Below are 64,647 nucleotides of genomic sequence, written 5' to 3' on the forward strand. Positions count from 1 at the left end.
CTGTATTGCGTGTAAGTACATATACACAATATGCTGCACATTTTTTAAAATTTACATATGTGTACTGTTCATTGCAAAACCCACTTTAAATATAAAGACATGTATAGATTAAAAGTAAAGGGATGGAGAAAGATAACATCATGCTAACAGTAATCAAAAGAAAGCTGGAGTAGCTATATTGATTTCAAATAGCAACTTCAACACAAGGAAAATTATCAGGGATAAAGAAAGGTATTATATATGATAAAGGGATCAATTCTCCAAGAAGACATAACAATCCTTAATCTGCATGCATCTAACAAAAGAACATCACTATACATAAGGCAAAAACTGATTGAACGGCAAGGAAAAATAGATGAGTCCACTCTTATAGCTGGAGACTTCAACATCCTTCTAACAGTAATGAGCAGATCTGGCAAGCAGAAGCTCTATAAGGACAGAGTTGAACTCAACACTGTCAGTCAACTGGATCTAATTGACATATATAGAAAATTTCATACATTGGCAGCAGAATATACCTTCTTTTCAATCTCAAATGAAACGTTCCTCCTTTCACACTGCTGTCCAGGTGAACACAACCATATCTTTTATCAGCTAAAAATGCATATTTTATTAAATGTCTGCATCTGTATTTTAATCATGGAGCACAATCCATAGTGTTTTGGTTTCTGCTATAGTTCTAAAATCAAAACAAGCTCTCTAAAATAAGACTTCCTTAATTCCCCCCAAATTATAAGGTTAATTATAGTTTTAATGTCACTTCCTTCATTCCTTCAGTCAGCTATTAATGCTGTCTTTCTTTATTCCTTCATTCAGCTATTCAAAAACTGCTTTTAGCATCTACTTTATGGCTTATATTTTGCACAGCCTTCAATTAATTCTCTCACTGCCATTTTATTTTCCTTAGTCTGCCACCCAAGGAGAATAACTCCTGATAACCTCTAGGAAAGGGGAGAATCTTGTGCCTCATCCACTCCCATCTGTATATCTGATTTGTTTTTCTATCCATACCAACTTATCTTTGCATAGCATATTAAGGTTATATGAATATATTTATTTTCTGCAGTGTGGCAGAACGTGGTGAAGTAAAAATGAATGTAGGACAAAATCACTATTGCTGATTCTGAGAGGAAATATTAAAATACAATTTCCTGGGTGGCTTAAGTATCATAGTTCCACAAAATAACAAATTTGGGGGGAAAGTTATCAAAAAGACATAATCCATGCTCTTTAAATCTGTCACATCAGTGAAATGTTGTGAATATACATCTATGGTTCTTTCCCACATTTACAAAATGTAATTGTAGGTAGATGGTTGCCCTGGGAACTCTAAACCCACTTTTCTGACAGTTGTCACCTTGTTCCCAACCCAAGTTACTCTTTTTAATATAGTCCCAGATTTCATTATCAGATATTTATTCTGAGGGGAAGTTAAATCAGAAAAATGTAAGGTTCTCCTATAGATTTTCTTATCCATGTATTTGAAGCCAGAAGATTCTGCTTTTCCATACAATTGGTCATATCATATATATATATATATATATATATATATATATATATATATATATATATATATATATGCCTGATTAGATTATCTGTGAAATTGAATGTTAAACAGGGCTGATGTGACCTTGAATATTGCCCTTTTCCTTTCTTTCTTTTATTCCTTGTGATTTTTCCATATCTCACCCATCGAATTTTATTGTTCTAATTTCCCAGTATAGGATATGTGTCATAAAGGGTGAGTGAAATAGCTTTAGAGGAAAAAATAAAGGAAATGTCCAGAGTTAAAATAAGTGGAAGCATAAAGGGCACTAGCAACAAATAACCGCTTGCCATATTGAGACACTGTGGGAGATTCCCAGGATGCCCAGAGATGCTATGAAATTCACACTGCCTGACTTTATACCATTCTCTTAGGATTTACAGCAACTGCCAGAAGCCAACTGGGGTTTTTCTAGGCTATTCTCCACTTCCTCTTCCATATTCTTAATGTTCCCAAAAGTCATTGGAAGGGGTTAATGAAAAAGGATGTAGAATATTTTTCCTTTTAAACCTAAAGTGAAATAGTCATGTTTGAGGGACTTTTTAGCTTCTATGTGAAAATACAAAGACCTAAGTAATCCCTAAGGGCCTTTTGTTCCAATGATTATACAAACATTTTTAATTAAAATGTTACAATAGAAAGAATGATAAATTTAGTGAATGGAAGGTCATAAAATTGTTCAAGGCATGCAAATCAAAACAAACTAATGTACCAACTATATTGGCAAGAGATGCTTTGGGCTGAAAGAGATGGAAATTTCACCCAGGAAGATGTACAGAGGTGATAATGTTAGGTAGTGTTGGTGCAGCTGCCACCCAATGTCATTAAGGACCCAGATTCTTTCTCTTTTTGTGTTCCATCATCTTGGGTTTGTTGGCCTTTGGTCTTCATATTTTGACATCCTGATGGCAATGGAGTTTCTACAGTTTCATCGTGAAGTCCATGATCGATACAGGATGAAGGGAAATGGCTCTTACTGCCACATATGTCCCTTTTATCAGAAAAGCAAAATTTTCCTAGAAGGCCACAGGCATACAACCCCTCACTGCTTGAACACAGGTCATCTGGTCACTTCTAGCTTCATGAAGGTTGGTAAACTGATTCTGTGGTATTTTTATCCTTTACAGTGAGAAAAAAGAAAGAGATGGAGGCTTGGGATAGCTATTAGGCTAGACAACCAAGCATGTCTGCTACACAAACTAAGTTAATTGGGTTTTATGAATCCTTGTTTCATGTACCATTGTATGACTCTAGAAGATAAATTCGTGAAAATTGGTATTGTGGGAGAAAACTTCCTGCAGTTCTTTGTTGTGATAAACTCTTCTTTCTGTATATAAATCCTTGGGTTGGTTAACAGTGAAACAAGTTACCATGAATTAAAATGACTTATTTTACAAATGTCAGTCATTATACTAAAGATAAAAGTTAATTTAAATCCTGAGAAGAGATTTTGAGAAAATTATTGGAGTTGGTCCTCTTTTAACTTAAAAATCAGCTGCATAAGCTCTTGACCAAAATTTTCAAGTTAAAAATAACACTAACATCATTGTTTGAAAATAATATGGTAAATAGAGATTTGAGAAATTAAATGGATGTCATTGGAATCTGTAATCATTAGATTTCTAATGAGGGTGCCTCGAACAAACAATTAATCAAGCTTCAGTGGTTTGGATGAATCATGCCCATTCTTTGACTTTGTTACTTACAGAGCATTTTCTTTTTTAATTGCAGACTGAATATTTTCAAATGATGTTACTAGTAATTATTGATGAGTGAATTGCACAGGATTGTGAAATTTGGTTTCAGTTGAATAAGAAAAGTCAAACAATTGAGCAATTAAATTCATTCCAATCATCTGAGCTTCTAGAAAATTGGTTTGAAATGGCATTGAGGAATCTAATTGAATTTCTATATATTGTGTGCTAATATAACTATGGGCAATTAACTAATATTTGAAATTTGAGAAGAGTTTGAAGATTATCTCCAATCATCCAAGATGGTATGGTGGAAGTAAGTGAAGTTTAAATTAACTCCCTTACTTCCTCAGATAAAGAATTTTAGTTTAGAAGTGGTTAAATTACTTGATCAAAATAGTATGACTAGTTAGTTAAATCAAGAGCTAAAACCAAATTGGCTTAACGCTTGTGTCAATCCTCTAGTTTTATATTTCTCTTGAAAAATAATGGTCACATCAGTATTTTACTTGCTGCCTCAGGATACTGATAGGAATAAAATTTATGTGAAAACCAAGATTTGTAAATGATGTTAATGTATGAGAAATATGGGATTAAGGGGCTTTCATATACCTATTAATGTAGCCCAACAAAGAATCAGTAATCCATGTAGCTAGAAACAAACAAAATCTTGGACTTAAAAGAAAAAAGATAAGGCATCTATCTTATCAAAATCAGATAACAGAAAAATGCATCTCCATTGTATTCCTTTTATATTGTGTTCTCCTAGAAATCAATTTGAGGGGAGGACAATGAAAATATTTGCTGCAGCCAGGTGATTGAGTTCTCCTCTGGGGAATTGTAAAGGTAGTCAGAGAAAGAAAGGAGGTTTTCTGTTAACCCTATCTGTATTCTCTTCTATTTGCTGGGGTCAAAGTTTCCTTGCAAGGCTAAAAACAGTTTGTCGTTTTTCCCAGTAAGAGTGTTTTCTGTGTAATTCAATATTGGATAATAATAATAATAGCAAGCATTTAGTGCGCTCTCTTTTTTTGGTATCATGAACTGCACCTTGTGCTTTGAAGGCTTTTTCTTAATTGATTTTCACAAAAACCCTGTGAGATAGTGTAATATTCATTAGAACTAATCACAGATATTTCTTGTTCTTCTGGGCTGTGATAGGATTGCCCTTCTCTTCCCTCCTTGGAGTTAGGGATGATCGTAAATCTTGCTTTTAGCCAATGAAATGTAAGCGGAAGTGATGGGCGCCCTGTCTATGTGGAAGCTTTAAGAGCCAGTGTGCAATTCAACAGAGTCTTTCCTCTGCCATTACAGTTAACAATGTTCCAAAGAGTGGTACTCTCTTAACCTGTGTCTTAGAGTGAGAACCGCTGGGGCGCAGTTCCTAGCTGCCTTACAATGGAAATGTAAAGAGAGTGAAAGATAAAACTTTGTATTAAGCCATTAAGATTTTGAGGGTTGTTACTGCAGCATAGCCTGATCCATTCTGACTGATATAGGTAATAATTTTTACTACCTTCAATTTACAAAGGAGGAAAATAAGGGTAAGTTATTTATCCATGATGACACCACAACTTAAATAGAACTTAACTCGATTCAACCAAGCAATCTGACTCCATTGCTCATATCCTTAGCACCATTTTATATAGCTGTGGTAGTATACTTATTATAAAGAGGGAATGTCCACTAACATGATGTGGAGCCCTGTATTTAATTTCTAAGCATAGACAGGGGATTATTACTTTTAGTTCACTTAACTTTGACATATTTTTAGTATTTACGAATCATTTACACATGCATAATTAATCCAATAGGATATACCTGAATATTGTTGTCCTCAGGGAAAAAACAGTATGAAGAGGTCATCAAAGCATATATCCAGGGATCCTTTGCAAACATCCCTGTGTTAGTCAGTTTGGGCTGCCATAGCAAAATACCACAGATTGTGTGAGTAAACAACAGAAATTTGTTTTCTCATGACTCTGGAATCTGGGAAGTCCAAGATCAAGGTGCCAGCCCATTTGGTTCCTGGTGAGGACTCTTTTCCTAGCTTGTACACAGCTGCCATCTCATTGTGTCCTCAAATAGCAAAGAAAGACAGTGTGTGTCTCTTCCTCTTCTTATAGTAACACTTGACCTATCAGGTTAGGACCCCACCCTTATGACCTCATTTAGCCTTTATCACCTCCTCAAAAGCCCTGTCTCCAGGTATAGACACATCGGAGGTTAGGGCTTCAGCATATGAATTTTGGATAGACACAAACATTTGGTCTGTAACAATCCCCTAGGAGCCCTGAACAATTTAAGAAAGCTTTACTAATAAAGACTCACTTCCATTTATTTCCAAGTGTTTTCTGTCTCTATATATGGGACTAAAAAGAAAGTCCAATGAAAAGTGTATCATCCTTTCATTTATTCACTTATTTAACACCTATTTATTGAGCGTCTATTATATGCCATATTATTCTAGGCACTGAGGTACAGCACTGAACAAAGCAAATTTCTTTGCTTCGTGAAATTTATGTTTTAATAGGTATATATCATATGTCACATTATGCCAGAGTAATATATTACATTAATAAAAAATAAAGCAGATTAAAAGTATAGAGAATGATAGAAGCCAGAAAAAAAGTACTATTGCTGCTTTTCAATGGTAGTCAAATAAATTCTCTCAAATGAGGTGACTTTTATGCAAAGACCTAACAGTTATAGCTTTAACAGCTTCAAATATTGAAACTGAAAATATAATGAGAAAGCTATTCTCGGATTCCTTCACTTTACAGAAGGATAAACTGGGATCTAAAATAGGGGTTGGCAAACATTTTTCTCAAGAGCCCAGTTATAAATATTTTTTATTTTGCATGCTAGACAGTCTCTGTCATAACAACTCAACTATACTGTTGTAGCACAAAACAGCCATAAATAATAAATAAACAAAGAATATGGATGTGTTCTAATAAAACTTTATTTACAAAAACAGGCAAGGGGTAAGATTTGTCCCTCAGGCTATAGTTTGCCTATTCCTAATCTAGAACAATGAAATGACTTTCCCAGGTCACACGTTTCGTGGTTGATGACAGCAGAGAGGACAAATATGTTTCTTCTGTCACTGAAAACAACAAAGACATCTTTAGAGCAGGTTGTCACAAAGACAGAGTTAAATAAATAATAATATGTCATGGGTGAAAAAAAAATTATCCATTTAACTTCTGGCACCTGCATTTATTTTAGGGAGGGAACTGTCTTTGTTTAGGAAAACATATTGGTAAGCTACTTGTGAGAGAAGGTGACACCCTGAGGGCTGAGTTTAGCAGGAGGCAATGAAATAAAAAGGGTGACTCAGTGGCTCTGCACTAGAAAGGAACCAAAATTAGAAGAAAAGGGAAGGTAGAGAAAAGGAAAGAGGGAAAAGCCAATCGACAGAACATAGTGGTAGAAGAAGGCATTTGAAGAAAAATATGTTTGATCAATTTTTAATCAGCTGCATTGTGGCAATGCAAACCGTCTATTGTCCTCAAAAATTAAGAATACTCTAATGCACAATTCAAAGGCCTTTTATGAATGGGCTTTTGAATATGCCTGTGTGGGAGTAGGAGGAAGAAAGTTAGGAAGCTGAGTTTTGTCTGGGCCAATTCTTTTTGTGTGTGTGGCATTTAATTAAATCCCAACCTTCGATAGCTCAACCGTCTGTTTTCTCTATTCCTGTAGTTAAACACCACCAGGGAAGGTCCCGTTCCAGGGCATATTGGTCCAGTAATAAGTTTAAAACTTCCAACCTCAGAAGGGCCCTCGACAGTGCCCACACACTCTTTGCAACAGCTATTTCAAACGTTATCCACTCTATTCAAAGCATCAAGCTTTCCCCTCCTCCTCTCCACTTACATGATAGCCTGGCATTTTAGATAAAAAGAGAAAGCATCAGATGGTAACTCCCTTACCTTCCCACCCCACCTAACGTACTAATCACGGCACCTCTAACTTTGGAGTAGCCTCCTTCCCTTCTGTGAAAAGAGAGGGAGGGCTGCCTCTCCTCCTGCATAAGGTGAGACTTCTGCCTCGCGGACTGAACACTGTCAGCCCTTGTCACTCGCATACTCCAACGTCTTCATGAAACTGAATCCTTCACGTCGGTGCTTTACACTTACTTACGTGCCTCTGCTCTACATGCCACTGCCTTCTCCTGCCCGCTTTTCCTTCTCTCCTTCACCGCTTAGCTTCTTGAAAGAGTAGTTGGCGAAACTGTCCTCATTTCCTTATTCCCCCCCCCCCACTTCTCAATCAACTTTTCCCAGTACCATAATCTCACTAAATGCAAGGAGAAATTTACATTTTTACCTTGTTCAAGATTTCCACAGAGCTTGACATTGTTGACCACTCCCTTCTTGAAAAACTAATCCTTTGGCTTATAAGTCATTACCCTCCCTTTTTCCCTCTCTGCTCTAACTTCTCACTAACTGCCTTATGTGCAGTTTCATGCTCTTCCGCTTCCTAGACACCCAGTGTTGAAGTTCCTCAAAGCTAAAACTGAGGTTCTCTTTTCTTTCTGCTCTCTGTTCTGCTATTAAGTGATCTTATTCTCATGCAAGGTTTCAGTTAGCACCCATAATCTGGTGACTCCATTTTATTTCTACAAATGAAACTCTCCTTGGAACTCTAGACCATAATTGCTAACAACTATTTGACATTTCTTTATAGATGCTTCAAACCCATGTCAAAAATCAAATTTATGATCTCCCTACTTAGTCCTCTTACTGAAGAGTGAATGGCATCACCATCCAACTGCTTATAAAAGACAGAAACTTAGTAATGCGTGACTCTTCCTTCAATTTCCCTCATATCCAGTTAATCACAAAGCTGTCAATTCTACCTCCTAAATATATGTAAAATGTCTCATGTCTTTCCACATCTCCTGCCACCACTCTTGCCTAAGTAAGCTATCTCCAACTCTCAAATGGGCTAATGCAATAGCCTACTTTAACACTTGGCCTCTCCACTCACTCCTACTCCAAACTGCGGTAACCAAGGTACTGGTTTGAAATGCAGACGTGGTTAGATCATACCTCCATTACATCAGTGGCTTGTCATTGTTGTTTGAACAATGACTGCAATCCATAACATAGCCTACCATTTCTTACATGTCATTGCTATTTCTTCCAATGTCATTTCACACCACAATCCATCCTAATTTGTGTACTTCAGCCGTGATGACCTTCCTTTATGATTTCCTTTCCACCATAGGGCCTTTCCATTAAGAACTCTCCATTTGCATCAGATGGTAACTCCCTTATATTCCCACCCCACCTAGCATACTAATCAAGGAACCTCTAACTTTGGGGTATCAACTTTTCCTTCCGTGAAAAGAGGAGGCTGCCTCTCCTCATATATAAGGTAAATCCTTCCACCTCATGAACTGTACATTTTCTATTATCCTTTAACACTCCTATATTCTAGACTCTCTCAGGGAACTGAATCCTTTACATTAGGGCTTAAGTCATTACTATCAAATGAAACATGGAGTTTTTTTTACCCTCTCCTTTAGCTTAGTTAACTCCTATAATTGTTTTGGATCACATTTTTTTAATTCTTAAATATATATTTTTATTGAAGTATAGTCAGTTTACAATGTTGTGTCAATTTCTGGTGTACAGCATAATGCTTCAGTCATGAATGAACATACATATGTTCGTTTTCATATTTGTTTCCACTGTAGGTTACTACAAGATAGTGAATATAATTCCCTGTGCTATACAGTATGAACTTGTTGTATATCGGATTTTGTGAGAATCCTGCTGTGTTTTGAAGTGAGAGACACTCTACTGGAGTTTGGTAAGTGTTCTGTGTGATTCAGTGGGTTTGTAGATGTAATTCTTGTTGTATTTGTGGGAGAGAGCGAGCTGTGAGCCTCTCTACTCCGCCATGTTGGCACTTCCTCCCTTGGATCACATTTTAATGGCTTCTTTTTTTTCTTTCAGGAGACTAGATAAAATACATGATTTTGTAAACATTCTCTTCTCCATCATAGCACTTATCCATTGTAATGCCCTAGTCACTTATATGATTATTTAACAGATGTTTTCTCTCAAGGTAGCCTAATGTTTTCCCTAAAACCAGCCCAGTGCCTCACATATAACATGGCCTAACAAATAATGGGCCCTCAGTAAATATTTGGTAAATGAATCAGTGATGCTCTGCAGAGCATACTGGATAGTAAAACACTATACAGTGCATTGCTTCAAAATAGATAGGAGAGTAAACTCAGAGGTGATCATGAGTATGACCTCTCTGAGACTATGCGGACATTTAGAAAATGGAATTGAACTTTCTACAAGCCATGAAATTGAGAGGTAAACAGACTTCTCTAGGCTATGGCTGACATCTGGATTGCAGTTAATTTCTCCAGCATGTGAAATGTGTAGTTTAAATTAGGAATCAAGAAGTGCTGACCCCATTTTTAACTTGGTAATGTTACATGGGACCACTATTGGGGAACAAAGTGAGATTTGGCCTGATCTCCACAGTTGTAAAACAAGGACTTCTGCCAAATGACTCAACAATTTTGTGAATTTTTAATAGCGTTCACCCCATTCTGATATTGGATAAGGGTGGCTTCAGTAAGATTTTTGAAGTTTATCTCATAAAAAAATAAAGAGTTAATTAGTATGTATCATCAAGTAAGGCTCAAATCCAGTTTTCACTGGTGTTATCTCACAGAGGGACGTCACACCTGCTACATTAAGAGCCAGCCGTGCTGAGCGTAGCCTACTTAAACAGGTCTTAATACCCTTTTTTGGCTGGGAAACATTATTGCACTCATGGAACATGTCATATTTTGCATATTTTATGCCTTGGGTTTTATAAGCATTAGATAAAACTATGATTCACAGGTATTAATCCAAGTCCCTCAGCAGTTCTCTGGCAGGCACCCGTTGCTCCATGACTTAGTTCCCCCAATTAATCATCTTCTTTTTTGACTCAAATTGCTCACAGCTGTGATCGAACATTGGCACCGCTCCTAAGAAGGAGGGGCATACAAGAGCTGTTATTGGGCAAATAATAGAAGCTGTCACACAACCTGTGTTTAGTTACAAAAAGTTTGCAAACTTAGAAAATGCTGGCTGTTGGGCAAGTGAAAGAGCCTCATTGGAAAGGGAGCCCCATTATTTAGATTTGTATAGCATTCTTGCCCAAGCCTGTGGTGTTGGAAATCATACCACTTGAGCTGTAAATCATTTTTAGAAGGTGTGTAAATACCTCATGAATGACTCTTTGAGGGAAAATTCTAAGAAAAAACGGAAAGGATTTGACCAATGGAAAAAAATTATTATAATTAATGTACCAAAGACCTTTGAAACAATGTAGGTGTATTTGTCTATCTTGTTTTTTGATAATTAATCTTTAGAAACTAAGGTAAAAGTTGTCCTCCCTCTTTCTGCTAACTTTATTTTCTCTGTATGAAGGAAAATACCAAGTAGAATAATCTGTCAACATACCAGATTCAAGAAAACTTAGAGCTATTCCTAAATTGCATTTTATTTTAAACTTGATAATGTAAGAAGTTTACAAACATTTTAGATCTCTTTTTGCACCTCAGATTGACTTATTTCCCTTGTTCATGTAGCTAGTAGTGGCAAATCTAAGGTTTAAGCTCAAGTCAATGGACTCTAAAGCTCAAGCTTTTAATCAGCCTCTCAGTCATCCTCTTATTTTGTTTTATATATTTACAGGGCTTAAATATTATTTCAACAAAAAGAAAACAGAATTCATCAGAAAGGGTACAAATATTGATGAGAATAAGATGTCTCCTCATGCTACAAAAGGCCAGATACTTATGAAGTTATTCACTTGCTAAAGGAGAACTTCATACAACTCCAGAGTGATTTTTCAGAGCTTTAAATTTCATAATTGTTATTTTACATCAGACGCCCATTAGTTTTCCCATTAATGTATCCAGTAAGAGGATACAAGTCCTGTATTTGCAAGGGTGTGGAGAAGCTGGCATTCTCACCCAGATCTGGAGAGTGTTCCAATATTCTTGATAGACATTTAAAAATTAAGCTAATGCTGTCTTACTATGTACACAATTGGCTTTTTTCATTCAGAAATATTTTGTAGAATCCATTGTGCAAATTCTTGAGTCCAATATAATCCCCCAGATTACGTCAGTTTTATAATTGTTCAGAGCTTGGTGGTTAATACACACCAGCATATTTTGGTTTCTTTTTCACTCAGAGAAGCTTCCACATTGACTAAGGCTGGTGCTGGTGCTGGTGCAGGAGTCTACTCAGAGCAGAGTGGTTTTATTTGTGTCACTGGAAAAACTGACTTGGGAAATTTTCAGTGGATTTCTGAACTTATTCCCCCAAGAGCTAGAAACTTAAATACAGGGGCTAATGTTATTCAGTCTGTCTTAAGGTACTGATCCAGATCACATGCTCTTTTTGGAGTTCGTTTTCTGAACTATAGGGCAGGGGGCCGCTAAATACCCAGAAAAAAAATCTCTAGCAAAAAAATAGTAAGAAAAATGGATATAATGTATATTTTTTAATATTTATTAATGTATGAATGAGTCAGCAAGGAAGTAAGGGAGATCCTCAGAGGTCAAAAATAAAATAAAATAATGACTCTAGAGATATAAGGAAGCTCTCAAACCAGTGCTTGCCCCAGAACTTCAGCCATATGGGCAGCAGGAGGTTAAGCTGAGGGTCCATGAAACGTGTGGAATCAGATTGGATGTTGTTGAATGTATCTAGGGCCCCCAGGGTTATACCCTCAGCAAAAAGATTCCTAAATTATGCCTCACAAAAGGACACAGTGAGGAAGCCTTCCTATCTCTAAATCTTGGGTCTGGATAGAGGGGGGGAAATAAATACCCTGAGCTGTGTTTGGGGCCCTAGTTTATATTTTCTTAGTTGTCCAAAAATTCTTAAGCCAAGGAATAATATTAATGTTGTCTTGGGTGATAATGCTTACAGGTGCCTGGCAGAAAATAATAAATAAGAATCCTTCTCAGAAGGACACTACTTCTACTCAGTTCTCAAAGTATTCCCATAGAAAAAGTTCATACAGATAACGAGCTTACAAAAAGACATCACAAAACCCAAAAGAAAGTAAGACATCATGAAGAAAAGTCAGGAGAAATAACCAACAGCAGGGACCCAAAAGCAGAAGTACATGGAAATACACAAACGCTTTCTCAAGTTTACTGCTGTCCCATTAATTAAACAAGTGACACAGCCCAGCCTGGAGTCATTGTGGATAGGTACTCCCGAAAGTGCTCAATTCCATCAGTAATCGAGGGAAGAGACATTACCGACAGCATAAGCTTTTTTATGTTTTTAATTTTTTATCAAATTGATCATAAGTATAAAAACTTATCATTAATGCACATACTTTAGAATCAAGCAGCTATATGGTATTTTTAAAGAAACCCTCTACTCTTATCATTATCCCATTTTCCCCTCCTAGAAACAACAGTCAACTCTTTTTAGATGATTCTTTCAGTATTTAAAAATATTTTTACTTATTTATTTCTTCCATTTTAAGCTATGGCACTCTTTCAAGCCTGGTATCCACTGCACACATGAATACTTCCTGTTCTCTCCCCCACTTTCCAAGATAAAATGTTTCAATTTTCTTTAGATCACTCTCCAGTGTTTATATTATCATGGTTATGAGAAGCTTTTTCCCTACATGATTATGAAAAGATAATGTGGCATACTTTCCTTGCACGTTTTTTTGTTTTCCTTGAAGATAATAATGATCTATTTTTATTGTTTTTTCCCTATATTATTGTGAATCAACCTAAAACTATCAATTATGTAAATCATACCTCAATACAGTAGATGATAAAGATATTCTATGAATGTAATCATTTTCAAGAAATCACTCCTGGGGCCTTCTGGCCTGCTCCAAGCAGAAATGGTTGCCCTCTACTCTTGGGGCAGAGCTATTTATCCTGGGATATACCTTTAGTATTATCCTGGCATTGTCTTCACGTCTTTCTGTGTTGGAGTACCCATTTTCTGAACCATTTCTTCTTTACCATCGTTTTGATGGGCCATATCCTATAATTGCTGTCTGATAAACAGTGCATAGAAGGTAAATTTTCTTGAGACTGTTCATGTCATAAAAAGTGTCTCTTTTTTTTTTTTTTTTTTTGCTACGTATTAAGCCATTTTTAGAACAGATTTCAGTTCACAGCAAAATAAAGAAGATACAGAGATTTCCTATAAGCCCCCGGCCCCTACACATGCATGGCTTTCCCAGTCATCAAAACCCCTCCCCAGGGCGGTGCACTTGCTGCTGTTGATGAACCTACACAGACACGTCATGACTGCCTCAAGCCCATAGTTCACATTAGATTTCATTCTTGGTGGTGCACAGTCTCTGGATTTAGACAAATGTATAATTACATGTATCCACCATTTTTGTATCATATGGAGTCATTTTTCTGCTCTAAAAGTTCACTGTGTTCCGCCTATTCATCCCTCCCTCCCTGCTAACCCTTGGCAACCACTGATCATTTTATTGTCTCCATAGTTTTGCCTTTTCCAGAATGTCATATAATTGGAACCCTACATTATGTAGCCTTTTCAAATTGGCTTCTTTCACTTTGTAATATATATTAAAGTTTCCTCCATGGCTTTTTGTGACTTGATAGCTCGTTTCTTTTTACTATTGATTAATATTTCATTGAATGTACCACAGTTTATCCTTTTACCTACTAAAGGACATCACATTTTTGGCAATTACAAATAAAGCTGCTTTCAACATCCACAAACAGGTTTTTGTGTGGATGTAAGTTTACAACTCCTTTAGGAAGTGTACCAAGAAGCGTGATTTCCAGGTCACATGGTAGGAATATGTTTAGTTTTGTAAGAAACCTCCAAGCTGTCTTCCAAAGTAGCTGTACCATTTTGCCTTTCTACCAGTTATGAATGAGGGTTCCTGTTGCATTACACTCTTGCCAGCATTTGGTGTTGTCAGTGTTCTAGATTTTGACCATTCTAATAGGTGTGTAGTGGAATCTCATTGTTCTTTTAACTTGCATTTTCCTGATGACATATGATACGAAGCATTTTTTTCATAAGCTTATTTTCCATCTGTGTATATTCTTTGGTGAGGTATCTGCCAAGGACTTTGGCCCACTTCGTAATCAGGTTGTTTGGTTTTTATTATTGGATTTTAAGAATTCTTTGTATATATTGGATAACAGTTTTTTTTTTTTCACGTATATTTCTTACATATTTTCTCCCAGTCTGTGGCTTATATTTTTATTCTCTTACCAGTGTCTTTTGCAGAGCAGAAATTTTTAATTTTAATGAAATCCAGTTTATCAATTCTGTTTTTTATGGATCATGCCTTTGGTGTTTTATCTAAAATGTCATCACTAAACCTAAGGTCATCTAGATTTTCTCCTATGTTACATTCTAGGAGTTTTATAGTTCTGCATTTTTATTTAGATCTGTGATTCATTTTGAGTTACTTTTTGTGAAGGGTGTAAGATTGGTGTCTAGATTTTTTTTGCATGCAGATGTCCAGTTTTTCCAGCACCATTTGTTGAAAAATCTATCTTTGTTTCATTGTACTGCCTTTGCTCAGTTGTTCTGGGTCTTTTCTGGGCTCTTTATTCTGTTCCATTGATCTGTCTATTCTTTCACCAATTCCACACAGTCTTGATTACTGTAGCTTTATAATATAAAAGTTGAGTAGTGTCAATCCTCCAACTTTATTCTTTTTCAATAATGTAGGTTTTTACTTCTCCATGTAAAATTTAGAATCAGTATGTTGATATATACAAAATAACCTGCTGTTATTTTGATTGGAATTACACTGAATGTATAGATCAAACTGGTAAAAACTGACATCTTGACAACACTGAGTCATCCTATCTACGAACACGGAATATCTCTACTTATTTAGTTTTTCTTTGATTTCTTTCATCAAAGTTTTATACTTTTTCTTATATATATATTTGACATATTTTGTTACATTTAAACCTAAGTATTTCATTTTTTTGAGTGCTAATAAAATGGTGTTATTTTTCATTTTGAATTCTACTTATTCATTGCTGATATATACGAAGGAGGTTGACTTTTGTATATTATTAACTTTATGTTCTTCAGCCTCACTATAATTGCTTATTTGTTCCAGGAGCTTTTTAATTGATTCTTTTAGATTTTCTACATACCCAATTGTGTATCTGTGAACAAAGATAATTTCATGTCTTCCGTCCCAATCATTGTATCTTTTATTTACCTTTATTACCTTATTGCATTAGCTAGAGTTCTCATTATGATATGAAAAAGGAGTGATGAGAGGGAATATCCTTGCTTTGTTCCTGATCTTAATGAGAAAGTTTCTCATTTCTCAACATTAATTATGATATTAGCTGTAGGTTTTTTGTAGATATTCTTTATCAAGTTTAGGAAGTTCTCCTCTATTACTGTTTTACTGAGGGTTTTATCACAAATGAGTGTTGGGTTTTTAAGTTTCTCATTATCAAAACTGAAAATAACGTTATTAAAGTCTTTCAGCTTGGGATTAGATAAACAAACCAAGGTTTGGCCACACAGTGGAATACTATGTTACAATGAAAAAGAACTATTTTTTATTTTCTAAAGTATTCCCACTTATTACTTTGAAGTTTCTTTTGCATATTTCTACTGAACAAATACATTTATTTCATATATTTCTCTTCAAAGATTCTGTCTAGTACTATTAACTGTAGACAGGGACTAACATCTGCAAATTCAGCTTTTAAAATAATTTTTCTGAATCTATTGATATAATCATGTGGTTTCTCTTTAGCCTGTTGATGTGATTGATTACATTAATTAATTTTCAAATGTTCAGTGAGCTTTGCATACCTGGAATAAATCCCATTTGGTCATGGTGCATAATTCTTTATATACATTGTTGGATTCAGTTTGTAATATTTTGTTGAGGACGTTTACTTCTATGTTCATGAGAGATATTTGTCTTTAGTTTTCTTTTCTTGTAATATCTTTGTCTAGTTTTGGTATTAGGGTAATTTTTTTTTTCACATACCCTTCAGTCTCACTCACACTCCTGGTTCCAGAAATACCAGCATTGCTGATTACTCAGTAAAAGTCTGTTGCTTCTTAGCTTTTCCCACTATCAGCCTAGGATTCAGCTTTCCTAGGTCTGCTGGGAAAGATTCTACTCATCTATGTGGTTTCATACTTCAAGATTTCATTTCTGTTGTCTTCTCTTTAATTCCCTTTTTCTTTGTGAGTCTATGCCTTTAAAACTCCTTTACTGCTGTTTAAGTTGGCTTTGGGGGAAAAGTAGATGTAAATGCATATGTTCAATCTGCCACTTTACGAAGACATCTGGAGATACAATTTTCCAGTCTCCAAACTGGCACAAAGAAATTAAAGTGTGATTATGCCCAGTTTTGGTGAAAGTGTGAAACAATTGGAACATTTATATACTGCTGATGGAAGTATAAATTGGTATAGATATACATGTAATTTAGTAGACTAATATGTATTAGTATATAAATATTAATATTAATTAGCATTACTGCTTTAGGAAACAGGATTAAATTGAGAGATGTCTATAATCAATAGCCCAGAAACTTTATCATAAAAAATACTTCAAACATGGAAAATTACATGCATATATATATATAGTAAGAATATAATAATAAAAAACACTCAGACACCCATGACCCAGCCTAATAAAATGAATATTACGAAATAAGTGAAGCTCCCTGCATGTCTATCCCTTTTCACAGACATTCCCTTCCTTTAGCTCTGGAAGTAATCACCAACTTGAAAGAGGTATTATTTGTGAAAGCAATTGAACTAAACATAAGTAGCTTTAGAATGTATTTCCCTTAAAGTGATATTTCTGCACTTGAATGAAGAACATTAAGTTCCAGTATTTTTAAAGAGTTTATAAAATAAATGCAGGATTTTGCATCACCTTTTATTTTATATATCAAATATAGATATTTTTTCAAGATGGAAAAGTAACACAAAATGACTCTTTGGCCATCCTAAAGAATAACCTTTAAGACTGTCTTGATACAGTTGTAGTGGTACGAATGAAGTTTTTTAATCCCAGAAGACTGGTGAAATCTAGTCTGTGTTTTCCATCCTTTAAAGACATAGAACATATCTGCAAGAGACTGCCTTAAGGAAAAACAGCACTCTGCTTTCAACTGCCGAAGTAGAAGAGGTTCCTGTAACTCCCAAACTGTCTTCATTTGTTTTATTTTATAGCTGCTTTGAATACTTTTAAAAAGTAACAAAGTGATTCAAAAGAGCAGAAGTAGCAACAACTGTATTGTCCATTCTGGTCATATTCTCCAAACTAAATGTCAGTTCATGCCCTTGTTAGCACTCAAAGGGAGCAATTCTGGTGCAAAGCTTGATTACATAAATATCTTTAAATTATGTACGAAGTGTTCACTGAACCATTCTGAAAGCTCCAATTAAATCCACAGTTAATTCTTACCTCATATGAATGGGGAAATATAAAATATATTCTCAAGCATAAAAAGTGTCCAGTTTCAGATACATGACCTATTCATTCATTATCTTCTCCTTTATAACTGAAAAGTAACATTTGTTTGTTTCTTTAATTTCCCCAACTTAAAAAAAATAAATAAAATTCTTAAAAGAGTTTAAACACTTTATACCAAATACATGTTTGTTAGTCTGAAAGAGATGCTAGAAAATATTTTCGGTGTCAGTTAAAGTGATACAATTTTCCAATTATAATTTTCCAACTGCCTCTCTTTTTTGGAGATTCTTGAAAGGTTTCCATCTTTTTGAATTAGTATGCAAAGTCCTAAGCTGTATCAGCTTAAAGTTTTGGATGGTGGTATTTTAATTTCCTGTGAGAGTTACATTTAATTCGTGTATACATGTACCTCATAATCCTCTTCTGGAAAGGAACCTCAATCTGGGCTAAAGGGAAAGGTATAATTCTAAGGGAGAATGAATCTGAGTTTTGGGCCAAAATTTCTACTTCCAAGTAAAGATATCAGAGCATAACAGGATCGTATCATCTTCCTCCTCAGGCATACAAATGCCAATAATAATATACGAATACTAGTAATAGATAACATTTATTCCAGTTGTATGCACTTCCATCGCTTTATATGCATCATTTCATTTAATCACCACAAAGACTCTATGAGGCAAGTGAGCTAGATTGTCTTTTGTCAGCTTGTCCATCACCATCCTTTTCTAACTTCTCCTAGTGCATTGCAGAGGAGAAAATGGGAACGTCATTTTCCAGAATGCCCTCTTTGTACTTGGTTTCAGTGTTGAGTCTGCCAAAAGGAGATCTGAAGAGATGTGTGCACAGACATAAAGTTCACAGAGCTTCTGGGGGGATCCCTTGAGGATTGCTCACCTCACTGCAGCACATTAAGGTGGTTGCTGGCATCTTCCAGGGATTCTTTACATTGCGGCAGTTTCCAAGTTAGCTCTTAAGCACCACTTGCTTGGGTTCTTCTATCAAGACTTTTGCTGACCACTTCCCTGAACTTTGCTCCCAGATCATCCAAAGTTTATATAAGTTTTTCATTTTCTGTATTACAACCATTCATACTTGAAACACATAGAGCACATTCTGTTTTCCTGGCTGTAAGTGGAAAGAAGAAAGTGCCTTTGGGACTTGACATCTTTCAAGGTGCACATCTACGTCTGGAGTATAAGCCAGATCCCATGGGAGTAGAGAAGACCACTGGACAGGTTGGGTGGAGGAAGCCCTGAATATATAATAAGGTATAATTAAGAGAGTAAGAGCACAAATTTCCCCCAGTAACTAACCACAGCCAGTTCTACCTAAGTTTTCCTTATCCTCTTCTGCCAGGATTGCCAGCTACATAAAAATGCATAGATAGGAACATGTAGCCATAATACCATTGTACTAAGTGGGTGAAAAACAACTGTCCTTACTCAAGAAGAAATCACCTACAGTGTATTCAAGCTAATAGAAGTTCGTCGCCAGTGATTCTGAAAGGTGGTGTAGGCTCTACCACCTCCTGGGGTATGTTGGGAAACACTCTGTGACTCTGTTGTAAGCTTTGTTGCTTTTTATGTATGGCCTCACTCAAAAATTGTGCAACTTCACTTTCATTGAACTCTTTTGGCTATAAGCAAGTCACAGAGACTACTAGCCCAGATTCAAGGGGATGGGATATACGGTTCCTTCCCTCCATGGGAAATGTGTCAAAGAATTTGCAGCCATGTTTTAAGACTATCAGACTATTCTATCTAAAATTACTCTCAGCCTCAACATCCCTTATCTCCCTTCTCTAGCTTATTTTTTTACAAAGTATTTTATTATATATTATATATATATGCCCTCCCTCATCAGAATGTGAGCTCCATGAGGACAGGGATTATTCTGTTTTGTTTACCAGTGTCTCCTCAGCACCTAACACAATGCCTGCTACACAGAAAGCAGTCAGGTATTTGTAGAATGAATGAATGAATTTCTCCACGTGAACTTGTAGTATCTCAGTGCTAGTTTTGTAGCTTTCCTGAGTTTTCAATTGATAGTTGCTCTAATAATGCTGCCAGCAAAATAGAGGACCAGCAAGTCATTATGTAGTGAATTTGATTAAAATAACCTAGTCATGAACTTGGATAACTAAAGCCAAGTTTTTTTTCCTGTTAAATTGGAAATTATTTGCTGATTGTTCCAATAAGGCCCTCAGCCCTTATTGATTCATATTTGTATTATTCACTTATTTCTAAATGTAATTGAGTTGGCTTCCAATAAAAAATGCCTTGTCCCTTTCTCTTTGTAATCCAGGGAAATAAACAAATCTAGAGTCATTCCAAGGAAGTAAAACAGGAGAAGACAAGTCAGGGTTGTGCTCATTGTTAGGTGAAGTAATGTGAGCTACATTCTGAATGCAATCAGTCAGTAAAAGGCTAATGTAAAATGAGCTTCAAAAATGATATCATGGTATCACAAAAGGCAGTTGAATGATTTTGCCAGTGGTTATCTCCAGTCATTCCCATCACTATTTCTGGAGATCAATCATGTTGCTACCACTATCAACCTATAGTGACTTTGTCGTCCAGACCTGGATGTTTTAACTTGACCAAGTTAGAACAAATGCATTTCTCACTATTGCACAGATGTGCTATAGTTGGGCAACTGTGAAGAATTTAGGCAACTAGGTAAATCTGTAAAATGAATATTGGATGCAAGCACAGACACACACACATACATACATGCATCTGGGATTTGGTAAGGTTCTGTGCCTTCTAACTATAAAACATGTGACAAAGACTGTTAACCCCTGTGAGCCTCTGCTTCCTCATCTGTAAAATGTCGATCACAACATCTTCCTCTTAAGTTGTGGTATATTTATACAATGGAATGCTGCTCAGCCATTTGAAAAAGAATAAAATAATTGCAGCAACATGAATGTACCTGGAGATTGTTATTCTAACTGAAGTAAGCCAGAAAGAGAAAGAAAAATACCACATGATATCACTCATATGTGGTATCTGAAAAAAAAGAAAAAAGAGAACACTGATGAACTCATCTACAAAATAGAAACAGACTCGCAGGCATAGTAAACAGTCTTATGGTTACCAGGGGAAAGGGGGTGGGAAGGGATAAATTTAGGTGTTTGAGATTTGCGAATGTTAACCACTGTATATAAAAATAGATAAAAACAAATTTCTTCTGTATAGCACAGGGAACTATATTCAATATCATGTAATAGCCTTTAATGAAAAAGTATGATAACAAATATATGTATATATATGCATGATTGGGACATTATGCTGTAAATTAGAAATTGACACATTGTAACTGACTATACCTCAATTAAAAAAATAAATAAAAGCAACAAAAAAGAAATGGGGTTTATGCCTACAACCCAGGCCTCTCCAGTTTGATGTTACAGTCACAACCTCCTGAGGCCACTATGTATCAGGAACAAGCTGTAAATCTGGGAAGATGAAAGGGATCCCCGTTCCCATGTCTTGACCAAAGATACCTGCACCATTCTGCAGATATTTTCAAATTCATTTTCTCATCTTTCTAGCCACAGGGGTAATACGGATTTTTTTCACTGAAAGAAAACTGTGGGGTTTCACCCTGCTGTGAGTAGTTATGTTCTTTAAACTTTATGGGAATATGTATAGTCGTGGAGTTTAAATCTCCCTTGAGTCGTTTCTTTGTCTGCCTTGGCATGCTCTGCGCTGGGATTTTCCAGCTGCATGCTAATGAGCTGAATGATGAGGGAAGAAGCTGCTCAAGAAAGGCACCATCGCTTGACTCCACAGCTATGTGACACTAATGCCTGTATCGATTACCTCTGGTTAATAAGCCCTACCCTCCTTGCATGACTAAGTTTTGACACTGAATGTGTACCTACATTTAGTCAATCCCTCCTTTTTGTTAAAAAAAAAAAAAAGGGAATATAACGAGGTTTAATTACTCTCTTGCTATAAGAAAGCATTTCCAATTACTGCTCAAATATAAATGAAACTGACAAAAGTTTTATTCAGGATTTTAAGTCCCTCCCCAAATCGTGTGTGTCCTAGAATGATACAGTTCTGATTCGTTTATAATGAGTTGCTGTGCATGGAGCGTGCTCAGGTTTAAAAGAAAACAAGCTTTGCAGTATAGCTCTGGGTTCTGGGAAACACAGGTTAAAAGTCAATTGAGATCAGAGCTATAATTTATTTTGCTCCAGTTACTTTCTCTTTGAATGCATCAGTACTAAAAAAGCAAATATGAAAGATTTTAAGACTGTAAAACAAGATCCAATTTTTTTTTTTCCTTAATGCTAGGAAAACACACCACAAATAAAAAACCAAAAGCTTGGTCTTTAATCGCCAAAACCCAATGACATAGTGCATTTTTTTCAAACGAGTTTTAATGTGTCCCTCTGTACTAATTGGGTTCTCTCTGTAGCCTTAAAGCAGGGAATCAAATTCTCAGGGGCTCCTATTAGTAAAGTCTGATATTAAAACATCAAATGTAAACTAAAGACATTTATAATTTATTTGTCATTTGTATCTATTTTTCATAAAAGCCCACTACTCTTTGTTCCTTCCAGCAGCTTTCTTATGTGCTTTGTAAGAACCATTCATAGGAATAATCTGTTTCATTGAGAAATACTTTAACCACTCCATCAAAGATACAGGACCACTGCTTCACCTATCATTTCCACCATGTTTAATTGAGGAGTAATCTGGATTCTGATTAATAAATAGCCTGACATGCTGTTGCTACTTTCAACCCTTCACCTATCTCTATCTGTGATTTTTATGTGTTTTGATTGACATATATATAACTGAATGGATAATTGATTATTTCTGCGGCTAGTGTGATGGAGATTGATTTTGCAGCCACAAGGTAAATTTGGAAAAGTAATTCACTAAAGAAACATGTTTCAGAGTCCAATTACATCTATTTCCTGCTTCTAAACATGCTTTATTTTTCTAAACCCACATTATATACATAAGTCAGGTACAAAGTAAAACTACCTTTAGGTTTTGGAACCTTTTATGTGGGCTTGAATTTCAGGCAGAAATTAAAGTGTAGGGATATAATCACTGAGCCATTTGAAAGGGTGGATTTTACCCCTCCTCCTTGACAAACATGGGTAATGCTTTACCAGGGACCCAAAAAATGCTAGCAAAATTCTGTGGAAGGTGTATTTACATAATGCGTCTTTTAACAAGAGAATGAGTGAGGGCATACGCGACAATGCTGGCATGATGTTCTCTCCCTCCTGTCAATTATCCTTGAGTCACCCTGCAGTTTAAGCTTTAGGTCAATAAAATGAATTTCAAAGCAGAAGCCTTCAGCACTATGAAGGAATTAACTCTGTGGGGTTGCTTCAAAAAAGCAATGAATCTTCCATTGCTTTTACCTTGTGCAATAAATTTTTTTCTAATTTCTGTCTGCTATCAGAAGGGTCCCTTATTCGCATTTAATTCCATTTCTTGATAAGAATTCATTTCTATAAATAAATGCTTCTCTTCCTTAAGTGTAATAAAATTGGGAATAAATTGCAGTTTTTAAAGCAAGAGATATATGTAATGAATCCCTATCAAATATTTGCAAGTAACTGTTTGGGGTTGAAGAGCACAATATTTTGTGTATTTCTTTCCAGTTTCCTATGTCATGAAATACGCTGTCTTCCCATGCCGAAAGATATTAATTTTGCATGGAGGGGAATCAGGCTTTAAACTCACTCTTTGATAATTGGGAATAATCGGAAACCATCTTGTTATCTTACGTTAACAAATCCACTTTTTTTTTTTATCCTCCCACAAAACAATGTGCAAACCAATCACTTCCTTTTTCATTTACTTAAAGTAGGGTCAGCAAAGTTTTTTTTAAGTTTTTATTTTAGAACAATTTTAGATGTACAGAAAAATTACAAAGAGAGTACAGAGAGTTCCCATATACCTTACACCCAGCTTCCCCTATTATTAATGTATTACATTACACGGTTCCTTTGTTACAATTAATGAACCAATATTGACATGATTATAAATTAAAGTCCATACTTCATTCAGACTTCTTTAATTTGTACCTCATGTCCTTTTTCAGTTCCAAGATCCCATCAAAGATACCACAGTACATTTAGTCATCATGTCTCCTTGGATTCCTATAAGTTGTGACAGTTGCTCAGAGTCCCTTGTTTTTGATGGCCTTGAGAATTTTGAGGACGACTGATTAGATATTTCGTATATATAATGTTCCTTGATTGGGATTTGTCTCATGTTTTCTTATGATTAGTCTGAGGCTTCAGGCTTTTGGAAGGAAGATCACAGAGGTGAAGTGCTATTTTCATCACGTAGTATCCTGGTGACAGTTTACTATCAGTATGACCTCACTCTTGATGTTGACCATGATCACTTGACTAGTGTTTGTGTCCACTCTAAAGTTACTCTTCTTTTCTTCTTTCTAAATTTTCTGTACTATGATTTTTAGAAGGAAATCACCATGTGCAGCCCACACTTAAGGAGTGGGAAGTAAGACTACATTAATTGAAGATAGAATATCTACATAAGTTATTTGGAATTCTGCATGGGTAATTTGTCTTTTCTCCTCCATTTAGTTATTCAAATACATATTTCTATATCTATATACGTATCTCTCTATATATATGTATGTATATACATATCAGTATGAACTTGTGCATATTTATATTATATTTTGGGTTCTAATCCAGTATTTATGTCTTTATGTATTTACTTATTTGCTCAAATTGTTTCAGCTTTGGTCATTTGAAGCTCTTTCAAATCTCCTTTTGAAAAGGACTCTTGCTTCTATGTTGGTTTGACATATTCAAAGATCCAAATCATTATGGACTGCTTTTTTTTTTTTTTTTTTTTTTTTTTTGAGAACTTGCTTACGTTCTGGCATTATAAGATGCTCCAGTCTCATCTTCTGTTTTGCCTGCCCAAGTCCTAGAATCAGCCATTTCTCTAAGGGGCCCTAGTTCCTTCTTATGAAGAATGGTATTAGAAACCAAGAGCTGGGTGCCAGGTGTGCTTACTGCTACTGAGGTATTAGTGCTCCTATGTTCTCTTAACTGACAGAGGAAAGGAATATGTGTATGTATCCTAATCTGGGCATATACACATATCTATAATTATTTCTATATGTAACTATCTAATATCTATATTAACCTGAACATGAGTTAATACTGATGTCCCTAGCTCTAATCAATCATCAGAAAAATCATTCTAGCCTCCTTCCCTTGCTTAACTGTAAACTCCCACTCCAACATTGAGAAACCTGGCTCCTACCATCTCCTGTCTGTTTACTTCATTGTTCATTTTCAGTATAAATATACAGCGGTATAGAATTCTTAATACATACCTCTATAGTAAAAATTCTGTCAACAAGAGTGGAGTGAGCATGTGTAGTTTCTTATGCCTTTAGTGTTACGGAGTCTACTCATTCCCAACTTACTCAGGTCACTACTTTCTCCCCCACCCACTTCAGTGAAGTTGTTTCATACATTTGTAATGCATTTAGATTATCTTGTCACATTATGCATTCTCCTGACATTCCCTGACCTTCTAAATGATTTTGTTTTTAATTTGGATACATTAAGTTTCACTCTGTGCTGCAGATTTCCATGGATTTTGACAAATTCACGTGTCACATTTCCACTATTATAATATCACACAGAATAGTTTCACTTCCCTAAAAAAAAATTTCCCTGTGCTTCATCCATTCAACCCTGGAAGCCGTAGGACAATTTAATCTCTCTATAGTTTTGCCTTTTTCAGAAAGTTACATAATTGGGAACTATATAGTTAATGAAATAAGTTTGGCTCCTTTAGTTTCCAGTATGCATTTAAGGTTCATCCATGTCTTTTCATGGCTTGATAGCTCATATCTTTTTATCATTGAATAATATTCTATTATATCGATGTATGAAGGTTTGTTTATCCATTCACCTATTGATGATCCTGATTGTTTGCAGTTTTTCAGCAAATATAAATTAGCTGCTGTAAACCTTCTCATGCCCATTTTTATGTAGACGTAAGTTGTCAAATTAAGTTGGTAAATACCTAGGAGTATGATGGCTGGATCATATGATAAGACTATGCTTAGCTTTGCAAGACACTGTCTTCAAAGTAGCTATAACATTACTCAGCAATGACTGAGACTTCCTGTTACTCCACATCCTCACCAGCTGTTGGTATTGTCAATTTTTTTATTCTAGCCATTTTTTCCAGCTTAATTGAGATATATTTGACATACTGTGTAAGTTTAAGGTATACAGCGTGATGATTTGATACACATCTATATTGGGAAAGGATTATCACGATAAGGTTAGTTAACATATCCATTACCTCACATTGTTACCTTTTTTGTGTGTGGTGGAAACATTTAAGATCTACTCTCTTAGTAACTTTCAAGTGTACGATACAGTATTGTTAACTATTTAACCATACTGTACATTGGGTCCCCAGAATTTACTCATCTAGTCATTATAATAGGTGTGTAGTAGTATCACATTTTTGTTTTAATATGCAGATTCCTAATGACTAATGAGAGTGAGCATCTTTTCATGTGCTTATTTACCAACTGTATATCTTCTTTGTTAAGATGTCCTTCAGATCTTTAGTCCAGCAGAAGTTTTTTAATTTCAATTAAGTCCGACTTCACAATTTTTTTCTTTTGTAGATTGTACTTTAATGTTGTATCTAAAAATGTGTCACCAAACGCGAGATCACCTTGAGTTTCTCCCATATTTCCTTCTATAAGTTTTATAGTTCTCTGTTTTATATTCAAGTCTATGATCCACTTTTATTTAATTTTTGTGAAAGTTATTGGGTCTTTTGCTAGATGATTGATGACGACGATGATGATGATACAGATGGATGCCCAGTTATTCCATCACCATTTGTTTAAAAAACTATTTTTTATTCATTGAATTGCCTTTAACCTACGTCAAAAATCAGTTGACTGTATTTGTATGGGTATATTTCTGGGGTCTCTATTCTGCTCCATTCATCTATCTGCTTGTTATTTTACTAGTACCATGCTGTCTTGATTATTGTAGCTTTATAGTAAGCCCTGAAGTTGGGTATTGTGAGTCCTCCAGGTTGTTCTTGTTCTTCAGTATTATGTTGGCTATTCTAGGTCATTTGTATTTCTACATAAACTTTAGAATGAAACTGTCAATATCTACAAAATGGCTTTTTGGGATTTGGATGGGGATTGTATTGAATCTATAGATCAATTTAGGAAGAAGTTACATCTTAATAATCCTAAGTCTTTCAATCCATGTACATGGACTATCTCTCCATTTATTCAGATAATTTTTGTTTCTTTCTTTAGAGTTTTGTAGTTTTCTGCATATACAACTTTTTTCAGACTGTTGCCTAACTATTCCATTTTTTTCCTAGTGCTATTGGAAATGGTGTTTTTTTAAATTTCAAATTCTAAGTGTTCATTGCTAACACATAGGAAAGCAATTGACTTTTGTATATTAAACTTGTATCCTGCAACCTTGATATGTACTCACTTTTAGATCCAGGAGTTTTTTTGGTTTTTTAATTCTTTGGAATTTTCTATACAGACAATCATGTCATCTGTAAACAAAGACAGTTTTATTTCTTTCTTCCAAACACATAAAACACTTAATCAATTTTCTTGTCTTTTTGCACTGATTAGGACTTCCAGTATGATTTTGAATAGGAGAAATGAGAGTTTGTTCCCAATCTTAGGGGAAGAGTGTCCAGTTTATCACCATTAAGTATGATATTAGCTGTAGATATTTGGTAGCTGGTTGTATTTATACCATTCACGTTTAAAGTGATTATTGATATAGTTGGATTAATACCAACCATGTAATTGATATTTATTGATTTGTTTTTTTGCTGCACTTTTTTCTGCCTTCTCTGGTTTTAATTGATTATTTCATGATTCCATCTTTTCTCCACTCTTTGCTCATCTATTATACTTACTCATATAAATTTTAGCAGTATTTCTAGAGTTAGCAATATGTATTTTTATGTAATATAAATCCTCCTTCAAATTACACTATAATGCTTGAGTTGTAGTGTATGTACACTATAACTGAATATTCCCAGTTTCTCCCTCACATCATCCCTTATGCTATTACTGTCATTCAGTTCACTTATCCATTGTTACTAGTAGTACTTTACACAGAGTTATATTTTAGTTCAATAAAGAATTAAAAATTAAAATACTTTATTTTTTTTTCATTTATTCCTTCTTTGACATTCTTACTTCTTTATTTTGATCCAGGTTTGTAATCTACATCACCTTCCTTCTCCCTGAAGAACTTCTTGTAATATTTCTTGCAAGGCAGGTCTGCTGATGATAAATCCTCTCAGTTATTGTTTGTATGAGAAAGTATTTCTCTTTCACTTTTGAAAGATAATTTCACTGGACATAGAATTCTGGGTTGGTGTTTTATTCTTTCAACACTAAATATTTTATTCCACTTGCTTCTTGCTTACATGGTTTTTGACAAGAAGTATATACTATAACTCTTATCCTTGTTTCTCTACGGATGAAATGTTTTTTCTCTCTGGTTTTTTTTCACATTTTCTTTTTCTTTGGTTTTCTGCAGTTTAAATATAATATAAATAGGTATGGTATTTTTAGTATTCATCTGCTTGATGGTCTCTGAGCTTCCTGGATCTGTGATTTGGTTTCTGTCATTAATTTTAGATAATTCTTGGTCTTCTTACTTCAAATATTTCTTTTTCTTTGTTCTCTCTTCTCCTTTTGGTTTTCTAATTACACACGTTACACATTTTGAAATTGTCCCACAGTTCTTGAATATTCTGTTTCCATTAGGGAAGTTTATTTGGACCTATCTTCAAGTTCACTGATTCTCTACTCAGCCCTGTCAAAGACATTTATTTCCATTACAGTGTTTCGTTTTAATTTCTAGTGTTCTCTTTTGATTCTTTCTTGGCATTTCCATCTCTCTGCCTACATTATCCATGTTCCTGCATGTTATCTACTCTTTTCATTAGAACCTTTAAGATATCAATCAACCTTTAAATATCAATTTAAATTTCCTGTCTGATAATTCTAACATCTATGTCATTTCTGAGTGTGGTTCTGATACTTGCCCAGTCTCTTCAGTACTTTTTTTTGCCTTTTAGAATGGCTTTTAATTTTTTGTTGAAAACTGGACATGACTTCTCAAGTAATACTGAGTGAAATAGGCCTTTAGTGTGTTTTATGTTAATCTTTTGGGCGTGTTTAATGTTTTTGGCAGCAGTAGAGACCACAGGATTCAAATTCTTCCTGTCTCCTTGTCTTTGTCTCTCCTGTAGACTTTAAGTTTCCCTAAATACTCCTCCTCGGAGAGAGTCTATGTCTTATCATTCATTCAGCTTCATTCACTGTTATTACGTTGGATTCCTGTTTGGTATGGTGATTAAAGTGTTGGGGGACGGAAAGCATGCTATTACCTCATGATTAGATCTTACTCTTTTATTGGACCTGTTCCCTAGGCTGTGACCTTCACAAGTGTTCCTTAGCTCGCCGGCCTTGGGTGGGACAGGAAGGCTAAAAGTAGCTGGAATGAGACTGTCCTTCCCCCTTGTGGGACCAGGCTTTTCTTATGGAGAACACTCTGGGTGTATTTCAAAATGGTTACTCTTCTCCTTGCCCTGCCAGAGCTTTGAGGGCAACTTTCTCACCATTTCACACTGGTGATGTTTCTGGAGATAAATTCCATAAAAGTGGGGGGGGGGGGCTCAAAGACTCCAGGATTTTCCCTCGCTCATGCTAGCTCATACTCAAGCCCCAGCAATTAATGAAGATTGTCATTTAAGTGTTCCTTCCAGTTAATGACCTAGTGGTTTCTGATCCAGGTAAGCAAATCTTGACAGTAACTCTCTGCATCCAACTGTCCCCCCAGATTGGGGGTGGCAGTTTGCTGTGTTGCCTTCGTTCTCTGATAAATAATGAAAAGTAATTGACTTTCAGTTTGCTTAGCTGAAAGGACAGGAGTTATAAGGACATGAATGACAATTTCTAAGGTCTTTGCATTTTGGTCCTGAAACTGGAATTCCCTGCAAAGTTTTTCTGTAAAAGGCCAGACAGTAAATATTTTCAGCTTTGCAGACCATGCGGTCTCTGTTGTAACTAATCAACCCTGTTGTTGCAGCATCAAAGCAACCAGAGAAAATATGTAAATGAATGAGTTTGGTTATGTTCATTGTGTTCCAGTAAACCTTTATTTACAAAAACAGGAAACTGGGTGGATTTGACCTGCAGGCCATAGTTTGCTGACCCCTGATTTAAAGCACAGATGGAAAATCCTGAAAGCTGGAAATCAATTGACAGTTTAATTTGTTGAGTGGATCAATAAATGAGTGAATCTCTCTGCATGTTAAAATGTCTTCAAGAGATTTGATGATGCCATGAATATGCTTCTCTATTAAAACTATCAGTTAGAGACGTTTTAATAACCCATGTGCTTCTGCTATTACAACCTTAATCATTCATATATATATATACACCCAAGTTCAAATGAAAAGGGGAAAAAGCCACTTAGTTTTCTCTTGAAATTACTTTTATTTTCTATTTTGCCAAATTATAATATTTGGGTCTAAATAATACAAGGCAAACAATGAGATATTTCCACTTAATTACCATTCAAAAATGATAACTTTCCAATGCCTGTAATAAGAAATGTAATGAAACCTAAAGCACCTAAGATTCAAGAAATTGTATTCCTCAACAAATTAGCATCTTTAAAAAATACGAGGCCTTCACAGGGTTAAAGAGTTAAAGCTTCACAGGATAAAAGAGAAAAACAGTACCAGCTAGCCTCATGAATTTAAACTATTTGAAGAGGGAGAGTTATATGAATGAAAAGCATAAATTTTAGCAGGCCAAATTAATATAACCAAGTTAGGATTTTTGCTACCTAAGTTAAAACTGTCTAATGCCTATAGTAAAAATATACTACTTGGGGAAATCATCCATAGAATAAATTTTCTAAAAATCCATAAAATGAAAATGTTTCTCTGTGAAGTATGTAAAACAATATTCCAAAACATTTCCCTCTCTGAATCTACAAATTTCCTCTCAAACTGCAAATCAGGAAAAGACAGAACCTCGGGTGAATAGTATTTAAGTAAAATATTTTGTGCATGTGATAAATTTGCTCTCTGCCAACTTCTTAGCCCTGGATTCCACTTTAATTTATTGTTGTCTGGCTTCTGGGAGCTAATCTGTCTTTCCTGAAATTGCCTAAGTCCTCTCTTACTTATTCATTACCTCAACAATTAGTTCAAGTTGCTAACATACATAAAGGCAGGTGACAGCATTAAGTCAGCAAATGAATATCTGTTATCTGTCTCACTGAGGCTAGGCGGTTCACTTCAATGACTACTCTCACTTTTTATCCAAGTTGATGTAAGAGAGCCTTTATGGATGGCAGTAACTGAGTTTCAAAATTCAACTTGTAGAAAACCCAAGTTAGATATTTTGGCCAGGATACATTGGCTTGTTGTTTACATTTTTTTAATTTCAGTCTTACATATCCTTATTAAGAATATTTATTTACATTGTATTTTTATTATGAATGTGAATGGACTGTACGTTTCCATTATATGTTGTAATTATTTATTGCTGGTATTGTAGGTAAGGCTTTGAATGTTAATTCAGAACGACCTTGTCAATATCAAGCCTTTATGTTTATTATATTTGGTTTTCTCAATAGACAGTCGTTATTGGTATGAGCAGAACATGGACTGTATGCAGGAAGTGACAGGAGATGAAAGTGGAGAGGATGTGAGGTCCATAGCAGCCGTATTTTGATAAGTGACTCCATCCCACTGGCCACGATTGACTGAACCATGTATAGAAACTTGATACATGTGGAGTCAGCCACTCTCTTTCCTTGGAATTTAAAACTAGAACTTAAAAAAACAAAATATTCCCTGCAAGTGCAAACAACTATAGTATGTAAAGTAAAAAGCTTTGTGGCAGTCATTTAAAAAGAATATTGTGCGTAGTAGAAGATTTATACAGACCCTCAGAGAGAAAGACAGGACAGATAGAGAGTTCTGGCTGTTTTCCAGGTCTTTCCTTAAACTGGCTGCATTCCTGCCCTTGAGTTTCATGAGACATCTCTGTATCCTTATAACACAGTGCTCTCTTTTGCTAAAGCTCATTTGATTTGCTTTCTGTTTCTTGTGACCAAACAACCTAAGATAATGTGTGTTACCATTATCACAGCATCTTTACCAAATTCTGCTGTAATTATTTACCTCCCCATCAAGATTCTTGAAGTAAGTGGCTAAAGCTTATTTTTTCCATATCCCCATCACTGAGTCAGCACTCAGCAAACATCTGCAAAGTGATGAAAGAGAAAAGCTTGTCTGGGTAGGAGACACAGCATGATGAAGCCTGCTACAACAGCTATTCCTTCTCATATGGAAATGTTTCTTTATGAACTATTTATTTAAGTCCTTAGAAGAGCCGTTCACAAATTGCATTCAGTGGCTACCCACTGGCTCAAGATAAGAGTAAGTGTTCAGTGCAAAATGGTTCCACAGTAGTTATGTATGTAAAATACTGTGTTACACAGAGTTAGCAGCTTTCTTTACCAAAGTAATTTTCAGAGCTTTTAACATGATACAGATATACTACAAATCTTTAAGAAGGTGATAAAACAATCAAAATTTCCCAAACTCTTTGGCCATGAGATCATTTTACCACATAACTACACAGAACTCAACAACAACAGCAACCCTGAGTTAACAACAGGCAAAGGACTAGAATAGACATTTTTCCGAAGAAGATACTTTTTTTTAAAAAGCCAGCAAGCACATAAAAAGATGCTCAATATCACTAATCATTAGTTAAATACAAATCAAAGCCACAGTGGAATACTACCTCCCACCCATTAGGATGGCTACTATTTTTTTAAAGTACATAACATTGGTAAGGATGTAGAGAAATTGGAACCTTTGTGCACCACTGGTAGCAATGTAGAATGGTACAGCCACTATGGAAAACAGATTTTCAGTTTCTCAAAAAATTAAAAATAGAATTACCATATGATCCAGCAATTCCACTTCTAAGTATATACCCAAAATAATTGAAAGCAGACTCTCAAATAGATATTTGTACAACCCTGTCCATAGCAGTATTGTGCGCAATATCCAAAAGGTGGAAGCAACCCAACTGTCCATCTGCGGATGAATGGATAAACAAAACGTGCTACAAACATACAGTGGATTGTTATTTAGCCTTAAAAAGGAAGGAAATTTTGACACATATTACAACATGAATGAACCTTGATAACATTATGCTAAGTGAAATAAGCCAGTCACAAAAAAACCACAAATAATGTATGATTCCATTTACATGTGGTATCTAGAGTAATCAAAATTATAGATACGAAAAATAGAATGGTGGTGGTCAGGGACTGGGAGGAGAGAGGAATGGGGACTTGTAGTTTAATAGATACAGAGTTTCAGTTTTACAAAATGAACATTCTGGAGATTTGTTGCACAACAATATGAATTTACTTGACACTACTGAACTGTACACTTAAAAATGGTGAAGATAGTAAATTTTATGTTATGTATATTTTACTGCAATTAAAGTTTTTCCAACTTCACAGAACAGTATCCTCAGAAAAAATATTTTTAGAAACAATGCCAAGACAATTTCATGGTGTTTTGCTCCCAAAAGCACACACATGGGAGCAAAGCCATTCTTAGAGGAAGAAATGGTGATGGTTAACTTTCCTTTCCTGTGAAATTTCCAGCATAGTAACTTTTAAGGTAATCAGTGTAATGTAGCACCCATGTGTTTTCTCTTACTTGAGAGTGGATGAAAATCAATTACATTTTGTTTCCTGATAGGTAGGTCTTATTATTCTATTATTATGTTGGCCTCTTCTTTCCATCTTTAAATATATGGTATCAGGGAATGATGACATGGAGAGAAGGTTCAGGGCTGATAAACAGCAACCATCTCGTCTACCTACTCCCCTAATTTAGTAGCCACAACACATAGCCCCAAGGAGACCTCTAATGGCAAGTGTAGGCTCCTAAGGGTCTAACAATAGTGGCTAAACTTCTAGCTACCAAGGTTTGGGTAAATTTAATCTGAGAAAAATCGTCTTAATCTCCAAAGTTTCTCTTTCACTTCTGACCATATATTTTAAGGGACAATGAAAACTCAGCTACTTATAATCCTACTGCTGCCACTTTCGAGCCTTTATCCCATCACATAATCTCTCAGTGGCTGTTGTCTTCTCTTAAACCTGGAGCCAGTAGCAGAACAACCTTCTTGAATCTACCCTGAAGAGTAATGAATAGAAATGAGTTATAAATATAAAATGATGTATAAATCTTTTAGCACCAGAAACTTGGGATGTTTTAAGTACACAAGGGACAGACTAATAAGACTATCAATCCTGTCTCCAATGTATAGACATTTAGAAAGTGGGATCCCATCCATCCCTGGCTCTTAGAGTGTCGGTTTAAAAAAAAACCTATGATTTCCATCAATGTAGAGAAATGTGCCCTTTTGCCTTTCTTTCTGGAGCTAATTTAATGAATTTTCCTGTAAATGCTAAGGCCATGAGAGATGGGGTTACATTTTATCTACAACGTAGCTAGACTGATAATGGACAGTTTTCTTAATTCAGAGAGTATTCAGTTCTACAGAGATGCTGCTCTGCTCGCAGCTGGCCACACTAAAGGTGTCAGATTGAGTATTAATGATAAGGTTGTTTGCGTATTATATGCTGAAAGTAAAACATTTCAAATTAAAAAGGATCAAGACTGACAGTTTAAAACCTTAATGGGGTACTATTTTCAACTGTGTTGAGTTTTAATGTTGAAAAACTTAACCAGGGCCCAATATTTAAAATTATATTTCTCTGTGAATTCTGAAAATATGATAAAAGTTGTTTTTCTGTTGTTCAAGGACTGAGCAACTCTCAATTGTGCCAAATTCCAATTATGTAACTTTTTAAACACAATCTGTAGGCTTATACCTACCAAAATTTTACTTGTAAGTAAGAAATCCATATTAAAGAGGCATGTGTGCTTATGTGCAACTAACTTAAGGGCCATTGCATATAACCTTCCGGCACTGAGTTAATAAAAAAGAAAACCATTTAGCTAGTAGTTCTGAAAGTACCTTCCTAGTCTATTGGAAGAAATTTCTATTGACCCAGTCAGCTGAATCATTACCACACCGATGCAGTATACCGGTAATTTGTCTTAAATGTACAGCACTCTAGTTTTTGAGGAAATTAAAAAAGAGATACACATCCCTGCAGGTCTACACATCCCTGCAGGTCTAGTCCTGTAGTAAAGTTGCTGGTATCCCACCCCAATACATCTTCCTCTCAATTTACCATTTGTATGCTGGTCTATAATCCTAGAGACAGTGTTTCCGCTGTTGAGGGAAATGAGAGAGCGTTTGAGACATTTTTCCTTCTTTTTCCTTCATGAGCCCAAGAAACAATGTTCATATAGCCTTCTTAGGTGTAAAAGAAATAATGAAGTAGATTAGCCACCTCTTTTTTACTGTCAATCAGAATTGAGCTTAAAAGAAAAAAAGAAGAAAGGAGTAAAATATTCCTCATTTCTACTTTCCTTTCTTTCTCCTTCTCCTTTATGCCTCTGACTAGCTTATTCAGCAGGAGACAGAACACTGGCTGAAATTGAGGAAAGGACCTCAGAAAAGCCATCACTGTACAGATAAGCAAACATTTTCTTGGTTACCAGGTGACTCCAAGGCCAGGTTGAGCCGCCAATTGAGTCAAATCCATGTGTACTTGTAGTTAGAAGCTGAGCCAAATCAAAACTACAACAAAAATTTAAAACTAAAAACATTGTGACATCCTTTGTTGGACCACCAGAAAGACAGGTGGATACTTTGTTGAACATTATCAGAGGCCATTTTGGCTGAAATATATCTCATATTCCTTCCGCATTTCAGCATCACCACTCAGATAAATGGAGCCTACCTAATCCCCAATAAATCATCAGTGACTTTTCTCTTTAAAATGACAGGTCTTCTTATTATCATTTCAAACCAGAGAGCCTACTGAAAATACTAGGTACTTTCCTACAGAGGTGCATTAGATTAGGGAAGAATAGCAGGTAAATTCTGACCTCTACAACTGAGACATGAGTTTCACTGATCACTATAAAAAATATTTTCAATTACTTAATGAGAAAAACCCCTCTATTTGTGTTTGCGAATCATCACTATCACTGCTGGTTAAGATGTTCTTCTCTCTAGTGATTCTTGACTGAAAAAGGTCAGTAGAAATACTTAGACACATAGTCACAAAAAATCTTACATCTGAGCCCGTCTATGTTCTAAAGACTTGAAGACCAAAAAAAAAAAAAAAAAAAAAAATCCTTAAAAAGGCAAAAATCAGCTTCAGAACCCAATTTTCAGATTATAAAAGGTTAATTCCTTCTCTTCTGACCCGATCACAACTTTGGAGGCCCAGCTATAGCAAGAAGCTTATCATATTCCATTTAGCACGGGCTAGCCTCCTATAATTACAGCTTTAAAATGTTTTCTAGGCTTCATACACTTGTCTAGAAAAGAACAGTTGGAGTAATAATAATAAGGTATCCTCCAAAGGAAAAAAAAAACTTTCACCTTCTGAAATTCAAGTCTTTGTGGCTTCTCATAGAAATCTGGTTCTTTCTCATAACATTTCATGGTCAGGGCAAAATCACTGTCGGTAGCAGCAACATAAGTTTCATCACTCAGTGACCTGGGCATAGGGCTGTTTCTCTCTGGTTTCAAGGCGGGAAGACTGCCAGGACCACAAGCACTCCCAAGTGAAAGGCCGTGCTTGACGCACTTACCATAGGAGTTGGATGATGTTTCAGAGCACAGATGCCAGGAGTTTTGTTTTGTTTTCCTTTTAATTTCATCATGCTTTTAAAACCATTTTTCTTTCTACAGGCCCCTGTAATGCGTTTGAAAAGATCCATTCTCCTGAGTCATCCAAGAGGACGGAGAACACGGTGAGCTTTCAGCTGAACGGGAGACTGTCCCTCCTCTGCCTGGTGAGAAGTGGCTCTCTAAGTGCCTTATATGTTCAACCTGTAGTTAATTCCACTCCCACTCTACCCACACTGGTAATGAAGACAAATAGCACTGCAGTCTTTGGGTATAGCCTCAATGTTTACTTCTGCTTACAGCCAAGGATCTACGGCTCAGACTCTGGGAACTATAAAAATCATTTTGGAGAAGAAATTTTTGACTCCCTACCTCTTCTTTATCTTTGCCCCAGAGGAGGAGGGCCACAGCAGTGGTTAAGAAAGCTGAAACAAGGAGAGAGGGTGCACAAAATCTGAATGCACCCTTAATCTGACTTCTGACATTCTATTATGTACAGTTAATTGCAACTGTTACTTATCAAGTATGGCCGATCTCCACGCCCCCAACCACCACACCCAGATCTCCTCAGCCTTTACCATTTCAGGGCCTGCCAACTGGCAGCATCTGCCTTTCTTTGCCCTTGGGCTTTCTCTGGACTTAAACTCCTCCATGCTTCTATTCCCCCATATAAACATGAGGCCAGAAATGCCCCCAAATAAATGCCTCCCTATAAGAACAGCCTTTGACTAGTGACAGACTGAAGTTGGTACATAAATATCTCAGTGCCCTTGTCCCTCAGGTGGGATTATCTCTCAGGTATTGTCCTACTCTGGGTCCCAGAGTTCCCCAGTGAGATTAAGTTCCAGTTGCCCACAGTAGTAATAATACAACTTTTTTGTCTGTTCCCAGCTCCTCCACAGTGTCCTCTACTGAGATCACACCCGGAATAAACCACTTGCAGTTGAATGTGTGTCCATGGGTTGGCTTCTAAGACACAGTTTCTGGATGTGGACTCTAAAAGAAGAGGATGAGCTGCTTTGTTAGGTGAGGTTCAGCTACAGACATTCCAGTCTCTCTTACATACCTCCCTCAAAGAACATTAGCCTCTTACAGCAGCTTTCCCCCCGCTATGATTAAACTTTATTTGATTTCATTTGGATATAAATGGCAGGGCTGGCTCCTGCCTCTTACCCCAACATCTGCTTCATCTCCCTCTGTTCCAGGTTGATGGATCTTTTGATAATCACCCTAACATACCCATAGATTTAGTTTCACTCAACTTCTGAGACCTCATAGCGGTCTTTCAACACACACACACACACACACACGGAGTTCTTAACATTTTTTATGCTATGAAATCCTTTGACAGCCTGTGGACACATCTAAGAATGTTTTTAAAGTCATAAAATTAAATATATCAGATTACAAAGTAAAAAGTTACAATGAAATATGATTTATAACCTGGACTTCAGATAAGAGTAATTCCTATGTACATACATATAAGCTCAAAGAATTTTAACCCTTATCATTTCTCATCATTTCCTTCATAAAGCAGTGAGACTTATTAATTCATGATTTCACACAATTTTTGACTTCCAGGACCCTTCAGACTCTCCAGTGCCAAGATCAGAGTAAAGATTTTCTGCTTATCATTGTTGGCCCTGATTTAATGTCTCACCCCCTGATTTAATGTCTCGCCTCTGCCTTTTTTCCCTCTTCTCGGTAGGACCCTCTTATATTAGTGCCACCCCTATGGACTGGTCAGTTACCTGGCTAGCTTTCTGCCCTGACATGAGATTGCTGACTGCCCTAAATCCCTTCTTGCTCCTTGTAGCTTCATATCTTTCAATATTTCCTCCTAAGGCCCCCTTGCTTTTGAACAGAGATACCATTTACAATGTCTGTAATTTTCTTTAAAATACACCAGCAAAGACTACATGATACAAATGTGTCAGTTTTAATCTACCCTTAGGAGCAATGATCCTAATCAAGAATCCATATCCCAGAAACGATGAGGTAACAATAAGAAAGGTCATTCCAGGGATGGCTGCTACAAATAACCTCACTATCTTTATCTTCCATCAACACTAGAAATTTTGCTAATTAGTTTAATCACTGGTAGAAATGTATTTTCATTAGTGAAATTTATAGCTTGCTAATTAGGCTAAGCAATGTTAGAAATGGGCTCTCATAGGTGCAGTTGGTGGTATTCAAGATGTATTTATTGGCTAAAATACTTTAAAGATACTATCCATCTTTGAGTAAACAAAGTATGAGAATCCAGCAAGCCCTTTATATTTATCATTAGTTTTGGCACAGAACCCAGTTGTTCTGGAATATTCCTGATCATCTTTGTATAGTTGATGGTTAGGCAGCCCCACCACTACAGTAATTTTGTATTTCTCTCAGGTGAACCTTTTATGCATGTTACTTGTGGACTACCAGAAATGACAGAACCTAGGGTTTCTTTAGTTTGGGATTATATGGCTTTTCTTGCCTGCTTGTTAATAAATGTCTGTTAATAAGCTATGAATGGGTAGCAGGATTTGGTCTGAGACTTTCTTTTATTACCAAGTTGTAGGAGAGATGCCAGCCCTCAACCTACCTCTAAGATTTGGTGATTCCTGAGTTTCCAAAATGAGCCTAAGAATTGTGATGATCAAACTGCCTGACCTCCTCACCCTAGTTCTTAATCACAGAATAGTAAAGATTTCCCATTATGCACAAGACTATCTTGTTGAATACCCTGATGCTAACCATTTTCCACAATGAGGATTGGGATTGTTTCATGCCATTGGGCCGTCCCCTTTGGTCCCAACTCTGGATTTGGGTGAGTCTTTCCTAACCTTCATCTTGTCCTAGATAATAGGTTTCAGTCCTGCTATGGCAGTTCCTTACCATTACTGGTGTCAAATTCATTCACTCACTTATTCAATAATTATTCATTGAATACCTTCTGTGTACTATATGGTGTTGTAGACCCAGAGGATATTTCAGTCAATAAAACAGATAAGATCATGTGATTAAAGATTGAACAAATTGATAAATAATTTCAAATAGCAGTAAGTGCGGCACAAAAATGAAATAAGATTATGGGATGTGGCATTAGAACAGGGGGCTGGCTATTTTGGAAAGAGTGGTCAAAGAAAGCCGCTTTAAGGGTTAATAAGAAGCACACTAAGCAAAGATCTAATAATTCTTTCCATCTGAGCCATCTAGAATTATAATAGGATTAGAAATTAGTGTGATTTGCAATACAAGGCGGCCCTTAGACCTCTGAAAATTTTCATTTTTAATCTGTTAGGAATAGCCAGATCCTCACTGGTGCCTATATGTCACCTCAAGGTTTAAACAAAGTGTGAAAGAATCCCTTAAAGAACCAAGGTCCATTTAACTTTCTTTGAGACAATATAATGCACAATTAGCACTTTGACTTTTTTCATTGAATTGATCAATTACATCAGTTTGTATAAACTGATTGGTTTAGCACTTTGTAGTCCACAAATAGACAAAGAAAATCAGTGGAAACCAAGCTTAACTTAAATAATATTGATAGAGTACTGAGAATCGTAAAAATCTGAGATATAGAGGGCCCTTAGAAATCAGTATACTCAGGAAGAAAATGAGTTCCAGAAAACTAACCCCAAAATGCTCAGCTTGTACACCAAAAGCTCTCATGTTTATATGGCTACTTACCCATAAACGCCTTTCAAAGATTCTTGGCTTTTATATCTCACTTACTATAAAATAGTTTATCATGAACTGTCTCAATTTTTAATATAAAAATAATATGAGAACATTTAGGTTAAAAAAAACAGGAAGATAAACTACCCACCAATCTACTGCTTTCAGTTTTATATTTATCAGTCACATTTGGTGCATTCAAATACTTACTTTATTTTAACCACAGAGTGCATAAAATTTAATATCATGCTCTTAAACCTAGCATTATATTATATGCCTTTTCCATAGTGTTATATAGTGTCTGTGTTTTGTTTAATGCCTATAAAATATTCCATTGAGCAGTTATACCCTAATTTAATTAGCAAGTCTCCTCTTTTAGCTATTTGGACTGCTTTTAATTTTCATTGTTATTTGAAAAATATCTTAATGCATAAGACTGTTCCAGAATTTGGATTATTTCCTTAGGCTAAAGTCCCAGAAGGAAAATTACAATATCAAAGGATTTGAATAGTTGTATAGTTCTTAAAAACTAAAGCTGTTACATTGCATAAAACGTAGGTTAACATTCAAAGCAGCAGTAATACAGAAGGGTATCAGATTTAACACATATTTACCAGCATTCATTTTTAAGGCTTTACTAATTAGGTTAAAAAAAAATGTTTCCTGTTTTTTATTGAGCATTTACTTGTTCAGTTTTCTTTTTTGTGAATTATCTGTTCACATCGTTTTCCTGTTTATTTGCTGATCTTAGAATTGATCCATTTGCTTGGACCCTTTATAAATTAGAAATGTTCACCTTCATCTCTCATTTTTTTGCTGCAAGTATTTTTCCCAGATGGCTTTTTATTTTATTTTGTCAAGAATATACGGAACTATTTGTCCACCTTTTTCTTTGTGACTATTTCTATCTTTCCTATACTTAGAAAGTCAGCATCCTCTGCAAAGTTTTCAATAAATAATCAATACAATTCAATTTCTTTCCATTTTATGTCTTTTACATTTTGTTCCTTTATTTAGAAGTTTATTTATACATAACTTTTCATTCGTATTTAGCATGATGTACATTCATTTTATCATTGTCCATTTGCTAATGAGTATCCCAATTTTATATGTTGTCTATCATTGTCCTTTTCCTATCTTAAGATACAAAATGACTTTGTTTATATTTAAATGTATATACAATATGTTCTATATATTTTAGTAGCTTTACTGAAATATACTTGACACACAATACATGTCACATACTTGAAATATTCCACCACCATAATCAAAATAATGAATATATCCATCACCCCCCAAAAGTTTTCTCGTGCCCTTTTGTATTCCCTCCCTCTTGTCCTTCCTGCCCTTTACAACCCCTTCCTCCCAACTCCAGGCAACCACTAGCCACTATAGATTAAATCTCACCTTTTAGAATTCTGTATAAATGGCATCATAAAGAAGGTACCCTTTTGGTCTGGCTTATTTCACTTGCATAAGTTTTTTGAGATTCATCCATGTTGCAGTGTATATCAATGGTTCATTCATTTTATTGCTGAGTAGCATTCTCTTAGAGGGATATACCCTAGATTGTTTATCCATTCTTCTGTTGATAGTTCATTTCATGTTTTTGGCTATTACATTTGTGTGCAAGTCTTTGGCCATATGCTTTCATTTCTCTCAGGTAAATATCTAAGAGTGGGATGGCTGAATCATATCATCAGTGTGTTAAACTTTTTAAAAAACTGTCAAACTGTTTTCCAAATCAGTTGTCTCATATTATATTCCCACTAGCACTGTCTGAGAGTTCTAGTTCTTCTACACTCTCACTAACATGTGGTGTGATCAGTCTTTTCAATTTTAGCCATTCTTAGTGGATGTGGAATGGTATCTCATTGTGGCCAATAATTAATGGCATTGCACATCCTTTCATGTGCTAATTTGCCATCTTTGTATAAAAGTTTAGAATAATAATGCTCTCTGGATGAGTTTATACTGTTATGATTATGAAATAACCATCTTTTTCCTTGATAGTATTCTTTCTTCTGAAATCTTTGATATGAATATAGTCACTCAGGTTTTATTTGAGTAGTGTTAGCATGGTGTATTTTTCCATTCTTTTACTTGTTAACCTACTTGTGTCTTTATATTTACAGTGTGTTTCTTGTAGACTTTTGAATCTTTATCTGCTCTAACAATCTCTAACTTCTAATTGGGACAATTAGAGCTTTTATATTTAATATAATTATTGGTATAGTTATGTTGAAGCCTATTATCTTGCTGTGTGTTTTCTGTTTGTCCAAACTATTCTTTGTTCTCTTTTTCTGCTTTCTTTTGGATTAATCAAATATTTTTATTCTAGTTTCTCTTCTTTCTTAGATTATTTGCTTATAACTCTTTACTTATTTTAGTGATTATGTTCGTAGTATAGATCTTTCACTTATCTCTGTTTACTTTCAACTGTATACCACTCACACATAACTGTGCAGAGCCTCACACACAGAATAAAAACCTTACCACAGTTTACTTCCATTTCTCCCCTTCAGGTCTGTATGTGTGTGTGTGTTTCCATACTACATTGTCATTATTTTTAAAACAGTACTCTTTTTTATTGTGGAAAATACATATAGCATCAAATTTACAAATGTCTTAACCATTTTAAATATACAATTCAGTGGCATTAAGTACATTCACACTGTTGGGCAGTAATCACCACCATCCATGTCCAGAACTTTTTTCTAATCATCCCAAACTGAAACTCAGTACCTATTAAAAGATAACTACCCATTACCCCACTCCTCAGCACGTGGTAATGACTATTCTTTTTTCTGTCTCTATAGATTTGACTACCCTAGATTCCTCATATAAGTGGAATCATACAGTATTGGTCCTTTTTGTGTGTCCTATTTCACTTACCTTCCCATACTGTTTTCAGGGTTCGTCCATGTTGTAGCATGTATCAAAACTTCCTTCTTTTTAAGGCTTAATAATATTCCATTATATGTGTATACCCTGTGTTGTTTACTCATTCATGTAACAATTGGCATTTCAGTTGTTTCTACCTTTTGGCTCTTGTGAATAATGGTGCTGTGAGCATTGGTGTATAAATATCTGTTTGAGTTCTTGTTTTCAATAACTTTGGGTATATACCTAGAAATAGAGTTGCTGGATTATATGGTAATCCTATGAAAAATAGCGAATTTTCTTTTGTAAAGATTTAAGTAAAAATTAAAATTATGATTTAAATTTTAAATTTTTCTATATTTCCCATGAAGTTAACATCTCTGGAGTTCTTCATCCCTTTGTGAAAGTCCCTATTTCCAAATGTATATTTACAGATGTTAGCTATTTGTTCTCACAGTTGAACTATAGGATAAAATTGTCAACTTCAGAAAAAATCATTTAAGATTAAAATTGGAGTTCCAGGTCACCTAAAACATAACTTGGAGAGAACAATGAGAAAATATTCAGTCTTTCCATCTAGTAATATGTCACAATTTGCCATTTATCCAGGTCCTCTTTTCAATACACAAATAAAATTTTGCAGGTTTTTATTTATTCAACTTCTATACATCTTTTCTTATGTTTATTTCTTCTGCTTTTAAGAGCATTATATTTCTATTAAATGGAAATATCTTAAAATTATCTTAAATCTTAAAATGATGTTTTATTTCTCTTTTTCATGAAGGTACAGAGTACTAGTTACTTAGGAATACTTATACACTATTACCTTGATTAGCTTTCATTAATGCTAGAGATTGTTCTTCTTAACTGAATGCCTTGGATTTCTAGGAATATAATCAAGTCATCTCAAAATAATAATTTTAGGTATTATTTTCTTTTACTCCTATTTCTTTGACGTGACTTACTACATTAATTAAAATTTCCAAAATGCCACTATATAAAAACAGTGAACATAGATATTTGTTATTGTTGTTCCTGAGTTTACAGGGACTTTCCCTAAGAGATCTGCTATTGACTATAATGATGACAGATTTATGATAAGGACTATTAATTATATACATTAACGGAAAAACCTTCCATTCCTTTTTTAAAAATACCTTTAAATGTTCAATTTTAGCAAATGCCTTCCTGCAGCTATTGTGTTATCGACATAATTATAGTAATGCATGTCCTTCATCATTCCTGCATTCCTGAGATAAGCCCTGCTTTACTGTGGTGGGTTATTCTTCTATTATATTGTTACACGCTCTGTGTTAGTATCTTCTTTAAGGAGTTAGTTAATGTGCATTATTGGTTTTAGGTATTCTAAGATGCAAAGAAGCAGAGAACCTCCTGCTACTCCACAGCTAGTCTTGATGGGGGAAAATCCATAAGAAAAAAAAAATGTGTGGTGGCCTTATTAAATAGCAAAAGACAAGGGGTTTTTGGCAGGATTTTTTTTTACCATAGGCCTAAGAGGTTGGATTCCTTAAAAGGTTGGTAATTAACATTACTACAGCTGGAAAATAAAAGGTCTTGCTTAAAAATAGGAAACAGGGTAAATAACTGAAAATAGGTTTTTCTACCCAGACATCTTCTTGCTGTTCCTACAGCCATTAAAAAAAAAAAAAAAAAAAGCATAGTAACATATAATGGAAAAGAATCTGAAAAAGGATATATTTGTATAACTGAATCACTTTGCTGTACACCTGAAACTAACACAACATTGTAAATCAACTATACTTCAATTTAAAAAAGCATTAAATCCATTTTTAGGACAGTAACAGACTCCCTTCTGTAATCCCAACATCGATCTGTCCATACAATCTCGGTGGAGGGGGAAGCAATGGTAAGAAATTGTTTTAAACCTTAGAATACACATTTTAAAACTACTATCTCAAAATTAAGGTTCATAAAAACAACAACATAAGGTTATAGAAAAGTTTAGTGAAAAACTAAACAATCCTATCTCTTCATTCACTACCTACCACCTTCCATGCTTTCCTATTATTCTGTATCACTTTATTGGAAACAGGAATTGTATATTTTTTTTGGTTGTTTTGTTTTTGTCTTCATATTCCCAGAGCCAAGGACACTTTAAGCAATTTTATAACTACCTGAATAAATTAAGAGAAAAATGGGGCCATAAAAGGCGGCTAAGGAGCAACAAAATGGGACTTGAAACACAATATGACAGCAAGTGAAGCAATTGGAGAACATTTTTTTCATCCTGTAAAATGAAATAAAATGGGGGAAATAAGATTTTTGTGCTGTAACTTTACTTTAAGTATATTAGATTTAGCCAGTGTTTGTGTCCATTTTCTTATACTGATAATAATTCACAAATGTTTTTTGTTTTAAGAATTCAAATGCAGTCCTTTTGGCAATTGAAGTTGCAGGGATAACATCTCTTTTGCTGATATAAACCATGGGGACTTCAGTTGCATGATCTCATTATCTGATTACAGCTGTGACTTTGAAGTAATATTTCAGAATGAGCACTGTTGGAAGAGCTGTTGCTCACAGGCCAAGCCTAAGGTTGTGGAAGAGGATTTGCAAAGGTGTTCCTTAACCCTGCTCTCTTTTCTTTTGGCTTTCTCCTGCTCTAGTCCACTAGTGTTTCATTTAGTTTCTCATCAGGCAGGAAACTACAGTGGGATTGATTTTAGTTCTATATACAAAGATCACTCCACTAGTACCACTTTACCAAGTGGGCAGTAGGAGAGCTCCAGTAGACTGTACTGCACATTGTTCCAAGGGACTCCCTGACACTGTGCAGAGTTCAATCCTATAAAATCCTTTTAAAAAGAAATTCCAAAATGATCTTGTGAAAATCATTATGTTTCACCCACATCTTTGAAAAAGCGATTTGTTTCCTTGGTAAGTAGCAAGTTTTATGTTTAGAAAATAAGTTTAAAGCAATCATCCCTAGGACCCATGGTTTTTCACTCTGATTCTCAGACACTAGCCCACGGAACATCTCTATCAAAATCACATAGAAAGCTATTGAAAACAATGGATTTCTGAGCTGGGATCCTGGAATGAATACACACACACACACACACACACACACACACACACACACACACACACACACACATATTTAAAATTCACCATTTTAAACTATGTAACTGAGTACCGGTTTTTGCTGTTTACAATGTTGGCAACCATTACCACTATCTAATTCCAGAATATTTTCATCAGCTCTAAAAGAAACTATATACTTCCAGATGTCCCCTTCCCCCAATTCCCTAGTAATCACTATTTCACTTCTGCCTGTACTGTATAGATTTGCCTATTCTTGAGTTTACCATAAATGGAATCATAATATGTGATCTTTTGTGCCTGGCTTCTTTCACTTAGCGTAAAGTTTTCAAGGTTTATCCATGCTCTAGCATGTATCAGTATTTCACTCCTTTTGATGGCTGAATAATATTCATTGTATCAATCTACTGTATTTTGTTTATGCATTCATTAGTTTTCCTTTGGGTTGTTTCCATTTTTTTGCCTATTGTGAGTAATGTTGCTATGACTATTTGTGTACAAGTTTTTGCGTGGACATGTTTTCAATTCTCTTGGGTATATACCTAGGAGTAGAATTATTAAGTCATATGGTAACTGTATGCTTAACTTTTTGAGGAACTGCCAAACTGTTTTCAACTCTGGCTGCACCATTTTACATTCCCCCAGGGCATCAGGAAAGATGGCTGAAAGTGTTCTCCATTCCCCAGCAAGAGGGAATCCTGATGGCCAGAAGGAACACCGGAACTGTAGCACATGGCACAGAACAGGTAAGAAAACCAAAGGGTCACCAAGGCACCACTGTATCTAAAGGAAAGTGGCCCACAGTACCTTTGGTTCTCCAGAAAGCAGGAAGACAGGTGGCCCAAGGACCACCAGAACCATAGTACTGGGCAGGTAGGTGTTCAGAGGGTCCCTCCAGGACACCATTAGGAGGAAATGATGTAAACAAAAGGAGCCACAGTTTCGCAGCATGTAGGCAGTCTTGTGTCCCTAAGGATCCCAGGAATCCCAGGGGGCAAGTAGGCTAGTGACCAGATGGGCCCCAGGGCATCAGTGCTATGCAGGGAAGGTGACCTAAAGTGATCTGTGTTCCGCAGCAAAGGGGAAGGCCCACCCACAGACTGACACAGGGAAATTTCCCCGAAGGCACCAGCATAAGGATACGATTATAGGCAGGCCTGTGACCTAAAGTATCCCAGAAAATCCAGAGGGCAGGCAAGTTAGTGACCAGATGGGCACTCAGGACAGCTGTGCGCTGCAAGTAAGGCAGCTGAAAGTGATCTCAGTTCACCAGTGACGGGGAAGGCTGATAGCTGAAAGGACAACTAGAAACAGCACAGGGGCAGGCTGGCAGCTGGAAGGTTTGCCAGGGAGACTAGGGCAAGCATAAGATTCTGGACGAGAGGAACCACAGTTCCCCAGCACGTAGGCAGGCCTGCGGCCCAAGGAATCTCGGGAGGAGGGAAGGCTAGTAACTGAATTCCCTTCCCGCCCCTCCCCAAGCATCAGCACACGCAGGGCAGGTGGCCAAAAAGTTCACCCATTTCTCCAGCAAGGGAGAAGCCTGGTAAGCCTAAGAACTAGAGGTTCCCTAGCACACTGGCAAGCATTAATTCTCCGGAGGCACCAGTATGAGGGCAGGGCAGTGGCTGATAGGAATCAGGTTTTCCCAGCATGTGGGGAAACTTGAGCGCATAGAAATCTCCGAGACCCCAGGTGGCAGGTAGGGAGATGACCAGGTGTCCCTCTCTCCCTTCACCCCCACGGGGAATCAGCACACTACAGGGAAGGTAGTCCAAAGTGACCTCGGTTCCTCAGCAATGGGTATAACTGAGGGCCCGAAGGACATGAGAAACCATAGTACGTAGGTAGACTGATGCCCGGATGGTTGCCCCAGGGCACCATCGCAAGTAATGGGTGTAACCTTAAGGAGCCACAGTTCCTCAGGCAGGCTTGTAGTCCAAAAGATCTCAGAAATCCCAGGGTATGGGCAGACTAGTGACCAGATGGGCCCTTGGAGAATCAGCATGGTGTAGGGGAGAGGGCTGAAAGTCCACCCCTTTCCCCAGCGGAGGGAAGGAAGATGAGCCTAAGAGCTACCGGAACGCTATCACGAGGACAGGATGGTACCCGGATAGTTCTTCAGAAGCACCAGTGAGAGGATTCTACGGTAGCCTACAGCAGCCAAACTTCCGCAGCTCGCAGGCAAAATTGTGTTCGAAAAGATCGCTGAAACCTCCACGGCAGACTAGGCTACTGAGCACATAGGCCTTTCTGAGACTCTCCGCACTGCAGGGAAGGTGACTGAAAGTGCTTAAGTTCCCCAGGAAAATGGAAGGCTGACGGCCTGAAGCATACCGGCACCCCAGCGCTAGGGCTAACTGAGGCCGGGAAAGTCACAGAAGGCCCCATCATCAAGGTAATTAGGGTGGACGAAAGGAGCCACGTTTCTCCCAGAACGCCAGTAGGCTTATGGCCTAAAGTATCCCCAGAACCCTACCGTGTGGTTAAGCACTGTGGGGAAAGTGGATGAAGTTGATGAAGTTTTCCATTTCCCCAGCAAAAGGGGAGCTGAAAGCCTGAAGGACCACCGGAACTTTAGCCCAGGTGCCCGGAAGGTACTGTGCGGCAACACCTTTAGAAAACTGCAGCGAGCGACAGGAGTGATAGTTTCCCAGCATGAAGGCAAGCGTGGGGACCGAAGAACCCCAGAAAGGCGGACAGGGTAGTGACCAAATAGGCCCCTGGTGCGACAGTGCTCATGGGAAATGACCTAAAGTGCTCTTCATTCCACAGCAGAGTGAAAGCCCGTGACGGCCAGAAGAGAACCGTACCGCGCGTGCTCAGGCTCGTGCCCAGCCGGCTTCTCCTGGAGGACCAGGGCGGTAACACGGTAAGCAAAAGGAACCATACCTTCCAAGTACGCTAGCAAGCTTGTGGCTCACAGCGTCCCAGGGGAGGGCAAGCTAGTGACTGATAGGTTCCTGAGGCACCAGTGCCATTGAGTAAAGGTGGCCAAAACCTCGCTCACTTGTTCTGCAAGCCAGAAAGCTAGCCGCCCAAAGGAGTCTAGAACCCAGGTGCTACAGTAGGCTAGTCCCTGGAAGGCACCCAGAAGGACCCCCAGGGCACCAGTGCAAGGCATCGCCGGTGGCCAGAGAGAACCAATATTTCCCAGGCTCTCAGGCCGATGCATTACAAAAAGCCCCAAGGTTCCTTCGTGAGCATGCAAGTAGAGTCCCACATGAGACCCTATAGCCGGAGCTGAGGCAGAGTGATGGCCAGAAGACATCCAGAACCTTGAAAGGTCAGGTGGCATGTGGGCAAAAGATTCCATCAGTCCACACTGCAAGGGTGGCCAAAAGGACTCTGGTGTCCCTAGCGCGGAAGCTATCTGGTGGTCTGCCGCAGCGGATAACCAAACATCCAGACAGGCAAGTAACCCGAAGGGCTCCTGGGGCTCCGCCACACTGGAGGGAGCGTGACCAAAAGTGCTGTCCATTCCCCAGCAAGCAGGAAGGCTTGTGGCCAGAAGGAATACCAAATAGCGTCTTTAAGGACTTGTGCTACGTTCCACTGAACAAATAGTTGCTTAGCTATGTGAATAGGATGTTTCTTTCCCTCCAGGAGCCTGTGTGATGAAACGATACAAAGTGTGATTTTTTTTTTTTTAAGCCATGTGATTGCTAACAAATGCTCTAGGGCAGTGTTTATCTTACTTTAAAGTGCAGATGAATCAACTGGAGAGATGGTTTGAAATTCTGATTTAGCAGTCCTGAGGTGGGGCTTGAGATTCAACATGTGGAACGATACGGTAATCAGGTGTTGCCAATGCTGACTGACCACTTTCGAAGAGCAGATACCTAGAGCCACACACGCACTAGTCACCTGTGGCTAGTTAATGTAATTACATTTAAACGTAAACTTTAGCCCCTCTGTCTCACTGGCTACATTTCAAGTTCTTAATAGCCGCATGTGGCTAGTGGCTACCATACTGGACAACAAAGATAGAGGATATTTCTATCATATTCAGATAGTTCTCCAAGAAATAAATGACAGTATATTGTTGGGCAGTTCAAGGAAGTCTTTGTGAATTTTGTGTGGACCTGGAAATAAAAGTAGGATTGTGATGAAAGAAACAATCAATGTGGAAATAAATACTAGAACGCGACTTTGTGCTTCAGAAATAAAGGGGGCTCTGGACTAAAGATGCCTGGCATTGAAACCTGCCTCTGACATTTACAAGCTTTGTAATTCTGGAGGAGTTACTTTAACTTTCTCGTTCTTGGTTTGCTCAGTGTAAAAATGTCTGTGTGACAAAGTATGCATGAGATATATATGTAAAAATATTTTCAGCGTCAGTCTAAACAGATTCCTTGACCCTGCAGTTTGCCTTTTCCCCTTCTCACAGCTGAGGCCACTTGGGCCTATGTGTGCTCTCATCCCTGCCCTTGATTCCCAAGTTCAGAGTTAATATTTAATATTTACTAAACTCTCCATTATAGGGTAGCAAAATCCTGAAATTGATATGGAGGACCTTAGATGCCAAGGCAGAGAGGTCAGTTTCCATTGGCTAGGCACTAAGGAAACGATGCTTTTTAGCATGTTATTGTAGAGAGTGAGACATGCTTTTGGAAGATTAGCAACAGCATTCAGCATAAACAAGATGTGAGTAATGTAACTCAATAGGAGGCAGGGGTGAGAATAGAAAGGTTGGTGGGACCAGATCAGTGGAGAGCCTTGCGTACCTTGTTAAGGAGTTTGGCAGTTGCTGAAAAGTTCTAATCAAGGACATCTGGTAGGAGTGGGAGGAGATACTTGATGAGAACTGTCTGTGAAGAAGTGGGTAAAGAAGTGAAATGGGTGGAGAAAGAGAAGTCTCTAGTGAGAGATTGATTTCAGGTTTAGAGACTTTGAAAATGGAGCCCTTCTGAGTGATGACGAGAGTTGTGTGGCTGTCCAGGACCTAGAGAGGAAGAAAATTAAGTATAAGCCAAGACATCGCATTATTTCGCAAGGTGGGTGAAATGGGGCTTATTTCATTTAAGAAGTAGTCAAGGAAGGACTGTCTCCAAGGAGATTTCTTCCGTTAAGCTTCCCGTGTGGTGCCTGAGTTTCGAGAGCTGTAATTTAAAGTGCTAGATTTTTCGGAAATAACATGTGACCCAGCATTTATTCTATGTCCATGCTTCCTAACCATTATTATGATGAAAATCTTTCCTAGAGCTGGTTTTTCTTAGTCATAGAAAGCCACATTCCTTCACATTTGGGGCGTGGGGGCAGGTACTCAATGAACGATCCAGGAGCATATGGCATAAACAAGTTGACCTCTAAATATTTTTGCGTGGGTTATCTGCCACTGGGGTCCTGACAGCAGATATTTAATTCCTGTTGATCATTTCCCTGCTTTCTGAGCTGTTTGGTCCCCTCTAATGTTTCCCCTCCTCCATGTAATTGGGTAGTCCTCCATGTGAATATTGGCCTGAAAGAAGTAGGGCTGAGAAGATATAAAACTGTAAACTGCCTGCAGTGTACCTCCGAGCCAAATAAAAAGGATTTGGGGCCCAGTCTCTAGTGGGAATTATCTACCTCAGCTCTCTTCCACTGTAGAGAGGTGGCAGGGCATTTCTTTCTGGCCAACTTAGTGTTTGCTGTGGTCCTTCCCTTCTCCTTTATTTCTGGGCAGAATCTTATTCTGCTGTAAAACACTATACTACTTAGAACAATAGGAAGAAATATAGCAGTCCTCACTGTTAGGTTTTGGTTTTGAAGGGGGCAGTTAGTAATATAACAAGAAATGACTAATTATTTATTGTCTCAGCTTTAAAAGAAACAGCTCCACTATCTTTCAATCTCAAATTCTTAGATTTGAGGCCTATTCCAGTTTTATATCCAGGACTGTTGTTTGGAACTGGGGCAAAAAATCCAGTCATTAGAATTTGGACCCCAAGTTGTTGATTTGAAGTTATGTACTGGTTTATATGAATTTTTAAACGGCCATGGAAATTTTCAACATTTTAGCTTCCAGCTTTAATCCTTTCAAAGTTTATTTCCAGCTTCTCTCAAACCCTTGAATGTGTATCACTTTGTCTGAATTATTAATGCCAGACATACACTTCCATGAGTATAGTTGTATTTCCCACGTGACGCCGAGGCTCCCAGTTCACTTGCGTTCAGCTGCAAAAAGGAAAAAAAAAAGTGAAAAAGCTACCATTCTTGCCTGTTTCCCACTACTTTATGGAGATGACCATCTGTAAGCTAATTCTGAAGTTGTTAATGGCAAGAATTAGAGTCATTGGCACGTGTTTCAAAACACACGGTTTAAGGTTTAAGGTGATGTCTCCCACTCATTGATGGGAGCTGTGTGACACTGCAGTGTGTTCTCTCTAGGGGGTTCCAACAAAGACTTGTCTTTCAGTTGCTCTAACTGGCTTCTAGGGCATTTTTAGAGAGTGTAGATTAACTCCCAAACACAAAGCAAATCTGTGCTACTTGATTTGTTGTAAAACCATAACACGTTTTCCATTGATTTCCAGCCTAGCCACAGTTTCCATACTTCCCCTCCTTCCTGAGCTTGGAAAAACGAGTAGAAAAGAAGCTCTGATGCCTTTCTTTTCAACAAATTCTAATTCCAAGTGCCCACGGGAGGAATGACGAGGAAAAGAGTTCTTATTTCGAGAACAATAGGATTCTAGAAAAGGTACAGATATTCTTAAAGAATCTTGTACAGACTTTGCAGCAATCCGTTAATAGGGAAGTATTTTCCATAGCCTCGAAAATATCCTGAAACATTCCTGCCCATAAAAGTGTCTTGAGGCGAGCATGACAAATGACTGTGAAAAGCCAAGGATTAAAACACTGTCGAATACCAAAGGTTTTGATTTTTTTTTTGTTAAAACTACCTTCTGTAACCTAAATTCCTTAGGATTTGTTCTCATTTTTCTTTGAAGCCCTGGAGAATCTGTGCGAGTTTGTTTAGCTCTTTTGTAAAGGGGAGGCATCTTGCTAACACTGGATAAATTAGGAAAGGCTCCAAAACCAAAACAAGTTGTTTCTTTTATTTCCTCGTCTTTCTTCCCTGCTTAGGTAGGTTGCAGGGATCTTAACTAGGGATGCTCCCCAAATGACATATCAAGATTCTACATGTGAGGGTTTCGAGGAGCAGAACAGGCAAACATCTAAAGCTAAAATGTCACACAGAAAGACTATGATAAGTTCCAACAGAGCTCTGTCATGGTTGAGCCCTAGATTTGACAGTCATTAATTTGCTATTAATAATTCTTACTGTTACAGAGACTCACTTCGCCAGCCTCAGGAAGAGTTTGTTCTTTAGACACCCGTTGATTTAAGCGGCCTGTCAAATTGATTCAGACATTCAAGGTAAGAAAGAGATGTAATTAAATCTTTTCAACATACTGGCTAAGCACTCATCTCCTGCCAGCGATAGATACAATTTGGGAGTTGCTGTGATTTCTTTACCCTCGCCCTGAATATATTTTTAAATGATTTGTAATGCTGTAAATGCCTGTCAGCCAGTAGTAGACTTCGTGTTACTTGGGAACGTTAAACCATTTCCCAGTTAGATGAGTAAAGAAAGTTCACCTCAAAAAACTAGCTGGATAGTTTTTCCTGACACTAACGATGTGTGGCAACTATGACATACGTACATTGGTATATATTATTGCCTTCCATTTTGGGTTGATACAGAGTGGAAATGGCAAAGATGAGATTATCTATCAAAGTAAGTAATTCTAGATTGTTTTCCCCTGATTCTTTGCCTAGACGTTGCAAATTCAGTGGAACTGGAAACTTCAGTTCAGATTAGGGGGCGAGAACACTGTTTCAGGCAGGGAAGTCACTATCACAGTGTTGCGGGGACTCAATGCTGTGTCTCTAGCTCTGTTATTGGATCCCCTGCCTGCTGTGACCTACAGAGCTGACCTGTGCGGAAATGCCATCTCTTCTCACTTGCTCCCTTGTTTCTCTTTCTCTCATCACACCCTGAGTTTCCTTGAGCTCTGTCATAGATCTCTGACCTTCGTACCTCAGGGAAGACAGAATAAATTCCGGGACTGTGTGTCTTACTATAAATGTGTGGGAAAGGCTGGACTGGGCACAAGTAAAGGTCACCTTGCGGCTGCCCCACTTGATCTGTGCCCTTTTGTGAACAGTAGTAGTAAATATATCAGCTCTTAGCCTGGTCTAAATACCGGATTCATAGAGAAATCCAGCGGGAAAACAGTACTCTCCCCGTAAAGGGGTTTTCAGGCCTTATGCTACTAAAATCAGCTATTTTGTCTTGAGAACAAGATGGCCTTTTCATTTACGTGCAAAAATTGTTCTACCACAAATGGAAAAGTGTCTGAAAATGCCAGTGATGCCCCCCCATGAAGGATTCTCCCCTTGCGGGGTTCTTCTGATTATCCTGTTGAATTGCTTAACCTCTGCTTCTAAAACATACCCTGAAATTGCTACTGAAATACACTTGTTGCTGAGAGTTATCACTGGTACAGTAAAGACTTAACTCCGGTGTGCAGTACAAGGAAAACACTGGCTTTGGAAACTAGGATATATTATGTAGTTCCAGTGGTTTGCGTTATGGGGGTGCCACAGAAGGTAAATACATGTATCAAACTGCACAAGTGTCTGCCAATCTGGTGGGAAGGCAAAATATATACAAATGGAAAAACAGCAGAGATTTACAGAGCAACAAATAGAATAATACATGTAATAATCATTGTATCAGTGAGCTAGTGCTACTGACCACCACAAAAGTCTCGGTGGTTATAATAAGAATTGATTTCTCTGTGATTCTGCTGAAGTTTAGCTGATATAGGCAGAGCTCAGCCGGGCTTGACTGCAGGCCTTGAGTTTGATTCAGACCTGGTCCACTTGAGTGTCCTGCTTGTACCAAAGGGCTACCTCTTCTAAAGGTGATAGAGGTCAGAAGCTCCCAGAGAACAGAGTAAAGCAGGCAGTGCCTCTTAAGGCATTGTCTTGAAGTAGCACACAGTCAGCTGTGCCAACATAACATTGGCTAAAGCAAATCGCATGACTGAGTCCAATAGCAATGGGGCATGAAAGTGTACTCCCCCTATAAAGTAGGGAGGGGCGGGAGTGATAATTACTGAAGAAATAACCCTCATCTACCACAATTCTTAATTTTTTTCAGTAGAAGTGACATGAAAGACTAGAGGAATCTGTATGGTAGGTGGGTTACAGCAGGAGTTTTGAAAAAATCTAGGTGCCTTCTGGGCAGTTATGGTAATAGACTCAAGGCCTATCTGTAAACTTTCTATAAAATTTTTCATGGTTCGTTCAGCAACAAGGCGAGTTACAGTTTTCTCATCTTAAATGGCAAGGGGGTCGGGAATGCAGTAAGTCTTCTAAACCAGGACCTATTAGAAAAAGAAACTTATTTTTCCATCATAAAATTAGTATTTTGATATTTTTTATGGAGAAGTTTGCTGACACTTTAAGCTGTTCATGAACCCCATTAAGAAGAGGTTGCTGACTGTCACAGCCAGCCTCCAACTTGTACTCCCTCTGTGTTAAAATTTGTCTTCTGTTCACCGCCATTCTGGCCCTCGAAGTCGGTCCTCCCTGAAATGTATTTTCACTTGGTACAGTCTGAATAGCATGTCCAGGGATGATTACATAGTGGAATATTTCTCTGTTATTGTCACATATTTAGCTTGTCTCCACTTAAGCACACATCCCTGAAAGGGGTTGATAAGTCTCCAGCCTGCAGTTCATAGTGAGTATGTGTGGAAGCAGGATGTGGAGCAAAGCTCTCACTCTTCCCTTTAAATTCATTCATCTAGATTCATTCATCTGGATGACCAATTAAAATTCATGAAGAAGAAGAGAACATTTGAATATAGAATTGGGACACCAATATATGAAATGTCATTGTAAGGAATTCCAATTTTCTCTGTAACTAGCTATAGTACTCTGGGAAAGACGTTCTCTGCCGCACAGTTTTTTCCCTGAGTTTTTGTTTGATTTTTAAGGATTGGACTAGGTGGACTTCAGAATTTTAGTGTTGGTTCTTTCAAGCTGAAGCAGTAACTTTTTTTATTGAAATACAGTTGATTTACAATGTTGTGTTAATTTCTGGTGTACAGCATAGTGATTCACTTACACATATATATATTCATTTTCATATTTTTCATTATAGGTTATTACAACATACTGAATATAGTTCCCTGTGCTATACAGTGGGACCTTGTTTATCTGTTATATATATAGTAGTTTGTATCTGTTAATCCCAAACTCCTAATTCATCCCTCCCACCCTCTTCCCCTTTGGTAACCATAAGTTTGTTTTCTGTGTCTGAGTATATTTCTGTTTTGTAAATAAATTAATTTGTATCACTTTTTTAGATTCCACATATAAGTGATCTAGGATGTTTGTCTTTCTCAGTCTGACTGACTTAACTTAGTATGAAAATCTCTAGGTCTATCTGTGTTGCTGCAAATGGCATTACTTCATTCTTTTTTATGGCTGAGTAGTATTCCTTGTGTGTGTGTGTGTGTGTGTGTGTGTGTGTGTATAAAACATATTCTTTATCCAGTCATCTATCGATTGACATTTAGGTTGCTTCTATGTCTTGACATTTGTGAATAGTGTAGCTATGAACATTGGGGTGCAAAGAGTTTTCTCCAGTTACATGCCCAGGAGTGGGATTGCTGGATCATATGATAACTCTGTTTTTATTTATTTTTTTGATGAATCTCTATACTGTTTCCACAGTGGCTACACTAAATTACATTCCCATCAACAGTGTAAGAGGGTTCCCTTTTCTCCACACCCTCTCCTGCATTTATTGTTTGTGAACTTTTAAATCATGGCCATTCCCACTGGAGTGAGGTGACACCTCATTGTAGTTTTGATTTGCATTTCTCTGATAATTAGCGATTTGAGCATCTTTCATGTGCCTGTAGACCATCTGTCTGAAGCAGTAACATTTTTTAAATTCTACGATCAGTTTAACATGAAATAAATATAAGAAGGAAAATAAATATAGGGAGCATAGAATCCAAATTGACATAGGGAGAAAAAAAGTGAACATAATTAGGATTCTACCATTGAATACAGAAGTACAAGTCACAGAATAAGGGAGTTCAAGAAGCAGAGTCAGACATACAGGACCAAAGTTTCAAGGTGAGCCACTTGGCCCACCTGGCAGCTGGCCTGTGCATCACTGGTCTGATGCTAGAGCCCTGGGTTGCTCCTAGAAGAGCATTTACCTTCAGCACCTTAGGTGAGAAGATGTTGAGTGATAGAACTTTGTAGATGATAAAGTTATTTCCCTCACAAAGAGGTAGTTCGTAAGTCCCTTTAAGTCCCTGGCTGTACATATCATAGACAGTGTTCTTTTTTATCTGTTAGAAAAGCTTTTGTTTCTCATTATAAAATTGGGCTAGATTCTACCTTTGAGTTTCCCCAGAGTTACAGTTTCTTAAAGAAAGAAGACATTATTTTCACTGAATTCTTGAAGTACATTGCAAAGTATTTCCCATTGGGAACTCCTTTGATTTTTCAATATAAACCACCCACATTTGGGTTCCTTTAATAATTATAATGATTCCATTTTTGAAAAGAAAGTCATAAGAATATTCTGAAATACAGTATGCCACTGTTTTCTTGGAAAACCCAAGTTGTATGATATATGGAATGTTATGGATTTTGCACACTGTTATGTTGTTAATGAGTCACTATTAATTTTTATATTGTAGAGATACGGGGACAATGTTCAAGATAGCTTGTAGGACTTTTATCCAGAGATGTGATGAATCAATGCTCTAAATTCTAGGACATATTTTGCAGTGATAGGAAAAAAGCAATGACCAAAGACTTATGAAATATAAGTTAGTAGACTTCTCTGAACGGAATTATCTTTTTTTTTTCTGTATGAGACATGTCTTTAAGACATCCTGTATGTTAAGGTCAGCAACGATTAATTTAGAAAATGTGAATGTTAATTAAAGGCATGGTTTCAGAAGAAATCTTTTAAACATTTGGCTTATGCTGGTTAATTAGAAGAGCAAAAATTACTCCATTGTGTAAGTATAGGGAGAGTTTCTTCTTCCCAGTAATGTGACTACATACCTGTTTGGGTTGTATGAAAAGAGAAGAAATCATTAGGCAAGTAAAGTACCTAAGGAGACATCGACTTTGAGTTTTTAAATTATTTCTAATATTAGATTTTATGGAGCTATACCAGTGTACCTAGTCCTCATCCAACAGAGACAATAGCCAAAGTTGCAAAGCTATAAAAAGGGTGGAACTATCCACCATGGTTTTGTCTTTATAGATAAATGCAAACCCAATGGCAAAAACGTTCTAGGATTTCTCCTGCTGTAACTTTTGATCTGACTAATTAATGGTGTAATCTGTAGAACACCACAACTGGTCAAATCTTGGAAGTACCTATTACTCAAATGAAGCTATTTCTTTGTATTTATTGTTGGTTTGACAAAACCTATAATTAGTTTTTCAGAACTGCTCTTGCTTCCTTTTCATATAGCCTAAAATATAAGACATTTATGAATAGCTAAGATTTTGCATAAAGTCTTCAAACCTTCTCCAAATTTTTGTCATGAGGTAGAAGCAACCTTGATAACCAAGGGAAATCTATCAGGTTGAGAAATTTGCAACATGCCAAATTATTGCTGTGTGTGTGTGTGTGTGCGCGTGCTCACGCATACCCACACACAAAGTGAGATACTCATATAGGGATTTGTTACACTCAAGTGGGAGATACCTGGGGCCCTTCCTAGGAAAACTCATAATACATCACAGTGATTCAGTGTGTTGCCTGCTCACTACTCCACCCCAGAGGTAAAATCTGTTAAAATTAGCACCGAGAGCAATAATGACGAGGATAAGGTTGAGAGAGATGATGACTATAGTGCTGGGGTAATGAGGATCAGGGTCTGGTTATGAATTGATGAATTGTATTCTCTTACAGTAATGCTTTCTTTTCTGTTTTCTCATCTGTACCCCCACCATTCTGAGTCATTGGGACACTGAATACCTGATTTCCAAAGGAGGGACCCTGTAAAATTATCTGTCCCAATTTGTCAAAACTAGAGAGAATGACTAAGAACCAGTTTGTATTCTAGCCTCTGTTTTTTATTTTAATTCACAATTGTATTTAATACATAAAACCATTGAGCAGAAGTTATAGGGCCTACCCATTTCTATTTTAAATATCTTTATTTATAATAAGTCAAGCATGAAATCTGAATCTCATGATTTTTGAGTGAGTTATATTGAAATCTATATACTAACCGTTTAAAGTTTTGACAAATTTTTGCAATATGCATGATTTTACTTATTTAAGATACATTGCAAAAATTAAAATATACTCAAAGTATATTTTCAAACACACCCATTGAAAACCAGCAAGTATTTATCATACATATTTTTGTATATATTTTAAAAGTTTACTTCATACTAGGAAAAAAAATTCCATGTATTTTATTCCTTTAGTAATATCATTAAAACAGATTGTGCTATGAGAGGGGAAAAAGAAAAGAGTAAAGCATTTTTTATTTATTTATTATTTATTTTTATTGAGTTATAGTTGGTTTACAATACTGTGTTAGTTTCTGGTGTACAGCACAATTTTTCAGTCATACATGAATGTATATATTTTCATTCTCATATTATTTCTCCCCATGAGTTACCACAAGATCTTGTATATATTTCACTATGCTATACAGTCTAATCTTGTTTATCTATTCTATATATGCCTGTCAGTATCTACAAATTTCGAACTCCCAGTCTGTCCTTTCCCACCCGCCTCCCCCTTGGCAACCACAAGTTTGTATTCTATGTCTGTGAGTCTGTTTCTGTTTTATATTTAAGTTCATTTGTCTTTTTTTTTTTTTTGATTCCACATATGAGCGATATCATATGGTATTTTTCTTTCTCTTTCTGGCTTACTTCACTTAGAATGACATTCTCCAGGGACATCCATGTTGCTGCAAATGGCATTATGTTGTCATTTTTACGGCTGAGTAGTATTCCATTGTATAAGTATATCACAACTTCTTTATCCAGTCATCTGTTGATGGACATTTAGGCTGTTTCCATGTCTTGGCTATTGTAAATAGTGCTGCTGTGAACACTGGGGTGCAGGTGTCTTTTTGAATTAGGGTTCCTTCCATGCCCAGGACTGGGACTGCTGGGTCATATGGTAAGTCTATTGCTAGTCTTTTGAGGAATCTCCATACTGTTTCCCACAATGGCTGCACCAAACTGCATTCCCACCAGCAGTGTAGGAGGGTTCCCTTTTCTCCACATCCTCTCCAGCATTTGTCATTTGTGGACTTTTGAATGATGGCCATTCTGACTGGTGTGAGGGGATACCTCATTGTAGTTTTGATTTGCATTTCTCTGATAATTAGTGATATTGAGCATTTTTTCATGTGCCTATTGGTCATTCGTATGTCTTCCTTGGGGAATTGCTTGTTTAGGTCTTGTGCCCATTTTTGGATTGGGTTGTTTGTTTTTTTTCTTATTAAGTCATATGAGCTGTTTATATATTCTGGAGATCAAGCCTTTGTCGGTTTCATCTTTTGCAAATATTTTCTCCCATTCTGTAGGTTGTCTTTTTGTTTTGCTTATGGTTTCCTTTGCTGTGCAAAAGCTTGTAAGTTTAATTAGGTAGGTCCCATTTGTTTATTCTTGCTTTTATTTCTATTGCTTGGGTAGACTGCCCTAGGAGAACATTTTTTGAGATGTATGTGAGAGAATGTTTTGCCTATGTTTTCTTCTAGGAGGTTTATTGTATCTTGTCTTACGTTTAAGTCTTTGATCCATTTTGAGTTTATTTTTGTGTATGGTGTAAGGGAGTATTCTAGCTTCATTGATTTACATGCTGCTGTCCAGCATTCCCAACACCATTTGCTGAAGAGACTGTCTTTATTCCATTGTATATTCTTGCCTCCTTTGTCAAAAATTAATTGACCAAAAGTTTGTGAGTTTATTTCTGGGCTCTCTGTTCTGTTCCATTGGTCCATATGTCTGTTTTTGTACCAATACCATGCTGTTTTGATTACTGTAGCTCTAGTATAGTCTGAAGTCTGTGAGGGTTGTTCCTCCAGCCTCTTTCTTTTTCTTCAGTAATGCTTTGGCAATTCTAGGTCTTTTGTGGTTCCATATAAATTTCATTATGATTTGTTCTAGTTTGTGAAAAATGTCCTGGGTAATTTGATAGGGATTGCATTAAATCTGTAGATTGCCTTGGGCAGTATGACAATTTAACAATATTGTTTTGTCCAGTCCAAAAGCATGGGATATCTTTCCATTTTTTTTTAAGCCTTTTATTTCCTTAATCAGTGTTCTATAGTTCTCCGTATATAAGTTTTTCACCCACTTGGTTAGATTTATTCCTAGGTATTTTATTACTTTGGGTGCTATTTTAAAAGGGACTGTTTCTTTACCTTCTTTTCCTGTTGATTCATCATTAGTGTAAAGAAATGCAACTGATTTTTGTACATTAATTTTGTATCATGCTACGTTGCTAAATTATTTGATTAGTTCTAGTAGTTTGTGTGGAACTTTTAGGGTTTTCTATATATACTATCATGTCGTCTGCCTATAGTGACAATCTTACCTCTTTTCCAATTTGGATCCCTTTTATTTCTTTCTCTTGCCTGATTGCTGTGGCTAGGACTTCCAAGACTTTTGTTGAGTAGAAGTGGTGAGAGCGGACAACCTTGTCTTGTCTGAGATTTTAGTGGGAAGGTTTTCAGTTTTTCACCGTTTAGTACTATGCTGGCTGTAGGTTTGTCATAAATAGCTTTTGTTATGTTGAGATATGTTCCCTCTATACCCACTTTGGTGAGAGTTTTTATCATAAATGGGTGTTGAATTTTATCAAGTGCTTTTTCTGCATCTATTGAGATGATCATGTGATTTTTGTCCTTTCTCTTGTTGATATGGTATATTACATTGATTGATTTATGTATGTTGAAACATCCTAGTGTCCCTGGGATGAACTCAACTTGATCATGGTGTATGATCTTTTTTAATGTGCTGTTGGATTCTGTTTGCTAATATTTTGTTGAGGATTTTTGCATCTATGTTCATCAGTGATACTGGTCTGTAATTTTCTTTTTTGGTAGTGTGTTTGTCTGGTTTTAGTATCAGGGGGATGGTGACTTCATAGAATGAGTTTGGGAGTACTCCCTCCTTTTCAAACTTCTGGAAGAGTTTTAGAAGGACTGGTATGAGTTCTTTTGTATGTTTGGTAGAATTCCCCAGTGAAGCCATCCGGTTCTGGATTTTTATTTGTAGGGAGGTTTTTTTTTTTTATTGCAAATTCAATTTAATTTCTAGTGATTGGTTTGTTCAAGTGGTTAATTTCTTATTGATTCAGTCTTGGTGGACTGTATATTTCCAGAAACCTGTTCATTTCTTCTAGGTTATCCATTTTGTTTCCATATAGTTGTTCATAGTATTCTCGTATGATACTTTGTATTTCTGTGGTATTGTTATTTCTCCATTTTCCTTTCTTATTTTGTTTATTTGTGCTCTCTCTTTTCTCTTCTTCGTGAGTTTGGCCAGAGGTTTGTCAATTTTGTTTACTCTTTCGAAAGACCAGCTCTTGTTTTGGTTGATTTTTTTCTAATTTTTTTTTAATTCTATTTTATTTATTTCCTCCTTGATGTTTATTATTTCCTTCCTTCTGCTGACTTTTGGGGGTTTTTTTTTCCTCTTCTTTTTCTAATTCTTTTACTGGTAGGTTAGATTGTTTATTTGAGATTGTTCTTTTTTTAAGGAAGGCCTGTATCGCTATAAACTTCCCTCTTAGCACTGCCTTTGCTGCATCCCATAGATTCTGTGTGGTTGTGTTTTCATTATCATTTGTCTCAAAGTATTTTTTAATTTCTTCTTTGATTTCATCATTGACTTATTGTTTTTTTAATAACATGTTGTTTAATCTCCATACTGTCATTTTTTTCTCCTTTGTTTTTCTGTAGTTGATTTCTCGTTTCATGGCATTGTGGTCAGAAAAGATGCTTGAAATAATTTCTATCTTCTTTAAATTCTTGAGGCTTCTTTTGTGCCCAAGTACATGATCTATCCTAGAAAATATTCCATGTGCACTTGAAAAGAATATATATTCTATTTTGGGGGGATGTAATGTTCTGAAAATATCAACCAAATTTAGTTGTTCTATTGTATCACTTAATTTCTCTGTTGCCTTATTTATTTTCTGTCTAGAAAATCTGTCCAGTGATGTTAATGGGGTATTAAAGTCTCCTACAGTGATTGTGTTCCCATCAGTTTCTCCTAAAGCATTTTTTAAATTGAGAATCCCATCCTATGTAATTCTAGTAATATTCTACAAGAATTAAAATTAATTTAGTATTGGTATTAATTGATTTGCTTATTCAAATAAATTCATATAATGAATCAAAGACTTTTGTTCTTAATTCAGGTAAGAAATTTTATTACATAAATATAACAAAAATATTTTAAATTTTTTAATAAAAGACTACATTTCTTAATCATTTAGATAAAACAGGGTTTTTTTGTTTGTTTCCTAATTTGGAACCAAACTTTTTTTCCCTGTTGAATTCTGTTATGTAGTTTCCCAGGTTAAATACATCATGGCGGGTTATGTACAAGCCACGAGTTAAATAGGGTCTACCCCGCCTGTGAGTTAGAGATGGAGGGATCAAGGTAGTCTTTGGGTCATTAAGAGATTCTAATATATACATTACACTCTTGAGACCATTCTGCATTCATGCATCGTCATCTACTTATCTCAGTTATTTTTAATGAGTCATCTAGGTAAGCAATATGAGGGGAGCTTTAGAAAAGGAGTGTTTCTGTAGATAATTATACTGAAAGCATGTGCTTTGTCAAACGTATTATTAATGCATCATAAATAGTTTCTAAGAACATATGTGATTCCATAAAACCTGTCAGGGGAGATGTATGCTCATAAAAAAAAAAGCAGGTGCAATTATTGCTGAGTGTCTGTGGTGCTTCATGAGTAATGGAAAAATAACTGTACAAATATTAATGTGGCCAAATGAAACTCAGTTTGAGCAGAGCAAGAAACCATAGCAACTCATCTTTTTCACCCTGAAATAACAAGAATTGTAACCGGACAATGATCTCAAGACAACATATTCCTACCCAAGTATTATTTGATTTCTTTTTATCATGTGTGCTCAGTAGAATCCTTCAGTCACAGTGTACATTTTCTAAATGTCCTCTTAGAATTTTATGGAAAAAAGGGAAAGAGCTATGGTTTATTTTATTACTTCTGATATGAAAGCACACATTTTAGCTTTAATACTTTTTCCCCAGGAATACCTAAAGTTCTGTGTAATAAAAAAAAATGGAAAAAGAAGAAGGATAAATGATTTTATA

The 64,647-nt window shown here is 36.6% G+C and overlaps 2 long non-coding RNA genes across 2 annotated transcripts in view; one reads left to right on the plus strand and one right to left on the minus strand.

Moving 5' to 3' along the window:
• LOC116662144 overlaps window positions 1-7,656 on the minus strand; it is a 10,440-nt gene extending 2,784 nt beyond the window's left edge. Inside the window, exon 1 of the long non-coding RNA XR_004318127.1 lies at window positions 7,573-7,656. This is a non-coding gene — a long non-coding RNA (uncharacterized LOC116662144). The remainder of the gene's footprint in view (window positions 1-7,572) is intronic.
• Window positions 7,657-36,456: 28,800 nt separating this feature from the next.
• Window positions 36,457-53,712, plus strand: LOC116662143. The gene is made up of 5 exons (XR_004318126.1): window positions 36,457-36,797; window positions 37,522-37,656; window positions 46,909-47,009; window positions 49,039-49,135; window positions 53,536-53,712. It is a non-coding gene; the product is annotated as an uncharacterized LOC116662143 (long non-coding RNA).
• Window positions 53,713-64,647: the final 10,935 nt, after the last annotated feature.

Source organism: Camelus ferus, chromosome X (assembly GCF_009834535.1).
Source record: "Camelus ferus isolate YT-003-E chromosome X, BCGSAC_Cfer_1.0, whole genome shotgun sequence".
NCBI lineage: Eukaryota > Metazoa > Chordata > Mammalia > Artiodactyla > Camelidae > Camelus > Camelus ferus.